The sequence below is a fragment of the Nicotiana sylvestris genome, chromosome 7 (genome assembly GCF_000393655.2).
Source record: "Nicotiana sylvestris chromosome 7, ASM39365v2, whole genome shotgun sequence".
In the NCBI taxonomy this organism is placed as follows: Eukaryota; Viridiplantae; Streptophyta; class Magnoliopsida; order Solanales; family Solanaceae; genus Nicotiana; species Nicotiana sylvestris.
In genome coordinates, this window is record NC_091063.1 from 85342046 (window position 1) to 85414134 (window position 72089).

General features: G+C 37.4%; 4 protein-coding genes across 5 annotated transcripts in view; 2 read left to right on the forward strand and 2 right to left on the reverse strand.

Moving 5' to 3' along the window:
- Nucleotides 1-8866, forward strand: part of LOC104240030 (E3 ubiquitin-protein ligase UPL1) — a 17261-nt gene extending 8395 nt beyond the window's left edge. Inside the window, exons 4-16 of the mRNA XM_009794810.2 lie at nt 1-2874; nt 2953-3270; nt 3442-3643; nt 3723-4006; nt 4110-4399; nt 4575-5703; nt 5811-5957; nt 6046-6126; nt 6235-6460; nt 6547-6686; nt 7214-7320; nt 7442-7614; nt 8369-8866. The exon at nt 1-2874 is cut by the window's left edge and continues 5070 nt beyond it. Coding sequence (XP_009793112.1) covers nt 1-2874; nt 2953-3270; nt 3442-3643; nt 3723-4006; nt 4110-4399; nt 4575-5703; nt 5811-5957; nt 6046-6126; nt 6235-6460; nt 6547-6686; nt 7214-7320; nt 7442-7544 — 5901 coding nt within the window. The 3' untranslated portion in view covers nt 7545-7614; nt 8369-8866. The remainder of the gene's footprint in view (nt 2875-2952; nt 3271-3441; nt 3644-3722; nt 4007-4109; nt 4400-4574; nt 5704-5810; nt 5958-6045; nt 6127-6234; nt 6461-6546; nt 6687-7213; nt 7321-7441; nt 7615-8368) is intronic.
- A 5227-nt stretch (nt 8867-14093) lies between these two features.
- Nucleotides 14094-18951, forward strand: LOC104240029 (protein NOI4). Its single transcript, XM_009794809.2, has 3 exons — nt 14094-14276; nt 15965-16147; nt 18612-18951. Exons 1-3 carry the CDS (start codon nt 14271-14273, stop codon nt 18654-18656), a joined length of 234 nt encoding a protein of 77 aa, XP_009793111.1. The 5' UTR covers nt 14094-14270; the 3' UTR covers nt 18657-18951.
- Nucleotides 18952-19627: 676 nt separating this feature from the next.
- LOC138868082 (transmembrane emp24 domain-containing protein p24beta2-like) lies at nt 19628-22412 on the reverse strand. The gene is made up of 5 exons (XM_009794806.2): nt 22176-22412; nt 21882-22091; nt 20915-21101; nt 20722-20829; nt 19628-20009 (listed from the first exon to the last, which is right to left on the reverse strand). The coding sequence occupies exons 2-5, from the start codon at nt 22089-22091 to the stop codon at nt 19876-19878; spliced, it is 639 nt and encodes a 212-aa protein (XP_009793108.1). The 5' UTR covers nt 22176-22412; the 3' UTR covers nt 19628-19875.
- Nucleotides 22413-24560: 2148 nt separating this feature from the next.
- LOC104240028 (cellulose synthase-like protein E1) lies at nt 24561-30303 on the reverse strand. Of its 2 annotated transcripts, none has more exons than XM_009794807.2 (8): nt 29820-30302; nt 28989-29301; nt 27316-27456; nt 26986-27117; nt 26681-26890; nt 26342-26566; nt 25873-26220; nt 24561-25267 (listed from the first exon to the last, which is right to left on the reverse strand). In XM_009794807.2, the coding sequence occupies exons 1-8, from the start codon at nt 30089-30091 to the stop codon at nt 24713-24715; spliced, it is 2196 nt and encodes a 731-aa protein (XP_009793109.2). In that variant the 5' UTR covers nt 30092-30302; the 3' UTR covers nt 24561-24712. The 2 variants fall into 2 exon arrangements, with proteins under 2 accessions (XP_009793109.2, XP_070006957.1); XM_070150856.1 differs by having other exon boundaries at nt 25121-25208; nt 29820-30303.
- Between the last annotated feature and the right edge of the window lie 41786 nt (nt 30304-72089).

Here is a 72089-nt window from a genome sequence, read left to right on the forward strand (position 1 = left end):
CCTACAGTCAAAGTAAAGGGGAAATTAAAGGTGGATGAGTTGCGGGAGGTTCAGTCTGACAGGGTGTCGGAGAAATCAGCAGGGCTTGCTAAGGTGACTTTCGTACTCAAATTATTGAGTGACATTCTTATGATGTATGTACATGCTCTTGGGGTTATCCTGAGAAGGGATCTGGAGATGTGTCAACTTCGGGGATCCCATCAGCCGGAGAATCCTGGTCATGGTGGTATTATCCATCATGTGTTGCAACGGCTTCTTCCTCTTTCTATGGATAAATCTGCAGGCCCTGATGAATGGAGAGACAAGCTGTCTGAAAAAGCTTCATGGTTTCTGGTAGTTTTGTCCGGTCGATCTAGTGAAGGTCGTAGGAGGGTTATTAATGAACTTGTGAAAGCCTTGTCTTCATTTGTGAAGTCTGAAAGCAACTCTGCCTGTGGCAGTTTATTGCCAGATAAAAAAGTCCTTGCCTTTGTTGATCTTGCGTATTCCATTTTGTCCAAGAATTCATCAGCAGGCGACTTACCTGGTTCTGGCTGTTCTCCAGATATAGCCAAGAGCATGATAGATGGAGGATTGGTACAGTGCTTGTCCGGGGTCCTTCAAGCAATTGACTTGGATCACCCTGATGCTCCGAAAGTTGTGAATCTGATTCTTAAAACATTGGAAAGCCTAACAAGGGCTGCCAATGCTAGTGAGCAACTTTTTAAAACTGATTCTGTGAACAAGAAAAAATTAAATGCCCTTAATGGTGGGTCGGATAATCAAGTGAATACAACATCACCCATTCCGAACGTAGAGGTCAGTGGAACTGGAAACAGCCAGCAGGGGGTCCCTAATTCAAGTGCAGGGCAACTGCCGGCTAGTGCTTCTCAGAATCACAGCAATGAGAATGTGACTGCAAATCCGTCCATGGAGCAAGAAATGAGAACTGAGCAAGAAGAAGCAACTGCAGGCAATCCTCCTCTCGAGCTTGGGTTGGATTACATGCGTGATGAAATGGAAGACAATGGTGTTCTGAATGACACAGAGCAAATTGGGATGGGTTTCCACGTTGAGAATAGGGCACATCATGAAATGCGAGAAGAAGATGATGATATGGGAGATGACGGTGAGGATGACGAGGATGATGACGAAGGTGAGGATGAGGATGAAGATATAGCGGAAGATGGCACCGGCTTGATGTCTCTGGCTGATACAGATGGGGAAGAGCATGATGATGCTGGCATGGGAGGTGAATATAATGATGACATGGTTGATGAAGAGGATGATGAGTTTCATGAAAATCGAGTCATTGAGGTTAGGTGGAGGGAAGCATTGGACGGCCTTGACCATTTGCAAGTTTTAGGTCAACCTGGAACAGGAGGTGGGCTTATTAATGTTGGAGGTGAGACAATTGAAGGGTGGAATGTTGATGACCTTTTTGGTCTACGTAGAACCTTTGGCTTTGAGCGTCGCCGCCAGCCAACTAGGAATTCCTTAGAACACTCTGCTACTGAAGTTACTGGTCTACAACATCCTCTCCTCTTGAGGCCATCACAGTCTGGTGACTCTGCTTCTGTCTGGTCATCTCTTGGGAACTCGTCCAGGGATTCAGAAGCAATATCTGCTGGTAGGCTGGATGTAGCTCGTTTCTACACTTTTGATTCTCCAGTACTCTCGTTTGATAGTGCGCCGTCCAGCCTTTTCAGTGACAGACACAGTGGTGCAGCAGCCCCACCTTTGGCTGACTTTTCTGTTGGTTTGGAGTCTCTACATGTTCCAGGTCGTAGGCCTGGTGATGGTAGGTGGACTGATGATGGTCAACCACAAGCAGGTGGTCAGTCTGCTGCTATTGCACAGATGGTCGAAGAGCAGTTCATTTGTCAACTAAACAGAATTGCTCCAGCTACTAATCCTCCTGAAAGGCTGTCACATGCTGTTGGATTATTGGATAGAGAGCAGGACATACCTGTAGTTGGTGAGAGTCGACAGCAGATTGAGGGGGATAGCACCGCTGGTCAACAGAATGATGATCCCCATAACAATAGTGCGCAGGAATCCAATCAACTAGTTGAGGTTCAGTCTTGTGAAAGGGAAAACAATCAGGAGGTTGTTGCTGATCAGGTTGGTGAATTCCCCGAAGCTATTGATCCTATGGAAAATGTACTTTCAGACAGGACAAGCAATGGTCATGGCAGCATGGTGATTGGGGAAGGAAATGCAAATCCAAGTGACAACATAGAGGGAACTACAGGTTATGCTGTGTCATCTATACAAGGTGAAGGCGGTGCGATGTATGATAGGACCACTGATGGGGTTGTGAACATATGCAATGTGACCTCGACTGATGTGGGCAATGACACAACCCCAGTAACAGATAGTCATGCCAGTGATGAGCCACTGCTGATTTCTGGGGAAGCAATGCTGGACTCCAGTGTTCACCATGTTTCCTTAGTTCAGGATGCTGATACACATATGCATGGTGCAGAACCGGAAAGGGGGAATGACCAACCATTACCTGTTCTGCCTGAGGACCCATCAGCGCCTCAGAACCTTCAGGAAGTTCAAGATGCTATTCAAACTGATGAAACTAGTTTGAATAATGAAGCTTCTACTGCAAATGCTATAGATCCGACCTTTTTAGAAGCACTTCCGGAAGATCTTCGGGCAGAGGTTCTTGCATCGCAGCAGGCTCAGGCCCAACCTCCAACTTATACAGCACCGGCAGCTGAAGATATTGATCCAGAGTTTTTAGCTGCTCTTCCTCCAGATATTCAAGCAGAAGTTCTTGCCCAACAACGTGCTCAGAGAGTCATACAGCAGGCTGAAGGTCAGCCTGTGGAAATGGATAATGCTTCAATCATAGCCACCTTTCCAGCTGACCTGCGTGAAGAGGTCTGTGATTGGAGTGTTTTCTCCTGTTCCTCTGAATATTTTAACATTTTATTTATGCTTATTTTGGGTGTTTGTCAGGTGCTGTTAACATCATCAGAAGCTGTTTTGTCAGCATTGCCTTCTCCATTACTCGCTGAAGCGCAAATGCTTCGGGACAGAGCTATGAGTCACTACCAAGCACGCAGCTTGTTTGGAGGCAGCCACAGGCTTCACGGCCGGAGAAATGGTCTGGGATTTGACAGACAGACAGTTATGGACAGGGGCGTGGGTGTTACAATCGGCCGGAGGGCTTCATCTTCTTTTTCAGAGAGTTTGAAATTGAAGGAACTTGAAGGCGAGCCACTTTTAGATGCTAACGGGTTGAAAGCATTGATCCGCCTCTTGAGATTAGCACAGGTAAATTTCTTCGCGTTAATGGGACAACTGGTTTTTTAATGAAGATGCTTCTATCGTTGGACAATTGGCTTGCTTCTGTAGAGTTGTAGTTGGTGTTGTAATTGTTTGGTCTATTTATTTTACATCAAGTGTTGAACGTATTTAACTGACCCATTCCATCTTTGTTTTCAGCCTCTTGGGAAAGGTCTCTTGCAGAGACTCTTGTTGAATTTGTGTGCTCATAGTAGTACAAGAGCAGTTCTAGTCCACCTTCTTCTTGAAGCTATCAAGCCTGAGACTGGAGGGGCAGTTGGTGGTTTAGCAACCATTAATTCACAGAGACTTTATGGCTGTCAGTCGAATATTGTTTATGGCCGATCACAACTGTTTGATGGTATCTGTCTCTTCTAAAGTGACATTGGAGGTCTGTGTTTATGTGTGGTCTTTCACTAACCAATTAAGTTATTTCCCAGGACTTCCTCCACTGGTATTGCGTCGGATTCTGGAGATCTTAACTTACCTCGCTACCAACCACTCTGCGGTTGCCAGTCTTCTTTTCTACTTTGAGCTCTCGATTATTCCAGAGTGGTCAGATGTAAAGTGTTCGGAAAAGAGGGACAAAGGCAAGGAGAAAATTGTTGGAGGAGATTCCTTAAATCCTTTTGGAAGCTCTCACAAGGGGGATGTTCCATTGGTTTTGTTTCTCAAGCTCTTGAATCGACCACTTTTCTTGCGCAGCATTGCACATCTTGAACAGGTAGGTTATAGTCAAGCATCTTTCGTTTCATACTACTGAAATCTAGGGCTTTTGAGACAGTTAGCTCAGATACATTTATTGTTTCCTTGCATGTACTGTGCAGGTCATGGGCCTTCTTCAAGTAGTTGTCTATACTGCAGCTTCCAAGATGGAGTGTCAGTCTCATTCTGAAGAAACAGTAGACCATTCTCATAATCCTGCTGGCAATGAAACTATGAGTGATCTACAGAAAGATCCTGGATTGCCAGACATAAAGTCCCATCAAGATGATAGCAGCACTGGTTCTGCCAACCCTGCATCTGATGGCAACGGAAGCCTAAACATTCGTGACATCTTCTTGCAGTTGCCACAGTCTGATTTGCACAATCTTTGCTGTCTTCTTGGTCATGAAGGGTACTTATTGTGTTTAAAATTTCTGCACTTTGATTTGCCCTAAATATTTTACATTTCTATCTGTTCGTGATTTGTGATCTTTCATTTTGTCTTCCTTTTAATTTATCTCTCCTTTTCACTCCTGAAAGATAAATGTTGTGTTGCAACTATTTGACATATAATGTATATCTTCTAGGCTATCAGACAAAGTTTACATGCTTGCTGGCGAGGTGTTGAAGAAGCTAGCCATAGTTGCTGCTCCCCATCGCAAGTTGTTCATTTCAGAACTTTCAGAGTTGACTCAAAGGCTGAGCAAGTCAGCTGTAGAGGAGCTTATCACACTTAAGAGTACGCACATGCTTGGACTGAGTGCTGGATCCATGGCTGGAGCTGCAGTTCTTCGTGTACTACAAACACTTAGTTCACTAAGTACAGCTTGCGCTCTTGGCAATGTGGACACATCTATGGAGGAGGAACATGATGAGCATAATATCATGTGGAAGTTAAATGTTTCACTGGAACCATTATGGGTAGAGCTGAGTGAATGCATTGGCACCATGGAGTTAGAGCTCACACAGAGCACTTCGTCAGTTATGTCAAGTTCTAATACCGGGGAGAATACACATGGTGCTTCATCTGTATCTTCTCCATTACCTCCTGGAACTCAGCGACTGTTACCTTTTATTGAGGCTTTCTTTGTTTTGTGTGAGAAGCTTCAGGCAAATATCTCTATTATGCAGCAAGATCATATCAATGCAACTGCAAGAGAGGTGAAAGAATTAGCTGGTACTTCAGTCAAGTTGTCCTCCAAGTCTACTGGGGATTCACATAAAAGAGTAGATGGCGCTTTAACATTTGTAAGATTTGCGGAAAAGCACCGACGCTTGCTTAATGCTTTTGTCAGGCAGAACCCTGGCTTACTGGAGAAATCACTTTGTGTGATGCTGAAAGCCCCGCGGCTCATTGATTTTGACAATAAAAGAGCTTATTTTCGCTCCAGAATAAGGCAGCAGCATGAACAGCACCTCTCAGGTCCTCTGCGAATTAGTATTCGGCGGGCTTATGTGTTGGAGGATTCTTATAATCAGTTGCGTATGCGACCCAGTCAAGACCTGAAAGGACGGTTAAATGTGCATTTTCAAGGTGAAGAGGGTATTGATGCTGGTGGTTTGACTAGAGAGTGGTATCAATTGCTATCTAGGGTCATATTTGACAAAGGAGCTTTGCTGTTTACAACTGTCGGGAATAATGCGACTTTCCAACCAAATCCGAATTCAGTTTATCAAACTGAACATCTTTCATATTTCAAATTTGTAGGCCGCGTGGTAGGACTTAAGGAACTCCTTTTCAAATCCAAAGCTATGACTTTATCCTTGTAGCATATATACTTTCACATCTTAATCTCAAGCCTTTGACGTGATACACTTTGTAGGTTGCCAAAGCACTACTTGATGGGCAGTTGCTGGATGTTTATTTTACCCGGTCGTTCTACAAACATATCCTCGGTGTAAAGGTCACATATCATGATATAGAGGCTGTCGATCCTGATTACTTTAAGAACTTGAAGTGGATGCTGGAGGTGAGATATCATAAACATGCAATAATTTGTTAACTGACCTAGAATTTCATCCAGAAACTTCTGACGGTATCTGGGTTTCCTTTACCAGAATGATGTGAGTGATATACCAGATTTGACTTTTAGCATGGATGCAGATGAGGAAAAACTCATTCTTTATGAGAAAACAGAGGTACTAATGCAGAAAGTTTTGGTTCTCCCTTAAAAGTTTAAATGTGCAAGTCAGATTACTCTGTTGAGGTAATATCTAAAGTATTTTTTTATTTTTTGCATGAGTAAGGTTACTGATTATGAACTTAAACCTGGAGGAAGAAATATAAGGGTCACAGAAGAGACAAAGCACGAGTATGTTGATCTCGTTGCTGACCATATTCTGACAAATGCTATTCGCCCTCAAATAAATGCATTCCTTGAAGGTTTCAATGAATTGGTACCGCGCGAACTTATCTCCATTTTCAATGATAAAGAGCTTGAACTTTTGATAAGTGGTCTTCCAGAAATTGATAGTAAGTTGACATGCTTCTCCACCATTACTTTGTGTATACACTACATTTGTTTCCTATGAAGCTTCTTATCACGATTCTGTATGCAGTGGAAGATCTGAAGGCCAACTCTGAATATACTGGATATACAGCAGCATCTACTGTTGTTCAGTGGTTTTGGGAGGTAGTTAAAGGTTTTAGCAAGGAAGACATGGCAAGATTTCTGCAATTTGTGACTGGTACATCCAAGGTTAGTGGATACCATTATCATATTCATTATTGGTACCTCTTGCTTCTTGATGTCCACTTCTTTATTAGCCGAGGTTTCTTTCCGTCACATATAGAATCTGCTAAGAGGTGATAGTGTGATACAATTTGTTTCTACTGATGTGTGGATCCAATCCCACAGAACCCCATGGACACGCATTCTACTTCCTTCTCTCCTAGCCATCCCTAGTACGGGCTAATCTTGTAGCAAAAGTCAGTCTTTCTTGAGAAAAGCCCCATTTTTTTTCAAACCAATATTCAGGTGCTTATGAATTCTGTTACACGTGCTCCTGAATTCTGGTAATTTTGATTCTGTATCTCTTTCCTACCTGTGTCTGCTCCTTATTCTTCCTTCCATCCCCCCCCCCCCACTCACACACAAAAAAACTTTCCCCCCTTGTTTGGTGGTTTGGAATTCTCCATGCCCTTTTGAATGTTTTAAGGAGTGCATTCCCTGCAAATGTCTGTGAATTTCTTCTTTGAGATTAATTGTGATGCTGTTGGCCTTAGGTTCCTTTGGAAGGTTTCAAGGCATTGCAAGGGATTTCTGGCCCTCAGAGATTTCAGATTCACAAGGCTTATGGAGCTCCTGAGCGGCTTCCATCTGCACATACCTGGTTGGTGCTTTTACTTATTATGTTCTTATTAGTAGTTCATTCATAATCAAGTAGATGCATCCGGGTGATAGTTCAGCTAGCAATACTGGCTCTTACCGTCACTTTTCTTTTTTCCCTCCAGCTTCAACCAACTTGACCTACCGGAGTATACTTCCAAGGAACAGCTTCAAGAACGTTTGCTTTTGGCTATCCATGAGGCTAGTGAAGGATTTGGTTTTGGTTGAGACAAGCTTCCCTTTTGCAGCTTCCCCGAAAATTGCTTATATTTGATCATCCTGTGATTTCCATGTAAATGTAAGTATTCCCGACTATTTTTTTTCTTTTTCTTCTCTTCTTTGGCCTTGTCTTGGGGGGCCTGTTTGTCTTTGCTTGTGTAGGGTAAAATCGGAACTGCTAAGATGACAACTGAAATTGCTCACTTATTCACGGCTTTTTCTAGTTATGAGAATTGTGTTCTTTGATCTGTCGAAATTTGTTTCCTTCAGATGAGGTTGCTGGAAAGGTTCTAGGATAGCATAGTCTGTCTAAATTTGCTGAGTTGCTTAAAGCTTACTATTTGATGGTACACATGTTTTGCACTTTTGTGCTCTTGTCTGCAGTTTCCTCTGAATGTCCTATGGTAAGCATGTCTTCAATGTTTCAGGAATGCTGTAAAAGTTTCCATAGATTGTTAACAAATTGATGGACAAAAATATATAGGTGATTTTGGTTTGTGTCATGCTCAAATATTTGCACTTTTACCACTGAAACTTTCGGTGCTTGTCTGCCTTGAATATCTGTTTTCTCATTTTTCTAATTCCCTAGTTTGGGGTGTTCTAGTTGCACTTCCTGTCCTAGAGCTGCTCCACTCAAGTTAAAATCAAACATTTAATTCTGGAGAACCATCATCATGCATCATGCCTAATTTACAAAAACTGGATGGTTCAAGCGGTCAAGTTTAAAACTTAAAGAGGTTTCGTGCTTTAGTTGATTTACTGGTCAGTTGATAAATTCAGAAATGAACTTGGATATGGCTTACCTGTATTGTGATCTCTTTTTCCCGTTGCAGACTGGCTGATCGACATCAACTGGACAACACAGATTGGGAGTGTGTTGCTTACAGATTTGAGTCTATATACAGCCTATCTTAAGGATGATGGAAGGATGACTGGGTAATTGCTATGCTTCGGTCATGTACATGGCAGTTTAGTATCTTCAGGTAGGGGGTTATGCATTACGAGTGGTAATCTTCTTGCACAGTGGCGAGGAGCTCCGATTTTGTTGTTCCTTCCATTCCAACAGATTCAGAAGTCACTCCAACAAAGTTCGGTCCCTGTGTAGATAAGTAACATATTTCATTTTCCATTTTCTGTTTGGAAGGGGACTCGGTGTGGGAGGTCTACATTTATTTTGGGTCTGGGGTAGGTGCTAATTCATTCATGCTTTAGAATTTGATTAATTACCTATGGTTACCGGTTGGCATCAGATCAACACTTTAATCAGCTTATAATGCTATACTTGATCTGATAATTTATTTTGAAAATGGAGAACTTGGTCGCCATTCAAATTTTTGTCCTACCACTATTTATTTCTCCTATTTGACTAGAATTCCTTCCTTAACATCTGTTTTGAATCATGTGCGAGTTCATGAAATCTGGGGACTTACTACATGAACCTTTCCATTAGCCTGAACTAATAATGTTAGGTACCCCAATCAACGGTTTTTTTTTTGGGGGGGGGGGGGGTTGATGGGGGGTTGGCGTTGCGGTGTACAAGGTCGCAAGTACATTTCAATTAGCTAATGCAACTTGGAGTACCTTATGTTCCGACATTAACTGTATCGGCAATTAAGATCCGCCCGTTGACTACTGTATCGATGTGAACTGAGGTGGTGTGATATTATGTTGTAAAATTAGAAGACCTCATAAATAATGCTCTCGGTGGTCGGCATTTTGTTAACATATTCTGATCAAAATAGTTATTAAGGAGTGATCATAAATGGCTCCGAGTGGTATTGGATGGTGGCACTGGGTTGGCATTTTTATCATCAAAACAGTATAAATTAAAAGGCGATTTGAGTGGATATTTACAATTTGCTAACAACTTTTGAGTCGAGTTGTATCTCTTATATTATACATACTAAGGCAGGGCAGGGCAGGGGGAATCTGGTAGTCCTGCGTTTCCATGTACGTAATGGAAGACGTCAGAGGTTTATTTGACTTACGTTTTTAATATCTTAAATGATTGCTTGTGTGACAAAGGATTCAGTTTGAAAGCAAATGAAAGAGCAGGAGAAAACACACAGCGCGAAATCCGATGTTAATTTTTGATCCAATAATCTATCTAATTTTGCTCTGACAGAGAGGCGACAGTTAAAGCAATTTCATCACTTTCGCCTACTTATCTAATTATCAGTTTCGCCCAACAAGATACGACGGGTAACGTAAACCTTGTTTATTTCTTTTTCTTATCTAAAACTGTATGGTTCACCAGCACCTTAGGTGTAGGAATCCTCAACAACTTCCACATATATGGACATACTAGCTAAGGAGTGATGTATTTCTGCAGCTGGAGTAGCCTGTCTGAGAAGTTCATCTTATAATTCAGAAAACCGATTTATTTTTCTTCACGTAGCAGACATAACATAACAACTTAAAGAGATAATAATAAACTTGGTCGACTTGTTGGGAAAAAGTCAAGGATTTCCATATCATTTTACTTAGTGCCGGCTCAAGGGTAAAGCTAGTAAAGCAATGGCGTTAGGCCTCCAAAATTTTAAGGCCCCATTTTCAAAATTAATAATAGGTTCATTTTATGGTAATTTTCTTTCTAAAAATAAAATTTATTCTAATATCAAGTTATCAATTTCTACTATTTTTTTTTTCTATTTCTACCTTATAGTAGTAATATTCCTTTGTTATTTATCAGAATTCTACTATGGCAAGTTGGCAACTATAAAGCATGAATTAGGTTATTTAATATTTTTTTTATGTTCAAGGCTCTTAATAGACCTTAGCCCCCCAATGTTCTTGAGCCGCCTCTAATTTTACTCTAACACTATGGTTTGTGATTAATACGAGCGATTTCTCTTGTTTTTTTTTTAAAACTTTTTTCCATAACATAAGATGAATGGGAAGAGACATGGGCGGAGCTAGGGGTGCAAGGAGGTTTAACCAAATCTCCTTCGCCCGAAAATTCCACTATATATATATATTGAATCTTTTTGGCTTCTACGTAAATTTATTACTTTATATTTTAACTTCCCTTAATAAAAATTTTGGATCCGCGCTTCTGTGGAAGAGTTTCATTTCTAAGCTATACGCGTCGGTAAAAAAACAGATTTTAAGTATGGGTAAATTGATAGAAACAAAAGGGCATTTTGTGTGGTGAGAGTTGCTTATGATATTACCAATTATTAAATCAAAAAATGATTTGTTAGTTGAGTAATGTTATGAACTAATACAGTTGTTGGAAATCGAATATATTAAGCAGGCAAATTATAGCAGTGGGGTTGGTGATTGCAGTTTTGATTCTGCTGATTTATGATCCATAGTTTAATTATGTGTAAGTGTTTTGCTCTACCAATCAAATAAAAGTATAATTAACGTAAAAGTCAAATCTTGGCTTTCATAACCCGACAAAATAAGTGAGGACTAATAATTGAGTAATGGATATAATGGGAATATTGGAGAAAGCAAACTCATTCAACACCCCAAATTAATAAACGGAAAAGTGATATATATGCTGGTGAACTATGCAAATTAGGATATATATGCTCGTTGTTAATAATTTGGCATAAATATGCCTAATCCGTCCAATACTTGCTCATTCATGCCCTTAGTTTAATGTAGCCACTATTTTGTCTTTCTTAAATAATTAATAACCTGACCCAACCAAAATCTGCTGATCCGATCTATTAGGACCCGACTCACCCTTATTTCAAAGATATTTTTTGATATATTATTTTTTTTAATTGAGAAATTGTTTGATAATCATATTTATTTATTTGAGTAATTTGATAATCGATTTTTTTTTTGTTATACATCATTTCGGGAAGTAATCCTACTAATAATTGATATTTATTTATTATTTTAATAATATAATATTCGAACTAATTTGTGCTTTCTTCAATCATTTTATCATCTATTTTTGTTTTTCTCACAATCTATTTGTATTTTTCACCAATACAAATACAAATAACTCCATGTTACTATAACTTAACGTGATGAATCTGTTTTTGTTATTTAGATAAGTGATCATTATATGATTGATTATTAGTTTATTGAATTATTTTCCGCATTACAAATTTATTATGAAATAATAATAAATTGTTAAAATAGTGGTGCTTCTTTTCTATTTTTATTAATTAATTATTTCATAACAAGCACCGCTATTAAAACAATGTGTTTCTTTTCCATTTTTATTAATTAATTTATAACAAGCAGCACTGCGAAAAATGCGAAAAATAAATAGATGGTAAAATGATTGAAGAAAGTACAAACTAATTTGAATATTATATTATTAAAATAATAATAAATATCAATTACTACTTTTAGTAGGATTACTTCTCGAAATGATGTATACCAAAAAAAAATTAATTATCTAATTACTCAAATAAATAAATATGACTATCACACAATTTCTCAATCAAACAAAATTAATATATCAAAAAATATCTTTGAAATAAGGGTGGGTCGGGTCCTAACGGATGGGGTCAGCAGATTTTGGTTGGATCCGGTTATTAATTATTTAAGAAAGACAAAATAGTGGTTCTGATAAATTAAGGGCACGAATGAGCAAGTATTGGACGAATTGGGCATATCTGTGCCAAACTATTAACTACGGGCATATTTGCCCTAATTCGCATAGTTCACTCGTATATATGACCCTTTTCCGATTAATAAATAAAAAACCATGATTTCCTTAATCCTTTTTTGCTTATGCGATTAAATCTTGTAAGCACAAAAGTAAGACAAAGTAATAAGATCTCAAGTAATAATTACTGCTGCATGGGTCAAATTTGTTTCATCGACATCATATTCTTGACCATGTTAAAACGGGGAGCTACAATTTAATTCATGAGATAAGCTATATGAATAAGTTGGATCCACTTAGGGTGTGTTTGGTATAAAGGAAAATGTTTTCCGTGGAAAATATTTTCTTGAAAAACAAGTAGTAATCTTATTCATTTTTCAGTGTTTGGTATGCAAATTAAGGAAAATGATTTCTCAAGAGTATTCATAAATAATTTAGATATAATAAACGTGAAGTCATAAACTTTCAAATCAACAACCTTCCGAACCCACAAATTTCATAAACTTTCGAACTGTTAAACTTTCAAAACCGCGAAATTTCGAACTCGTAAACTTTATAATTTCTAAACCCGTAAAATTTCAAACACATAAACCTCCGAACTCATAATTTTGGAACTTGTAAAATTTTGACCGGGGGGAGGGGGGGAGGTTGGGTTGGGTGGTGCAGAAAAACGAAAAAACTGAAATTTAGTAGGGTGGGTGGTAACGGAAACTGAAATTTAGAAAAAAAAACCTTTTTTGAGAGAAGGGGTGGGGTGGGTTGGTGAGGTTGTGGAAGGTTGAGAAGGAGTTTTGGAAAATGTTTTCCCTTCTCTTGATAAGGAAAACATTTTCCTCCAATTGGAGAAAAAAATTGGAGAAAAATGAGTTCATGAGGAAAATATTTTCCAAAACATTTAAGCCAACCAAACTAGTCTGGATGGACACATCTCAACAAAATAGTGTTCAGAAGATTCACTAAAGTTAAATTATTTTATGATTCAGTTGTCAAATTTCGTACAAGCAAATTTATCTATTAGTACACACTAGAAAGAAAAAATGGAGACTATAGTAAGAAGTAAGAGAAAGAACTTCAAGAGGATGAGTGCAATATTGTGAAGATGTGGATCTTAATTTATATTTGACTGGTTTAATTTTAGTTTCTTACCATGATCCACCATACTTTTAAAATTGTAGGTTCAAAATTATATTCTTTTTGAAATTTTAGTAATTTGCACATATATATTTAGACGTCATGCTGAAAACAAGACCGTTCCGAGTGGATTTGAACTGATAATTTCACTTGTAGAGGTGTATCCAATAACAATTGCATCATAATAGTCTTTGAGTATGAGTTCACATATATATATTTAAATAATTTTAAAGAAATATAATATTTTTATATATGATTTAGGAAGAGTCACGTGAACTCATGTCCTCAGCTCGGAAACCCCTCCATATATAGTGACGGTCTTACATTTTTAATGCAAAGTTGACGCAGTTTGGGATGCAAATTAGTGTTTTCAAATTCACATGGGTTGGTCCACAAAAAGTAAGCGACCCACACATTCCATTCCCTAATTTCTCTTTTATTCTCATAATAATATAATATAACTAATTTATATATATTTACAGTATAATAATTTTTTAAAAAACCATGTAATAATAGTTTCATCTAATCAACACTATTAGATATAATTACATACAATTACTTCCAACGGCTTAATTATAAAAATATATTTTACATCAAGGGCTTAAAAATCAATACTTGAATTCATTTTTTCTCCGATCCCTTTTACTTGTCATGTTTTCTTTTGCATGTTTTTAAAGAAATATTAATCAAAAAGATAATTTAACTAAATCGTTTTTATTTGTTCTTTAATCTAAATTTGCTACGTACTCTTGCTTTTATTATATTTATAAAAAAAATTAATTAATACTTTCTAGACTTTCTAAAATAATAATTATTTGTAGTAATTATGAGTGTGAAAAGAACATGAGCGAATATAATAATAGTATGTACCAATTTCCATATATATCTTCCATTCCCAAAATACACCTCAATACACCTAATACCAAATTGCACAATTTTAACATTTTCATACTTTTTCTCACAAAAATTTCTTCTCTCTCTCGCTCCGTTCCAGTGAAGAAATCTTCTTATTGTTTTTGGGATTCATGTCGGTATGTATATATATGCCCTAATTCGATATTTAAATCCTTTCGGTTACTGGTTTATTTTCACTTAATTTCATATTACAGTACGTTATATGATGTTATATGTATTGATTATTTATCTATACCTGTACAAGGCTTTTAGTTATGTTTGTTTTGATTTTATTGGGGTTTTATGTTACCTGGGTTTTCATTGATCGCTTTATCTGTTCTAAATTTACACTTGATTTTTTTTTTTGGATCAAAAATCTTGACTTCCAAGCAGATCCTGTATAATGTATGGTTTTGTTGCATTTTGATACTCAGCTGCAACTCGAAATTAATTTTTAATTCTCGTATGACTTTCGATGCTTAAGCCAAGATAAAATCCCCATCGCCCCCCCCCCCCCCCCGGGTTCTTGGGGGACAGCTCAAGGGCCAATAGACTATACAACTGGAATGTAGTGTCATGAGCCAGTAGACGCAAAGAAACAGCCATCTGCCTAGGCGTTGGTGACCAGAGTTACCCGGTATCCATAGGTAGCAGTACCCCGTGGAGTAGTCGAGGTGTGCACAAGCTGGTACTGACACCTCTATAATTGACCCCCCAAATGAATTGTGCCACTCTAACTTTTTTAAGGGGCACTCTGCTTTTTGCAAATTACAAAGCTCAGTTGCTCATCCAAATCCTATGCCTAAGCATAATGGTGTTCCAAGTGGGAGTTCCTGTCTACAATTGCTAAGACCATATAGAGATATTCACATGTAGAATCTTTTGGATGCATTAATTAGATATACTACTTCCAACAATAGTAGTAAGTTTTTGCATTCAATATTCAGTGTTTGATTTTGTTAAGTTGATTTGCTTGTTTTTTTTTTCCCTCAAAAATTCTGAATAGCTTAAATTTAATGCTTGCAATGCCTCTTGTGTGGATTTCATAATAAATTTCTGCTTTGTTCTCCTTTTAATTCTTAGATCTGCTATGGGCATGCATTAATTGAGGGTCCCGTTGGAGTTAAGTTGAGTGGTTGCTAGAAAGGTAGTGGTTGCTATGTTGGTTTTGTTGTGACCATTAGGGCCTATGACCTTCCTGGAGATATCGAAGCCCTTTTATTGGTATTGAGGATTTCGTTCATATTGGTTTAAGAACATTCTAGAGAAAACATGCCAGCAATATCAGGGTACAATTAATGAAATCAGCTTTTATATGAAGTCTAGTTCATATAAGGAGAACGTAATTGACATTTGGTAGATGCTTAATGTAGTTTATTAAATGTTGGAAGACCTGATAATTTTGACTTCCGCATACTTGGGCATGGATTTCAAGCAGGTGTTTTTTAAATTCACAAGCTTTTGGGACCTCGACCACTTCCTTTTCTAGTTCGCACAATTATGAGCCTTTAGTGAGGTCAAAGGAACTCCAGAATTGTCCTTCAGGAATTACATTGTGCATGCTTCCTAATGCATCTAAGTTCAAATTGTCATGTTGGAGCTATTATACTTTTGGAGAGTTTTCGCGTTCTTCTCGTGTCCTTTGGTGATTGCGGAATGGAGTCATAGATTTTCAGCACTATGGTTTTAACAAAATTATGTGGCATACTGATATTTTAGCTGCTTTCTCTGCAATTTTTTTTGTTCATATATTTTTCATGAGTATTTTTCTTTTTTGTCCAATTATTTATTTTTCCTGTTTGGCTTTCAATCTACCTACGAGCAGGAGAAGGGTCGACCGCTGCCTAAGTTTGGTGAATGGGATGTCAATGACCCAGCGTCAGCAGAGGGATTTACTGTGATTTTCAACAAGGCCAGGGATGAGAAAAAAACTGGTGGCAAGCCAGAGTCACCTTCAAAGGCTGATGGTAACACAAAGCAAGGAGAAGAACCATTAAAGCCTCAAACTGTACGTTATTTCAATAGTTTTGGAAATGTGTAGATTCTATTACCTATTTACTCTTCCGTTGGTTTAAATGTTAAATAATTCTGCGTCTTGCTTTTCTTTACACATTTAACGTGAAATACATTAGCTGTGTGAATCTGCATCTTTACAGAGAGTTTTTTCCATTCAGAGGATAATTCAACTACAAATAGGTGAAATCCCATCCCACTCTACGGCCCTCTCAAACAGTTGAAGGACTTAAGTTGGCCTAATTGATATATTATCTCCACCAACTAAGCCATCTCCGGCTATCTTCAGTTGTCTCATATGTTTAGAGTATTGTGGTTGTGATTTAGTGAATTGTACATGCAAGTTTTATCAAATAAAATTTCCGTCACATGGTATAATTATCTCTTAAGAATAATTTGATTGATCAATGCAAAAGGTTGAGCTTAATTAGTTGAAGATCCACAGCTCATCTCTTGATACACAGAAAATTGGGTTTCTGTTGGTTAACACCCAGCCATGTGGGTCCCCTTCAATTTAGATGACCGGAGAAAGAGTAAAGATAAGCTAAGGTGGTGCAATTCTTATTGATTCCCATACAATTAATTATTTCACTTATTATTGCCTTCTCTTTAGTCCAAGGTGACCTAATAAATTCAAAAACCCTTTTGCAGCTCTTAGAAGTAGGATTGAGAACTTCCCTCCAGTTGTGAGCATAATTAGTTCTTGCTGGACTGTGGTCAAATCATATGTCCTGGTTATATTGGAAGGGTTCCTGGAGTTATGTCTCTCTTTTTTCTTTTGGGTAAAAGGGAAAAGTGTATTGGAACCAGAGCACACATAATTAGGGAAACTAGTACTTGATCAAAAAGATTAGAGAAACTAGTATGTACAAACCCATGATTACTTACTCTCAGCCAATTGTCAGGTCAAACTTAACTCTAAGTGGAACTTTCCTTGTAAGCATAGGTTTAAAACCATGATTAGGGAGCTCATTACTTGCTTTGCTATAATCAGTTCCCTTCTAGCCATCGATAAAGTGGGAAAAAGGTTGTGAGGCAATATTTAAAGGCAAAATTAGGATCTTCTAGGATTCACTGGCTGCATTGTAGGCTTTAAACTCACCAAGGCAATCATGAAGAGCAAAAGTCTTATAGGGCTAATACTTTGATAGATGGGGCTTTCATCCCGTGCATACCATACTCATGGGTTGTCCGCCCAGAATGTCAAGTGGACTCTTTACGACTTTGATTGTTCTTCTTGTATATGCTAAAACATTAGCTTAGATTTTCTTTTGAATGTTTGACTATAACTTTTATTAGTAATCTGTTTGCTCTATTGTTTAGAATTTGATGTCGTAGTATATTTCTTTTTACATATAAGACTTTTTAACATTTATTGTTATGATGAGATGTTTATTTGCTTTCGTGTATTCTTTAGTTTTGAATTTTATAAAATTCTTAATGTATTTTTCACAATATCAAAATAAAAAAGTTAAGGGGCTTAGACCCTGCCTATGCCTCTAGTTTTAGAACATTGGATACAATGACCTAGCTTTCTTACCGGGGATGGTTGAGTTGTCCCCAATGGGAAAGTTGAGAGGTTGAGACAAGAATTAACAACCTAGAGATCCTGGTTCTGAATTTGAGTTACAAAACTTATTGTGAGCCCATTTGCTTTAGCCTTGGTGGATAGGTTTACCAGGCACCTATGCTTGTGGTCTGTAGCATACTACCCGATGAACTAGGTGAGATGCTCGCAAGTTTGCTCTGGTACTAGGGTAATCGAAAAAAGAGTGATATTCAGCCTTTTGATTTCTACGCTCTCATCTAAGTGAACTTTTATAGTTGCTATGAAGCAGTGGTAGAGCCACCTTAGTCCAATCACCGTGAATACACTGTGTAGTTAGGTAATTTTTTATTTATTTATGTATATACTATATGTTGAATCGCCTTGGCTTTTTCATGTGTTTAATTCTTTATATTTTGACTCGCCTTCGTGAAATTCTGGTTGTGCCACTGCTATGAAGTAGTTACTTAATATTGAAGGAAGGTGAGAGCAAGGGTAATTATGTTATTGCTTCTCAAAAAAGGGTAATTATTTTATTGTTGGAATGGTTTTTCTTTTCATACTTGTTATGGGGAAAAAGAAAATACTGCACAGATTATTTGAGTAGTTGATCAGCTGCATTTTCTTTTCTTTTGTGTTTTTCTTAAATGAGTAAGAGTAGTTGACCTGCTTGGCTAGGTTTGGGAGAGCTGTCCTCTATTGTCAAGCTTAGTCTTGGAATTGGCAAGCTAGATTCTTGTGTCTTTGCTAATGTGACTAGATGTACGTAGTACAAATCGGTGACTGCTTTCTGATGTTAATGTTGGACAAACTGGTCCAGTGACCCATCTGAATATCTTATAAATGCTACTTGTCTCATTGATCCTTGAAGCATTCTTGTTTCTTAGAATTTCACCAATATGTTGTTTTGCAGAAAAAATGGTTTTGCTGTATGCAGAGCCCCCACGCAGAATCTTGACAAGGTTATCTGTAAAAGTTGAATATAGGATGCATATTCATAATGAACCCCGCAACTTCTTTTGGCTTGCTGCTGGAGACTGAGATGCCGCTTAAGTCCCTTTTGTCTTGTAAACTTGTGGTTATTGTGGGGACAAAAATGTGAAAGACAAAATGTTTGATGTATCTATAATGTTGTATCTTTTATTGTACCATTGACAGACGAGCAGTCTGCTTGCTTTCATATACGTGTGGTTTGTAAAGCAACTTTCAACCGTAATTTTTTCTGTTAATTTCATCAGATTATTTTGGTTTTCTTTTTTTTTTTTCCTTCTGTTTTTGCCTGATAAGTTGAAAATGCTTAGAAAATCATGGAGGTTTGTTTGGACACGAGGAGCTGCATTCTAAATTATGATGCCTGTTTGCTTTTAGTCAAGGGAAAATAGCAGTTTTGGTCCTTGAAAATGCTTGCTCAAACAAGAATTCGACGATGTCTAAGGGAGTTTGATTGTTTATTTATTTGATAAAATTTAGGGATCTATTTGGGATGGCGTAATTTGCATAAAAGTTGATGATCCTTGGTCAAATTTGCTCTGTAATAAATAAATAGGTATATCCATTTAACTCGATAATCTTTTCATGTCCAATTCTACAACCCACTTGCTCTTAATTTTCCCTTCTTTCTTCGCTACGCTACAAGCACTACATTCGTATGTTAATACAAATTTCCCTGAATATTATTTTTATAACGGTGATATCTGGACTAGTTTGTGCGCATTTGAACTAGCACAGGTAAACGATCGCGTATGTCTTATTTCAGAATACTACAATTTGTGCATAGGACGACATAATATTCACGAAACAACGGAAATAAATGATGTACTGAGACCCATAAAGCTGATCGGCAAATTGCAGCAGGAATGTAAATTCAGGATCAAGCGTGCTCAATGTAACGATGTGACATGCAATAAAAAAAAAGATAATTTGACAGCATTTGGAAAAATCTCCAAAGTCAGGATAAATAATCTTTTTATGCTTTGTTCTTTCATTTAAAGTTATTGAGTCGTCAACACCAACTGCCCAACTAAATTCGAAAAAAAAGGACTTGTAATAACTTAATTTCTGGAGAAAATTGTTCATTCTAGTTTTTACACCACCTGTCTTGTGAAACGGAACCAGAAAGCCAATACATTTAAAATTGAAGGATTCTGCAGTTGAAATATCCTCTGCTCTCTCGAAAGCTAAACTCTGGACTGACCCAGCTTTCTTTCGAAAAGATGCTTTAGGAGGAAAACTTGCAGGATGCTAACACAAATGAGAGCAGAGGACTCGAACAAAGCTTTGTAGACTGCTCTTTTGCTCATTCCCTCGTTCACTGCATAAAATAGGAGATATATCACCGTGTTAGAAGAACAGCTTTGGATTATGTAAGACTATCATGATTCTGACAGAATTGCATATGTCATTACATTAAACTTGAGGTTCCAAGAGAAACACATAATATACCGAAAGAAATGATGTTCTCTTTTCATTAGTAAACAGAAAAGTGACACTTATGCATGTGAATATCCGAACTACTAAGTCGTGGATGTATAGGTCCTTAAACCAAAGAGCATGATCTCAGAAATGCCTAATTGGTTCAAATGTTACAACATGAGCAAATCACACCTACATTAATTCATAATGCGGGAGGTAGTTTAGCAAAATGAAAGAGCAACCTCGCACTTCTTTACCATTAATACCAAGATTTTGAGCTTAAGTGATCATGTGCTAATAGTCATGACCATTCACACATTCAAGATGAAGGAGGTACACATCCTCAAGCTTGTAAAATTGATCAACAAAAAACTGAAAATTAGATAGAAAATCCAAACTGAAACGATAACTGTGATTTCCCTGGATCTAAAAACTAACACTGTGAAAATAAAGTGAGGAAGATGGGAGAGGAGAATTATCTAACAGGAATATATGCTGAAGGGAAAAGACGATTCTTTTCAACTAGAAAAAACAGTAAGTGATCGATAAAATTGGTATTTACTGAATTGTAGGAGAATCATATAAGAAATATGCAAAAGCTTTATTTATACCTATTGCTTGCCGGTCTGTCTGGGCCTCTAGCCAATGCTGCTCAAATTGAATGTTGTATAAAGCTTCCTCTAGTTTCCCAATGTGCTCAAACAATGGCTTGAAATGCTCTGCAGCGTCATACTAAAAGGTAAGATCTCTAGTGCAAAGTACTCCAGAACGACAAAGTAAGATGAAGCAAAGTAACACGCTAACCGTCTTTTGCATGCTCATCATGGTATACGAAGTGGGCCGCATGTAGGTCAAAGTCTATCGTTTCATGATAGGGTGATTTGTTGGTGAAACAGAAACGATAAACTCCTTCGTGGTGGGCCACAAACTCAGTCTTCTCACTAATTTTGTCACGAAAATCATGAATCTGTTCCCCAGAAGGCCCCTTCACCTAATTTCCACCAACATAGTGACATCAATTGAATAATCCATCAGATAATGGATGATAAAAGAAGACTTTTTCTCTACAAGAGAATTTAAAACATGGCTATGTAAGCCTCTCCTCCAGATAACATGAAGAACCCATCACGAAAAAGTAAAAAACTAAAACGAATTGACAAGAAAAGCTGACTGAAGTAATCCTTACATGGATTAAAAAAAGGTTCATGAATTTACAGCTCCAAGATTCAAACTTTCTTGAATATGAACCCTTGGAATTCTAATTCTCATAGTTGCGATTCAGACCCCCCACCCCACAAGAAAAAAAGGTAAAAAAAAAAAACGACTCCCCTTCCTCCTAACCACCACCAAAACCAAATTACAAGTGATGGTGTCCAGTGTTTGTGCATGAGAAAAGGATTGAAGCTGCAAATAACACAACAAGAGAGGAAAATAAAAGCAAAGAAAAGACAATGCCAGTTTCTCACGGACAATTCAAGCTTCTAATGAAGCTTAAAATCAAAGTCAACACAAATTTGATAAAAGCAAAACAACAAAGCTAGAATTTCAAACCACAATTGCATTATTAACAGTTCAGAATCATAGAATAATTAATCTGATGACTACTATAAGTCTATAACCCCTTTTATACCTAAAACACAGGCTAATTTTTTTAATTACAATCAACGAAAAATCACAAAAAAGAAGAACGTAAACATAAAATTACATAAGTATACAGACTAACGAAGAGAGAAAAAAAACACAAAAAAAGAGAGAATTGAGTAATATATACCACAAGATCAACACCCTCTTCACTGTAATGCCAAGAACCCTCTGATTTGATAACAACAAATGAAAAATGAACAGTTTCCCCCATTTCAACCTTATGGGAAAAACATTCTTCTCTGTCTATCACAAATCTAATCCCTAAAGCCCCTCTGGAACTCCATGCCACCACCAATAACGCAATCAAGATCCAAACTTCTGATGACCCAATTCTCATCTGCGATCAATTATCAAATTTAATTTCACAAAAACAATCCAAATTAATAAATATCAAAAAAGAATTTTGGGAATTAGGGTTTACCGTTTCTTGGAAAGAATTAGGAATTTGGACAGCGAAGTGGTGAAAGAGTTGAAAACTATGTTTTGTCTTTGACGAAGTTAAGGTATACACGACTTTCCGTGTCTTAAAACTTCGATCAACTAACCCGTACTTGTATTCGGGTAATCGTATCCGAAGACCCGTGTTTATTTATTTTCTTTTGAAAATCCCATAATTAGTTGGAATTTGGAAATTGGGAAGTCTTAACGGGTTGAGAATGAGTTTACACTTCACACTCTTCTTCTTATGATAAGTGCCACAATCGAATTGACTTAGATGCAATAAAATAGGAGTTTTAATAAATTACTAGTTTATAAAAAAAAACTTCACAATATAAACTATAATATTACGAGTTCAAATATAATGTTTCTTTAATCTTTCTAATAACCCTTTACAGCTTGTTTGGATAGTTATTACATGTTGTATTGTTTCGTATTGTTACTTTAAATATAATATTTGTTTTGATTGTTACTTAAATTTTATTGTATCGTATCGTTTAAATCCGCCGTTAAAAGTGTCACTTTATGGAACGACCGATTTGGTGTGGTCGCGTCATTTTTTTTCTCTCATCTTGCCTTTTATTATTATTAAATAATCCTATTTATCCTTTTATCCTATCTTTTATATAATAATATTACCTCGTACCTTACTTTTTCTTTATAATATTACAAATTTATTCTTCATATTATTGGTGCATGACATCGTGAAACGACGACAAACAATACAATCTAACCAAACATTGTATATATTAAAATGATATAAATACAATACAATACAATACTATATGATACATTACGAAATGATACATAGCAACCATCCAAACAATTAGAAGAAACGAATTACAATTCTTTCTTTACTTTTTTGTAAGGATTAAAATTGATATCTTTGATACTCTATTATCTAGTTTATGTCAAAAAACTAATAACTCAAAATTGATCATGTAAACTCGTTTAAGTCTAGTGAAAACAAGTGCTCCTATAAGGAAATTTAGTAAATCTAATCTTTTAAGTAATATAATGGGATAATGCATAAAATCCTCCTCGACCTATGATCATATTACCGACTACACACCTTTTTTTTAGGGGTCCTATTATCCCTTCGAACTATTTTAAAGTAAAATTATTTACCTATTAAAAAGCTACAACCAGATGCGTGCAAAGTGGTGAAAATACATGCACCTAAAATGTGTATTTCTTACTTAAAAACTTTTTTTACCGTTTTCTCCTTCTTACTTATTTTCCAATTTATAGATTTTCATTACCATATCCAGCCAAAAGGCAAAAGCCTCATTTGATGGGTTTTATATAATACTTGTTTGATATTGTCAGATCTGGTCGGAGAACGAAACTCCGACGAAGACCCTTGCTCCGGCGAAACTCCGTTGTTGTTTACCGTTTTGACTGTTCGTAGGTTCTTACTGAATCATGATCGTTGCTCCCTCTAGTTGTAGCTCTGTTTCTGTTATTAAACATATCTGTTTTTGATTTCTGAGTTGATTTTGTGTTGTATTGGATTTTCGCTCTGACATTTTGCCGTTGAAACGATGTCCCCCTTGTCTGTGCGAAAAGAGGTTTAGAAGACAAAGGAGACTAATTAATTAGATGTAATTAACTATGTAATGTCCAATCAAAAGATGATACTTGTACTTGTTAATCAATTTTAAAATTATTTTGTAACTTCCACTTGCCCTTAAGAGAGTGTGCACACTCTCTATGCCAAGTCAGCAATAAGGGTGATGTTTATTACATTTAAAATAGTTCAGGGAAAAAAGGGGTAATAGGACCCCAAAATAGTCCAGGGAAGGATTTTATGCATTATCCCTAATATAATTCTAGTATTACTACTCTAGTATTTTTAGTCATAGACGGCAATTATTTTTGGAGTACATGATACACTTTACAGACTAATATCAAGCTGTTAAATTTAAGTATTAGTATCTAATGTAGCAGTAAGATGTGGCATATCAAATTAATCCCTTTTTTCAATAGAAAGACTTGTATCTAATCATCTAGTCAAATTATTCAGTTCTCCTTCCTTTTTTCTTTTGGTATTTGAGGACAATTTTCCTAACAAAAAAATCTTATTCTATCTTTTCTCATTACATGCATTACTACATTCTTTATTTTGAGCACTATTCAAAAAATTATGCTCCACTGAATTCCTCCTTTTTTTTCGAAATAAGAAATCATTGACTCTATGTTACACGGACTCTTTCGAAAATGTTATCGTGCGCGTGTCGACCTTCCAAGACACATATTCCGTGAATATTTTCGGAGAGTTCGAGCAACATAGCTTTGACTACATTGCTTCGTTATATTCAGATGTTACAAAAAGAATAAAAGAACAAAAAACATCTTGCCTGACATATAAATGACAAAATATCCAATCCTTTTGTTTTTTGTTTTGTTTCTTCTCTCATTTCTATTTCCTTCTTTTCTGCTAAATAAAACAGGAACATTTCATCTCATGATTCCATAATTAGAGAACATTGTTGCTATCAAGATCCAAAAGGTACTGTACTAATAATACACATATGCAACACATGAAAGTGCAAAAATAACTGACTGAACTACAGTGGAGCTAGGAATCTTGCCCTTGTCTTGCCTAAAGAAGAGACCATTGTACAAAGGCAAGTTAATCAAAACCAGAAACCCACACAACAAAATTTGCAAAGCCATAGTATCAAATGCATATTTCAATCCCACTTCTCTGGTTATGATCAGTTCTTTCACTAACCCCACAAGGCAAAACAGATTGAGCATTGCCAGTGTTGACAAAATGGTAAGCATAGGTGAAGCATTTCCAAATTCCATTTTTTCTTGCTTGTATCTCAACAAAACATCCTCATCAGAAACTTTTGGAGTGACAATGAATGTTGAATTAGAAGAACCAAATAACTTCAACATGACATCAAGAAAGGCAAAGATGTAAGAGCTTGTTCTCTTATAAAGCCACATTCTTAGTTCATTCCACCATCCCAAAATCGTTCCACCACTCCACAGAAATTCAGCAGAACTGCATATTAGTTCCGCGATTATCACATAAGCAAATGGCAAAAACCATTTGCTGGAAACCTTCATAAGGTCAGAAGGAGAATTTGTCAATTTCTTTTGAAGGCCAGTACTTTTGCTTACCACGTGCTTTTAGTGCCAGTTATAACCCCTTTGTGCCAGTTATTACTAAAAATTCGCATTTTGTTCCTTATTTGTTTGTATCAAACCATAACAGATAGCGAATTTTAATAGAATGAGATCAGCTATTGTATGTGTATTTTGTTAACAGTATCATTACCTCTAATGAGATTACTTCAATTTCGACACATTTGAAGTAAGGTTTTTAAAGTGGAATTCTGCTATTCTTATTCACTCAACTTGTAGAGAAATCCAAGACTGGAACTACTGATGACTCTACATTAGCTCTAAAGTAATATGGATTCACACCAAGGAGAAACGGAATAAGTTTCTAATTTCCAGAATCGTCTTAGCTAAACCAATAGGATTCAATGTCTTTTTTCCATTTTCCCTCCAATTTAAAATGCATTATAGGGAGAAAGACCAGAAACTCTACGCTGAATGTGGCTCATAACCACTACTGGTGCAGTGAGATATTACACAAGACTGACATGAAAGATTATGTATGATATTGTCAGAAAAATGTGATGATTAAGGGACACAAATACCTGTGGAAACAAGGAAATTCCTTTGAGTAGATAAAGGGAAGGGACGATGGAGTAGTAGAGTGTCGCCACGCAATTAGGAGACCAGAGGCAGTAAGTGAGATACCCCAGCAAAAGGCCAGGATTGAGCTTTCCAAGTCCATACCAAACTGGGCTGTACTTTGAAAACAGAATCATTAGATCGCCCTCGGACCATCTCTTGTGCTGCACTAATGTCTGATCCAAAGTAGTTGCAGTAACCCCTAAAAATCCCTTCCTTTCTGGTTTATAATAAACAGATTTCCAACCTTTGCACTGAATTGTCAACCCGGTCAATACATCTTCAACGGGGCACCCGTACTTCAAACCAATCTGCCATGTTAATAAAGTTCACAATGAGTCAGTTGTTGAAGTGTGTGACCATCTAACCTAAATTTTAAGCTTTTAGAGATAGCATACTATTATTTGCGTAATCACGTCTTCAACTTCATACCTCGTTTCCCCATTGAGTATTTTCCTCATACGTGCAACTTGCTAAAATTTCTAGTCTTTCTTCCAACTCATGCACATTTTCTTCCATTTTTCCAGGACGTGCACTCTTCAAATCAATCCGAGCATCCTTGCTAAACTCTCTACCACAAAGGGTGTCTCTCCTATGAAAGCAGCCAGTTCCAGTATACAAAGGGCCTCCATTACCATCCATACCATGGAATTCCACCTTAATTTGATGTAAATAATGGAGAAGAAAAATTCATTTAACGAAACTAGCATGAGTATTTTCAACACACATTGAATGATTCAGGAGATGAACAAAAATGTGAGATGTACTGACCCCATCGATTACTCTTAGAGAACCATAAAGTTCATTTTTAGTGGTATTTTCGAAAGATTGTGGAAACTGCACAAATGCAATTTCATGACTTTTTTCTTCATCCATAAAGAAGCAAAGAGTATCTTGAATTGAGTTTGAGTTGTTTGAGTACATATCACAATCTACATTTAGAATTATTGGCCCATTGCTGATCTCTGAGGACACCCTGATCTGAAAGTTTTAGTACGAAATTATTCTCCAAGATTTCATGAAGAAATAAAAACATCTTGCTCACTTATGTGAGGAGAAATTGGTATTAAACATACCAATGCATTCATCGCCCCAGCTTTGAAATTATGGAAGTGCTGGGGACGCTTCTCCCGAGCCAAGTAGACCAACGTTGGCAGTATTACTCCGTCAACGTCCTTTGTCTCTTCATCTCTGCTGTCACTTAATACCTGGTTCGAGAACGAAAGAGAAATAAATAAAACCAGATAACTAAAGCTACATGAATTCAAGCCAGTAGGTGATAGTTCAGCTTGTTAACATGTAGCCTAGCATCAGCTAAGATGATAAATCAGCTCGGATGAAAAGAACCGAGAACAAGTCTTGGCTTGCAACACTAATTTTGATAATTTGCTCCTTTCCTTTCCTACCTGCAAGATGGAAGCATGGTTTCCCTTGGATGAATACGAATCCCATTTGGAAAATCCTGTATGCTCTAATATTGCTTTATCTGGGATTACTCCAGCTCTGCATACACCTTCAATTCTGTTTGCCATGTCGTCATATAATCTCTGAAGCATTAAGAACAAAAACTGGCTATCAAACTGTATATATTCCACAGCATTTTAATCATTTCACCTACTAACTGGCTAGTAGTAAGATATATGCTTGGACTTTTTTGACGATTAGAACAACTTTCTCCTAAGTAATAACTGAGACAGATTATTAAAAATAATCAATGGTGCTTACTACATACAAAATCAGAAGCATGAAATTAACAAAATGTCACTCCTATAGTAATTTTGCACATGATGGCCAGTTATTTAATTGATGAAACTAGATTAATGCTTCTTCAGAGAGGGCACTAAATTCTCAACTTTTCAGATGCAATTCATCATCAAGTAGTAGGTAAAGGAATAAAACGAGCAAAAGAAAGAAAAAAAAAACAATTATACAGATCCCCTAAGGTGGTTGGGAGAATCATTCACCTACGTTGTTGCATATGTTACTTTAATAATTGAAAGTTTAACAACTTCATCATTTGGTTCAATAACTTCCAATGAAACAAAACAATGCTTTAAAGTTTAAAACACTTTCATCTCCAGGATAATGCAGAACAGGCAAAGCCTGAACTGCTATTCCAGCTAAAAATAGGATAAAAACTACTCCAGCTGTTTTATGGTAGTGTTCGACTAAGCACGGAATTTAAGAAAGAAATACTTTTGACACATACCAAAAGTACCTTTAGAACTTGTGGTTTTAAACATTTGATGCCATATCTATGGCTACAAGACCATGTTATTGAGGATAAAATGAGAAGTTTAAAGTCTAAGCTAGCGTTTAGCTATAGATTCCCAAATTTATTTTGAAAAATCTGATCCGGGTGAAGTTTGGTTTGAAGAAGAAAATATGTTTGGACATAAGTTTTCAAAATATATATAACATGAAACATGACTTATATCCACAAGTTCTAAAAAATATCTCAAATACCCAACAATACATTTATCAATAACATTTATTATATTATCGCAAACCATAGTCCTGAACATAAATAAATTTGGTACAAAATTATCATTTTTATAATGAACTACATAATACATTATCAGATGACCGAGAAGACGAAGCAGCATTGTTACAAAATAATAAATGGTGGGCTCTTTTATAAAATAATAAGTTTGGGGCAATTTAAAAAATGTAATAGTGATATTTTGGGCCAAAACCAGCTCTTGGGTTTTGGGAATTTTTCAAAATGTAAATAAAATCTATGGCCAAACATGTATTTGCCAAAAAAAATCCCAAATATTGGCAAAATTTTTATTTTGTGCCTCACACAATACACTGAGGCCTCTTTTTTGTCTCACAACTTTATGGTCCTAGAATTTTGTGGATCCAAATGTGTAAGATATGGGTCCACAATTGTGTGGAGATAAAAAGAGTCCTCACACAACTAATATCGGTTGTATGAGGCACACCATAGAATCACTCGGCAAAATCTATGACCAAACGGGTCCTAAGAGTTTCCGGATATAAAAAAATGTCAATATTTTTGTAATAGACTAAAAAAGAAAACAATGTCAAGTTGAATAGAAATGTTTGAGTACACCTTTATTTCGGAAAAATCTGCATCAGATTGATCTGACATGGACAAAGACGTAAAATAGGCAGCTGGTGATCTTGGCTCAACATTGAATTTCTTACAATAGGGAAGCCAATGTTTTGAGAAGCGAGAAGCCTCTAGCAAAGCATAAAAGGTAATCACAGAGCCAGCATCATCTGAGAGATAAACACTAAGTTTTTGTGGTGGATAGTTGTATGACATGACTGATAAAACTGTATTGATCACCATAATTGGTGGCTCTATTGCAGGATCAGCTGTGCACACAAATACATCTACTCTTGGCAACTCATTCTCATACCTGTTTCATGGACAATAGTAGTAATTAACTAACTAAATAAAATCATGCTTTATGTAACAATTTAAATTTTTAGATGATATAGATTACATAATTTAACATATTGTCAAAGCAGGCACTGAGCTCAAATCTCATCTGTCACTCTTCATCGAAACAAAGTTCTACATGTGTAGCCCATATTATAATTAAGTGGTCAATAAAAGTGTGTGCTTTCCAATGGTTAAAACATTTGCATAAAATTGTGTCACCCTAGGCTAATGCACATCGACAAAATACGGGTTAGATGCTGGGTATATAAATAGACAAGTCTTAGATTCTAGCTGGTATAAGAGCCACTCCGCGTGCAACCTTGAACGGTGGTGGCAAATCTTAGCTGGTGTATGTGACACACTAGGCGAATCCACATCAATAAAACACGATAGAGATGCTGACCTTAGTGACGTGTTTTAAATCCGTGAGGAGCTAGTCTCAAAGCGGACAATATTACTAGCGTACTGGACTGGTACAAAAATGATCCGTACCTTTGTAAGAGCCTGTCTCTAAATGTGTGACGATGAGTTCTGTTCCAACGAAGAGATTGAGTGAGGAGCCAGTAAAAACCGAACCATAGTTCAGCACCAAACATTCCAATCCAACCCAATCTGCCATTTTCGCCTGGTTTTGGTATGTTATATAATCTGTAACTCCAAATCAAGATGATCCCACAAAGCAGAGAAGTGGCAAATAGCCTATATAGTATCCTGCCCTTTGCCTTCTTGGTCTCGAACAAAGCCTCATATTTTGCCTTTCCCATATACCTTTCTCTAGATATTTTTATGATTCTCTTCTTCTCTATATATACTGCTACTAGTTTCTCCGTGTGCTTGTGTTTCTTACTTGTGTATATATATGTAATTTTGTCTCTTACAAAGACAAAGAGAACTATTGCGTTTGTAGTGACGATTTACTACAGGAATTCAACTATGGCAGCTGAAGATGAAACATTTGTTTATTATTATTATTATATCCTAAAAAGATAATAAATCATGAAAAGAGGAGGGGAGTAGGAGCTCTGTCGATGTTAGCCAATAGTTTGCTAAAAAATCTTTCAAGAAATGTGGCAACTTGAAATTAAAAATTATTATTTTTTAAGATATAATATACTACTTATCTGGTTGGGGCCTCCATGTGACCCCACGTTGGTGGTGGTGGACTAACAAGTGCGTCAAATTTACCAAAGTAGTACTCCTTCGATTTAAATTTACATCACGTAGTTTGACTAAAAAAGGAATTAAAAAATAGAATTTTTTTCAATTTATTCTTAAACATATCATAATATTATTGGCTGTATAACATTTGAAATTTGTGATCTCTAAAAAATATTAAATTAAATATCTTATAATATTTGTGTGGTTATAAAAACTTTTTATTAAAATAACAACAATATATCTAGTAAAATCTCACTAGTAGGGTCTGAGGAGAGTAGAGTGTACACAGACCTTGCCCCTACCCCGAAAATTATAAAAAGACTGTTTCCGGGAGACTCTCGGCTCAACAGAAGAGAAAATTCTCATTAAAGTAAAATAAATAATTTGAAGTTAAATTATTTTTTAAATATCTGAATATATTTATTTTTAGACGAACTTTTAATAAGAAAAACATGTCATATAAGTTGAACGTCTATTTCCAGAAAAGGGCATGTGAAGCTGCATTTTGTAAAGTAACTCAATACCTTATAAAGCCCTTTGATGGGACAATTACTCTTTCACTCGACACTCTTTCAATTGTCAACGTTCTTGACAATTGATGATTCAAATAATTTCAGAAGGGGCGTACCTAGTGCATAGATTACGGGTTTCCGAAAATTCAGTAACTCTTGCGTAGACTTTGTATTTATATTAAGAAATTCACTAAATATTGGTTATCAATATCTGACTGCGAACCCAGTTATTATTGCATATTAATCTGAAATTGCGGTAGGAAAACATAAGCCTCAAATCCTGGATCCGTTTCTGGTTGCGGGTAGTTTGGATTGGAGAGAGTTGAGGAGATTCAGCTTTAAAATCTGTAAATATCGTGAAGTAAACAAGTTATGTGATCACGTTAGCTTGACACATGCAAACCAATATTGTTGCTGCTACGACAGGAAGCAGAAGATGAAAAAATGGGAAGCCTCTTGGATATTAAAAATATAAAATATAATATAATTATTCATTATATGAAGGATACACAAGGTGCTATTTGTACATTATGCTCCTTAACAATTTTAAAATTAAAAAAATAACCTTTTTAAATCTCTTATGTATAAAAGACAAAATTTTTAAGTGTAAAAATAAATTTTTCACATATAAAAAAAATAATTATAAAATAAAAGATAAATTTGTAAAGAGTCATAAAACCAATTGACCGGAGGTCATTTGGGTGAATGCACAATTGTATAATACATCATATAAAAAGGTGAGAAGATCATGAGTTCATGTGCTGTGATGAGTTCAAATCTTGGCACGTGACTTATTACTTTGAGGAGGAAAAGATACATTTTTTATTTTTGCAGTGAAGAGACCGAATAGGCAATGCTTATTCCATTTCAATATGTGTCGGTGTGTCCTAGTTTCAGGTCATGATGTGGCTTATTAATGACTTTGTTTTTATAGTTAAAATAGCACGGTATAATCAGTTTTTGGACTGGTCATTCAAAAATAGTCACCATTTACGAAGTCAATGAAAAATAGTCACTATTTTGCTGCAACAGAGATCGGTCCCGCATAATATACGGGAGTTCGGTGCATTTGTGTATGACTCCAACATATTATGCTGGACCGGTATACTTTGCTGACTCCTGTATAATATACGGGAGACTGGAGCACCAGTGCTCCAAACTCCAGTATATTATACTGGACATTTATACTTGCTGGAACTCCAGTATATTATGCTGGAGTTCTAGTGTACTTATGCTGGAACTCCAACATATTATGCTGGAGTTCCAGCATAGTTATCCTGGAACTCCCGTATAATATGCTGGAGTTCAAGCATACTTATGCTGGAACTCTAGTATAATATACGGGTGTATTTTTCGGGTTTTGAACAGTGTTTTCGCTCAGATTTATCTTTACATGAAAAGTGGCTAAATTTCGATTAGTTTTGAAACTGAGCTATTTTTAAATGACCAGTTTTACAACTGGCTATTTTTAAATTTCTTCCGTTTTTATAGGTAGTACTAGATAGGCGTTGGCCCGTGCCACGTGCCCAACAAATTGAACACGCAAATATAGATAAAATTGTATGGCGTAGCCAGTTTTACGGCTGGCTATCGAAAAATAGCCAGCGATCTAAATGTAATCGATTTCTAGTCATTTTAAGTTAAAATATATTGGTAAATGACATAATTGCCCTTGACCCTTTTAACATACTGTTTAGTTACTTTTTATCGCCTTTCTCTTTGTTTTTACAGCAGTTGTACGGATTTTGCTTTCTGAGAGAGCACTTTTCTTCGAATCTTGTCTGGGTTAGGTCCAATTTTCTTCAAAATTATGGGTGAATTTTGTTTTTTACGATAATGTGTTTGAATTTTCGTTGTTATTAATGGTTCTTTAGGTTTAATTTTGATTTCCGTACCATTAGGTTTTAAATATTTGTTGTATTTTAACTTTTACGATTTTTTCTCTGTTCATTAGTTTGTCTTATTTCTGGTAATTTTGTAACTATGTGTCACACCTCCTTTTTACACTACACCCCCGAAAAGGGTAGTAAAAGAGTTTTTCCAATTAAAGGACAATCGAAACGAGATTATTTATTTATTAAATTCAGAGTCGCCACTTGGGATATTTTATGGTGTCCCAAGTCACCGGTTCGAATTCCGAATCGAGGAAAAGATTGACTCTGTATTATAGTCCGCAAATACAGAAATTCGGGTAAGGAATTCTGTTAATCCGGGAGAAGGTGTTAGGCATTCCCGAGTTCCGTGGTTCTAGCACGATCGCTCAACTGTTATATTCGGTTTAACCCTCTGATTTTAAAACATTTCGAACCTATGTGCAATTTTAACTTTATAACCGCTTTTGATCATTTTTAAGGAAGATTGCAATGTCATTTAAAATACGTCTTGAACCACGTCACATAAATGCACCCGCGGTCCCCGACACATTTTATCCAACGTTGTTGAGATTTGGATTTGGATCACATGAAATGTACATCCGAGTTTAAAGAAATTAATTATTAAAATAATGCGCCTAAAGTAACTACGCGTTTTTAACTTTGCGAGGGCCATGGAAAATTCGCTAAATGGCGCGCCTCGAGTTCTAAGAATTTTAAAAGAAATAGTTAAGTGAGGGTCATGCAATTGTCATTTTTTTTGGTATGATACGCCTCAAGTCTAATTTTAAAAGGTATTAGATTTAAGAGGGCCATAAACTATTTTATTGTCTAATACGGCGTACCTCCAATCTACTTTGTGATAGTCTAACTTAAATAAAGAAAGGCCTAATGGAATTCAAAAGGGTGTTTTGTGTTAAAGCTTAATCCTAGAAAACGGAATAAATAAACAAAGGGTCCGTTTCTTTTAGAACCTGAGCTGTCACGACCCGGCCCATACTGTGCATATATTGTCCGCTTTGGGCTTCGCCCTGACGGTTTTGTTCTCCCCCAATCGAACATGGGGAAAAAGCCTATGCACATGTAGGTCCAAGTCCTACTAATATAGCCTAGGACTCCCCCTCTCTTTTCCGATGTGGGATTCCTGCGAGCTACATGAGTGCTACAACACCTGTACTGTACTCACCCCACCAACAGGAACACAACGACCTCGTTGTGGGTACCCACCCATCGTACTTCATGAGAGTCGGCTCTGATACCAACTGTCACGACCCGGCCTACACTGTGCATATATTGTCCGCTTTGGGCTTCGCCCTCACGGTTTTGTTCTTCCCCAATCGAACATGGGGAAAAGGCCTATGCACATGTAAGTCCAAGTCCTACTAATATAGCCAGGACTCCCCCTCTCTTTTCCGATATGGGATTCCTGCGAGCTACAGGAGTGCTACAGCACCTGTACAGGTATAGTACAGGTGCTGTAGCACTCCTGTAGCTTGCAGGAATCCCATATCGGAAAAGAGAGGGGGAGTCCTGGGCTATATTAGTAGGACTTGGACCTACATGTGCATAGGCCTTTTCCCCATGTTCGATTGGGGGAGAACAAAACAGTGAGGGCGAACCCCAAAGCGGACAATATATGCACAGTGTGGGCCGGGTCGTGACATGAGCCCAAGAACTTGCAGTAACAAATGAACTAGTGATTTTAAAAATGATTTGTGCCAGTCCTCGATAGCAGGCTCAATTCGTGAACATTTCAGCGGAAAAACAGAGACTCAGGATCGAATCCTTGTGAGTCCATATCAACTCACATAGAAGTTAGGTTTCACATTAAGGCCAACTCAGAATATTCATCAACTGATACCACACTGGAATCATTTAGATTAATTTAACAAAAAGAAACTTTTGTTTCTATTTTTAAAATGGTCAGTTCCCTAACTATCATATACCAGCCACTTACATAATTTCTGATTCAACCAATTATCCAATTAACAATTTCAAAAATCGATTTTCACATATTTTAGCATGACTCTCATCTTTAACATCGGAACAGATCTTACTTGCACTTTAATTTCTGAGCTAACTTTCACACGTAAACAACACCAGGAATTCAAACTCATACAGACCATTTAAATGGTACTTCTAATTAAGTATAACAATGCAAATCCAAATTGCAGAATAAACAATACTTCATCATAACAGCCCCCAATTTCGAGCTACAGAAAACCAAATGGCACCCTCAAGCAATCTACAGCATGTTTAACAGTCCATTCATACATGAGCTTCCATTTACAATTACAGGGCCAAGAATCCAATAGTTCATTCCAAATGACCAAACGACCTTAAATTATTGAGCATGAGTAAACAGACTAAACATATTTGAAAGAAAAATACTGAATTATTTCAGAACAGGGGAAATTAAGGACATAAACACAACATGAGCTAATAGAAGTTCAACATTAACCAATGCTTATGTTCAAATTCCAGCTTAAATTCTCAACTCTATACACAGATTCAGTCTGGTTCTAACTTGTAGCCCCTTATTTGCTAACAATGGTATGAGGAAATACCTGAAAATTGACAGAAGAAACAAATGTGAAGAAGCAGTAGCTACAGTCAAGCAAAGACATCAGAAAACAGCAGGAAAGAGCAACATTTCCCAGCTAAAAACCAGCTCAATTCCAGAAAATAATGTGTAATAATAACAAAGATCAACCAGAACTTCAGGCCAAACTCTTAAACCAAACAAAATCAAACCCTTTCAACCCCCATTTGAATTAGAAAATGTTTCAGGGCTTGAAAACTTCAGAAATCATAAAGAGAAGAAGAAGTTTCAAAGGAACAGTAAAAAACAGTATAGTATTCAGAATCCCAGAATGTTCTTCTCCATTTTCAGTATTTTTAGAATCTCTCTTCTATGTGTTTCAGAGTACCAGACTGCTGTGTATATGAACTCAGTGCCTATCTCTCTCTCTCTCTCAGAATGTTCTGCCCTTTTAGGTTTGTATTTTTCAGCCTTTTTATGGGCATTCAATTAAATGCAATCCCCATTACGAGTGCCCTTCTCTTATTTTAATTATCCCCACTAACTTGTTTTCTTTAAATTAATCAATTAGTGCCATTCCCATTATCAATTTCAGCTTTTTATTTCTTTAATCATCCACTCAATTGTCTACTCAAGTATACACTCAATTAGTGCAATCCTAACCCTATTATCCACTAGAAACTTCTTTAATTAGGTAAACACTTGAATTAAACTTACATTAATCAGTCGATTATTATACACATTTAACCAAACTCAAGCTAATCCTTAATTTAACTGACTAAATTATTAAACGAGATATGATTTCCAAATTCTAAACAAACTGACCACACGAACTTATGAAATCGAGAACAAATTCACCAAACATTCTGAAAAACAAAACAACGAACAGAAGATAGTTTATACCAAAAGATTGGTCGTGTTTTCAATTGAAATCGACCAGAGAAAAGAAAAAGAGATGGGGAAAGATGAACAATAGAATAATACTAATGAAAATAAACAAAAACTAGGAAAGAACTCATCGGACAGGCTCGAACTTGGATTTGGCTCTCTGAATCAACCCAAAATAATACCAAACATTTGTTCTTGGTGCAGAACAAATGAGCGTTATTATTTTGTGATGAAACAAGCTTGAATAAGCCCAGAAATCCAGCCAAATGATCCTTCATGCACTGGTAAGAATTTTAGGGTTCTAAGGCTCAAACTCAGATTCGATATTTGAGGAGTTTTGGATACATTCGAGGGCAACTAATGATATATTGGGCATGAGAGGGTTGTGGAGGTTATGGGGTGTCAGTTTGGGGTCGATTGGGTAAACTAGGGTTCGGGTCCGATCTTTGATCTGAAATTCAAGGGATTCCACAGATATTTGAGGGATAAGGTTTGTGGATTCGGAAAGAGGGGAGTGAGGGGATTCTATGGTGTAAAGATGGGGTGATTTGGGCCACCGGAACTGCCGTGAGACGATTTTCGGTGGGCGGAAGGTGGCGGTTCATGGTGGCGTTACATTTGGTCTCTGAAGGGATGAGAGATGGGGGGGGGGATAAAATGGGAAGGGTCGGGTTTGGGGGGGTTTGATATATTAAATGTTTGATTTAATTAGGGCCGTTGGATGATTGGAATCCAACGGCTCTGATTAAATCGTAAATGGGAAATGGGTCGTTTTGGTTTCATGTGGAAAGACCGGTTCAGGGGCGGGTCAGGGTCGGATACGGGCGATAGGGTGAAGTTCTGGTCGTTGGATGTAGATGAATGGACGGTTGAGATCTGTTGAAATCGAAACGACGTAGTTCTGTCCCTATACTACGTCGTTTCGCCTGTCTTAGAGACCTGAAAGTTTGGACCGGGTATGGGGCGTGTTTTTTGGGCCTAGAGATTTGGGTTTAAAGAACAACCCAAACTTTGATTTTTCATTTCTTTACTTTTAAAATTAATTCCTTCTTTTCTTGTTTTATTTTTTCAAAAATTAAAATCCTAAATTAAGTTATAAAACCAAAATTAATCTTAAAAATACTAGTTCACTCTAAATTATAATTACATGAATAATTAATACCAAATTAAAAGAAAATTGCAAAATTTGACATTAAACACTAAAATGCAAAAATACGTTATTTTTTGTGAATTTTTTTATTTTTGTAAAACAACATTTTACTAAACTAACCAAAAAATGTAAAATCAAATCCTAAGTGCAGATGCTATATTTTTTGTATTTTTTAATGCATTAATAAATTAAATATGCACACAAAAAATATGCAAACAATCAGGAAAATCATATAGTAATTCCTAGAATAACACATAATTAAAGAAAAGACCTAATTTTGGGAATTCTTTTGGAGTAATTCGTGTGAGGCAAAAATCACGTGCTCACAGCTGCCCCTCTTTGCCCAGAAACATGAAGAGTTTTCGTGCAAAGATAAAGTGAGCGGATACGAGCGATTTTTTCCCGTTTGAATACTCCGTGGGAACCATTTTTTGCAAGATTTGACCGAACCTTTGCTTCAAAGGTTTCCTACATATCCTTGGCTATAAAGGAATTAGGTCAATGTAGTTCGGGAAGTTTTCGGTAGCTGGGACTACCATGAAGCTGTGATTTTACTGTTGTTGTTGCTGCTACTACCGCTTACTGACCTCCTTATTACACCATGACAAAAATAAAGAAGCTAGACTTAAATATGATCTATGCATTACAAAGATCTACTCTATACTTCTCAAGCTTGAACTTGTGATTCTTGTTGCCTCATTGACTCATGTTTTCTAACGGAAGTTCCTTTGCTGCTGACTTGAATTGTATTTTTTGAGATGCTTTCTCTTTCCTCCAGGCGGGCACCTCATCGCTGAACCTTTAAACGTCTTCCTTTGACCAATTGTTGCCTATCCTCTGTTCTACAGGCGAGCTCCTGATTACTCGAACTTGAATTGCTTCTTCTCTTTGTTCTCCAGGCGGGCTCCTAACTACTTGAAATTTGAATTTTATTCCCTTGTTCTCCAGGTGGGCTCCTGATTGCTGAAACTCGAAATGTATTCCCTTGTTCTCCAGGTGGGATCCTGATTGCTGAACTTGAAATGTATTTACTTGTTCTCCAGGTGGGCTCCTGATTTCAACAAAATAGACAAAACAAAGAAAATTTTCTGCCCCAGTTTGGTAGCTGGACACATATGTGAGTGTAAACTAAATTATGTTACCAAATATCAGTAAGAACTTGAAAGCTGAAACTTGAACTGTACTCCCTTGCTCTCCAGGTGGGCACCTGATTGTTGAAACTTAAACTGTTGTTCCTTGTTCTCCAGGTGGACGCCTGATTACTGATACTTCAACTGTTGTTCCTTGTTCTCCAGGTGGACGCCTGATTGCTGATAGTTCAATTGTTCTTCCTTGTTCTCCAGGTGGACGCCTGATTGCTGATACTTCAACTGTTCTTCCTTGTTCTCCAGGTGGACGCCTGATTGCTGATACTTCAACTGTTGTTCCTTGTTCTCCAGGTGGACGCCTGATTGCTAATACTTCAATTGTTGTTCCTTGTTCTTTAGGTGGACGCCTTATTACTAGTACTTGGTCACACTCTTATCTTTAACATCCGTGTTGTTCTCCCTGTTCTTCAGATGGGCACCTGACTTCAATAAAATAGACAAAACAAAAGAAATTTTTCTGCCTCAGTTTGGTAGCTGGGCGCATCTGTGAGTGTTAAACTAAACCATATTACCAAATATTACTAAGAATTTGAAAGCTAGGTCCCATTATCCAGGGGGTCCTGACAACTCTTAACTAAATGACAATTTTAAATCTAAGCTATATCTTTTAAAGGTATGGCTTCCGCTTAATCTTATTATCTAAGAAGGTCTTAAACTACTTCCCATTATCCAGGAGGGTCCTGAAATTTCAATTGAAAGTACGAATGACAATTTCAATGCTAAATTGTACTCTATTATAACAACATTTACTTATCTAATGGAATGCTTAAAGTTACGTCTCATTATTCAGGTGGGTCCTGAAAACTCTTATGCGAACTCTGAAGACAACTTATTCCTTTTGGTGCACATTTGTCCGGTATTCACTACTTATGTTTGTTTTGGATTTTAACCTAGGTCCCATTTTCCAGGAGGGTCCTGAGAATTCTGCGATCAAACCTGCATGGTACTTGTTTTCCTTACAGGGTGCTTCCTGAAACAGATGCCATATTTGCCCCTGTTTCAAATCAAAGAAAATCTTGTCAGTTTAAAACGTGACAGTTAGTTGTGGCATTCTTGCTAGGGGTAGTTTTCTCTTTGCCATGCTTTGCTTCGTCCGACTACCTTGAACTGGTCGAAAAGATTGTTTTGACCTTCTGACTGATCCTTGACTGCAGGATCCCCCAACTGTTATTCTCCCCTCCTGACCTTTCTGCCTGAACCCGTACATCTCCCACGACATTACTGAACCATTCCACCGATATAACCTTTGCTTACACCCTATGTCCCACTTTTTATCATATTATCTCCGGCATGTTCTAGCCGCATTTTGCTTTGTGCAATTTTGAATCTGGTAGTACACTCTGACATTCCTTCTTATTTTTTGAAACAAGGATAACCTTGGAAGAGATTTAGAGGAGTAAAATTAACAGTAATGAAATGCAACGATTTTGAGAATTAAGAATAAAGAGGAAAATCCAAATTTGGATGACTGTTGGAGATAAGAAAAGAAACTTATCTGAGTGGATTCACTGGCACCAATAATCATGGTATACATTTTGGATTAATCAGCCCAGTATATTTAACCAATCTCCTTTCCAATTGTTTTACTTTGTTCTCCAAGATTTCCACTACCCAATTTTACTTTTCGCCAACTTACGAACCTTGTTCGACTTGCAATGCCCTGAAGGGTTTTCACCGACAAACCTCTCTCATTTGTTTGTTCCTCAATTCCTTGTCGCCTTATGATGCCCGTGATGGTTTTCACCAATAAGACTCTCTCATTTTTATTTTCTCTCGGCTTTCGTCGCCTCATGGTGCCCATGAGGGGTTTCACCAATAAGACTCTCTCATTTTTTGATTTCTCTTACTTAAACCGAAGTGTTGCCCCTGATATGAATTCTCTTTTCATTGCTTGACTTGGCATCTCTCGAAGACTGATCGGGAGGTCTTTCTTTGGACAACAATGTGGGTTCTTGGAATATGTTTGGAAAGAAAAGGGTATAAAATGGGCTCAAAACAACTTCAAAATGGGTTAGAATTACAACTTTTGGAATCACATTTCTTATTACAATCACAACTTCTACCCTAGTTTCTTGCTTAGAGATCTTTTGACTTTTATTTTACTATGACCGAGCCGTGAGGCTGCCTACGTATCCTTAATAGGAATCAGGTCAAACGTAGTTCACACATGAATTTCTTTGTTTTCTTGTACTTTCTCTTTTCACTTTTTTTTTCGTTATTGATTCCAAAAGAGGGGTATGAAAGAAATAAATAAGGCTCAAAAAGGGGGGAACAAAGGGTAGAGTGTTTAGATAGCAGAACAAATTGCCTTCGTCATTTCATTTTTCGAAACAATGCCAAGTGCAAACAATCAACAATTATAACAAAGAAATCATACATAATATCTCTTGACTGCATCAGAATTTATAGCCATGTCTATGCATTTTTCTTCGAAATTTGTTAAACATAAAGCACCATTGGACAATACTCTGGTCACAATGAATGACCCTTGCCAATTCGGGGCGAACTTGCCTTTTGCTTCAGCCTGATGTGGAAGAATACGCTTCAACACTTGCTGACCTACTTCAAACTTCCGAGGACGCACCTTCTTGTTGTATGCTCTTGCCATTCTCTTTTGATATAACTGGCCATGACACATTGCTGCCAATCTTTTTTCATCAATCAAGTTCAACTGCTCCAAATGGATTTTGACCCACTCATCATCATCAATCTCAGCCCCAGCAACAATCCGAAGGGAAGGGATTTCAACTTTTGCAGGTATTACTACTTCAGTGCCATATACCAACAAATAAGGAATTGCATCTACCGAAGCACGTATAGTAGTGCGATAACCCAACAACGCAAATGGTAATTTTTCGTGCCATTGCCTCGAACCTTCTACCATTTTCTGAAGTATCTTCTTTATGTTTTTGTTGGCTGCCTCGACTGCTCCATTCGCCTTGGGACGATATGGGGTAGAATTGCAATGTGTAATCTTAAACTGTTGACATACCTTTTCCATCAAATTACTATTAAGATTAGCACCATTATCCGTGATGATCACCTTTGGGATTCTGAATCGATAGATGATATTTGAGTGAACAAAATCGACCACTGCTTTCTTGGTCACCGATTTGAGAGTTTTGGCCTCAACCCACTTGGTAAAATAATCAATGGCTACCAGAATGAATCTGTGCCCATTGGATGCTGCTGGCTCATTTGGTCCAATGACATCCATGCCCCAAGCAACAAAAGGCCATGGTGCTAACATTGTGTGCAATTCCGAAGGTGGAAAATGAATCAAATCTCCATGTACTTGGCACTGATGACATTTGCGCACAAAACTGATACAATCTCGCTCCACGGTGAGCCAATAATAATCTGCTCGGAGAATTTTCTTCGCCAACACATATCCGCTCATATGTGGTCCGCAGACTCCCGAATGTAATTCAGACATGACAGTCGTAGCTTGTCTAGCATCTATGCATCTTAATAATCCAAGGTCTGGTGTTCTTTTATACAAAACTCCTCCACTTAAGAAGAATCCACTTGCCAACCGTCGAATTGTTCTTTTTTTATCCCCCGTGTCTTGCACTGGATATATCCCCATTCTGATGTACTCCTTGATATCATGGAACCATGGTTCGCCATTAAGTTCTTCTTCAATCATGTTACAATAAGCATGCTGGTCTCGGACTTGAATATGCAGAGGATCGACATAAGCTTTGTCCGGATGGTGCAACATCGACGCCAGGGTAGCCAAAGCATCGGCGACCTCATTATGAACCCTTGGAATATGCCGGAACTCCACTGATCAAACCGTTGACAAAGATCATGCAAACATTGTCGGTACGGTATGAGCTTCAAATCTCGCGTTTCCCATTCTCCTTGAATTTGATGTACCAGAAGATCCGAGTCTCCCAAGACCAAGACTTCCTGGATATCCATGTCTGTATCTAGCCTTAGACCCAAAATACATGCCTCATACTCAGCCATATTGTTGGTGCAATAAAATCGAAGCTGAGCCGTAATAGGATAGTGACGCCCTATTTTAGAAATAAGCACAACTCCTATTCTGACTCCTTTCATGTTAGCAGCCCCATCAAAGAAAAGTTTCCAGCCTGGTTTTTCAATTTGCTCCAGTTCATCGATATGCATCATTTCTTCATCGAGAAAGTAAGTTTTCAATGGCTCGTACTCATTATCGACCGGGTTCTCGACCAAATGATCGGCCAATGCTTGGGCTTTCATCGTAGTCTGAGTCACATGGATGATGTCAAATTCCATGAGCAAAATCTGCCACTTTGCAAGTCTTCCTATCGGCATAGGCTTTTGAAAGATATACTTCAACGGATCCAAGCGCGAAATGAGGTAAGTAGTGTAGGACGACAAATAATGTTTCAATTCCTGTGCTACCCAAGTTAGGGCGAAACATGTCCAGTGAGTGTACTTAACCTCATAAGCCGTGAACTTCTTGCTAAGATAGTAGATGGCCTGTTCCTTTCTGCTGGTGATGTCATGCTGCCCCAGTACACATCCAAATAAATTTTCCAAGACTGTCAAGTAAAGAATCAAAGGTCTCCCTGGTTCTGGCGGAACCAGCACGGGTGGGTTTGACAAGTATCCTTTTATCTTATCAAATGCTTCTTGACACTCATCAGTCCACTTGACCGCAACATCCTTCTTCAGCAACTTGAAAATCGGCTCACAAGTTGTCGTGAGCTGAGCAATAAACCTGCTGATGTAGTTCAACCTCCCTAACAGACTCATCACTTTAGTCTTGTTCCTCGGGGGTGGCAATTCTTGGATGGCTTTGATCTTTGATGGGTCCAACTCGATGCCTCGCCAGCTGACTATGAACCCCAACAGCTTTCCGGATGGAACACCAAATGCACACTTGGCAGGGTTAAGCTTGAGATTGTATCTACGAAGCCTCTGGAAGAATTTCCTCAAATCCCCAATGTGGTCGGCATAATGCTTTGATTTTATGATCACATCATCTACGTATACCTCAATCTCTTTGTGTATAATATCATGAAACACAGTAGTCATCGCCCTCATGTAAGTTGCCCCGACGTTCTTCAAACCAATTGGCATTACCCGGTAGTAGTAAGTCCCCCATGGTGTGATGAATGCCGTCTTTTCTGCATCTTCTTCATCCATTAGAATCTGATGATACCTTGCATAGCAATCCACAAAAGATCCAATCTCACGCTTGGCACAATTATCGATCAAAATGTGGATATTGGGTAATGGGAAGTTATCCTTCGGACTTGCTTTGTTGAGATTGTGGTAATCGGCGCATACTCTGATCTTGCCGTCCTTATTTGGCACATGCACAACATTAGCCAACCAAACAGGATATCGAGTGACCCGAATAACCTTTGCATCCAACTGCTTGGTGATTTCTTCTTTAATCTTCACACTCATATCAGTTTTGAATTTCCTCAACTTTTGTTTGATGGGAGGAAACGCTGGATTAATGGGCAATTTGTGGACCACTAAATCAGTGCTCAAACCTGGCATGTCGTCATATGACCATACAAAAATATCTTTGTATTCGATGAGTGCTTTGATTAACTCTTCCCGGATCTTTGGCTCGAAATGAACACTTATTTTAGTCTCTCAGATATTATCTGTATCCCCTAAATTGACGGCTTCTGTTTCATTCAGGTTAGGTTTGGGTTTTTCTTCGAAGTGAATTAACTCCTTATTAATATCTTTGAAGGCTTCATTTTCATCGTATTCTGATTCGTAGTCACAATCTACTTCTTGAACTATTATTTTGGAATCAGATTGATTTTTAAGACTGGGCTGAGGATTCCTCATGCATGCCATGTCATTAGAACCAGCGTAAAAAGAACTGTACAGAAAAGAAAAGAAAAGCAAAAGAAAAACTATCAGGAATGATAAAGAAAGGGAAACTGCATTTCATTGAATGATGAAAGATTACAAGGTTTGCACACTTCAAACAGACTGAAAGATAAAAAAAATCTGGATTACAACCCTGGAATAACCCAGAAAAACTGAAGGAAACTCAAAATAAACTACCAAGACTCCTTCTAAGTGGGGGAGAGGAGTAGCCTTCCAATTGTTAAGCTTTGTTTTTGGCCAGAAAAATTGCACTTTCGCGTTGCTAGAACCCTCTCCAATTTCCAGCATGTTTACACTGTCGAACAACTTCTCAAATCTTTCAATTAACTCCTTGTCAGGATCAATCACAGAACTGGGAATTGCCGTTACTGGGCGACTTCTGGTACCGGACTTGACAAATGATTTGGAAAGACATGGGACTGGCTTTGGAAGGACCCATGCCTTCTGTTTTAGCTTTTTGGCCTTTCTTGTGTCTGTGGCAGTGGGCTTGAATCCCAGACCAAATGTTCCCAAGTTTTCAGGAAGGGACATCGGATGTATGATCCCTTGCAAAGATGATCCCAAACCTTTACCGAGTACAAAACCATTCTTCAACATCTCATAGGCTACCATGACTGATGCGATGGTTATCTTTGGATTTGGAATGTATTTCCCCTCCAGAACTTTCTCTACCAACATCGTGTCAGAAACCTGGTAGACCCATGGTCCCTGGCCATCTTCCACTTCAATGACCGGTACAATGGCATTGTTGCGAGCGCATAAACTGTCTTCCCCATGCACAACTATTTCTTGTCTATCCCATTCAAATTTGACTACCTGGTGTAGTGTTGATGGGACTGCTTTAGCGGCGTGGATCCATGGTCGACCCAACAATAAATTATAGGAAACATCTATATCCAGCACCTGAAACTCCATTGTAAACTCAACTAGCCCTATCGTCAGCTCCAACACTATGTCCCCAACTGAATCTTTACCTCCGTCGTCAAATCCCCGCATGCAAATACTGTTCTTATGGATCCTCTCATCTTCTATTTTCAACTTGCTTAGAGTGGAGAGAGGACAAATGTTTGCGCTTGACCCATTGTCAACCAATACCCGGGTCACCATAGAGTTCTCACATTTTACTGTGAGGTAAAGAGCTTTGTTGTGCTCAGTACCTTCTACAAGAAATTCATCATTGGAAAACGTGACTCTATTTATTTCGAAGATTTTGTTGGCTATTTTTTCCAAGTGATTCACGGAGATCTACCAGGAACGTGCACCTCATTCAAGATCTTCATTAAAGCTTGACGGTGCTCATCCGAATGGATCAATAATGATAATATGGAAATTTGAGCAGGCGTCTTTCTTAATTGTTCCACGATAGAGTAGTCCTGTAGCTTCATCTTCCTCAAGAATTCTTCTGCTTCTTCTTCAGTTACAACTTTCTTTACTAGCGCTGGATTATCTTTAGCTCTTCTTAACTCCTCGGGAGTAAACACCTTCCCGAGCGAGTCAAACCCTGTACTTTACATATTTCTTCTTTGACTTCCTTCCCTTTGTACATCACTATTACCCGTTCGTAATTCCATGGAATAGCCTTGCTGTTGATTATTGGTAACTGGGTTACTGACTTGATAATAACCCGATCTTCGCGGGCACCTTCCACAATTATGACGGGTTTGTTGGCCGCTCCGGGTACAACCACCTTCACCCCTTCCTGCTTCGTTGCAACCTTTCTTGAAGATCCCTTCTCAATTGCTACAGATGGCCCAACACTCTTTTTGCTCGACTTGAGCATAGACTCCTCACCTGCTGATTGTTCAATTGTCTTGACTCCACTGGACTGAATCATCATGACAGTCTGTGATGGCTTCTTGGATTCCCCCTTCTCATGCACTATTTCAATCATATTTGCTTCCTGTTGGGCTGGCATTGGATTCCTATTGATATTGGGTACCTCGAGAGCTTGAACTTCAATTCTATTGGTATCAATGAGTTCCTGTATCGCACTTTTTAAGTGCCAGCACTTCTCTGTGTCATGACCTGGAGTACCAGAACAATATTCAAAGCTGATAGTATAATCAAGGTTTTTTGGAGGAGGATTTGGCAGTTTGGACTGTATCGGCCTCAACATGTCCAGCTGTTTTAGCCTGTGGAACAGACAAGTGTATGATTCTCCCAATGGAGTAAAGGTTTTCTTTTTCTCCAACCTTTCACCCTTGAATGCTTGACTAGGCCGGAAACTTGGTCCGGGAGTGTTTTGGTAGGCTCGTGGATGTGGGTAAGTATTTTGTGGAATAGGAGCACGCCATTGCGTGTGGACAGGAGGTTGGTTGTATGTTTGTGCATGGTGGATGGAAAAATGAGGTTCTGGTGGGGGATAGTAGTGTTGAGGTGGATTGTGGTGATAAGTTTGTTGGTGGGGTCGAGGTCGATTGTAGTGGTAAGGTGAACCTCTGGATCCGGACCAAGTTCCTGAATTAACCATTGCTGCTTCCTCTCTCTTCTTCTTCCCAATCCCTCCTATGCCGCCCTGAATAGCCTGAGTAGTCGCTTTGATAGCCGAATATCTCATGATTTTATTCGACTTGAGGCCCTCTTATACCATACCCCCCATCTTTACCACTTCATTGAATGACTTTCCCATGGCTGAGACCAAATGGCCATAGTAAGTAGGTTCCAAAGCCTGTAGAAAGTAATCGACCATCTCACTTTCCTTCATTGGGGGATCTACTCTTACTGCTTGCTCCCTCCATCGGAAACCATATTCTCTGAAGCTTTCACTGTGCTTCTTCTACAGTTTAGTCAAGGACAGTCGATCTGGAATGATCTCAAGATTGTATTGGAAGTGACAAGCAAATGCTTGCGCCAGATCATCCCATGTGTACCATCTTCCATGGTCTTGGCGGGTATACCTTTCCAATACTGATCCACTCAAACTCTGACTGAAGTAAGCCATTAACAATTCATCTTTTCCTCCCGCTCCCCTCATCTTACTGCAAAAACCCCTCAAGTGGGCTACTGGATCACCGTGCCCGTTGTATAGATCGAACTTGGGCATCTTGAAACCTGCCGGTAATTGCACATTCGGCAACAGACATAGGTCCTTGTAGGCCACGCTTACTTGCCCTCCCAACCCCCACATATCTCTGAATGATTGTTCTAAGCTTTTAACTTTCCTAAACATCTCCTCCTATTCGGTATTTTTGACTGGTTTATCAGCTTCTATCGGGAGGTCAAAGCGAGGAGTATAGGAATGGGTTTCTGGAGCTTTGAAAGTGGGCTCCGAGGGGTAGTATTGGTTGTCCTGGGCCTGGAACATATGCTCGCTAGGAGATTTGTGGAGTGTAGCTGGTGGAGGTGCTACGAAGACAGGAGTTACTGGTGGAGAAAGGTATGGAATTGGTTTAGGGGGTGAAGATTGTGGTGTATGAGAAGTGGTGCCCTGGTAGTGTTGGTAAATGGGAAAGCTTGGGGATAGATCGGCAGCATGATGATCCTGAGTTTGAGCCGTTGGTGGAGTGAAGGTAGGGTTAGCCGGGTAAGCAGATGGCGGTTGTCCTTTAGCCCAGGCCTGATACATTTCGGTTTTTTGTTGTTTCAATTTGTACATCTCTTCTTTCATGGCATTAATGTCCAACTCTTTTCCTTCGATGACACTGGTGTCTACATCTAGGATAGACATGATTATTTCTCCTTTGGATCTGGTTTGGTATGGGTGGGTTGCCAGTATGCTTGGGTGAACTAACTGCTTGAATTCTGGAACAACAACCAAACTTGTTAGTGATTAGAGTTTTAACAAATAAGCAACCACACATAGGAATGCAATGCACCTAGGCAATTAGTCATTTCTATCATGTATTTGCTCGGTTGCTTGTGTCATCCCGACTTTTCCTGACCTTTACCTTTTATTGTTACTCACGCCTATCTTTTATTCCCCTCCCTTTTTTTTCATTTTATTCTTTTCCTTTGGTTGTGGTCGAATCCTATGAAGATTACCTATGTATCATGACCCCGCATGAATCAGACCGAGCATAGTTCTGAGGTACAAGTAACAAAACCTCTGTTTTTTGGGATGTTCAAATTTTCACAAAAAGCAACTATTTTGATTATAACGACTCATACTAATGGACTTTGATGAAAGGAAAAACAAGCCAACATATTACAACAGAAGAAAATACAGGTTTGAAAACAAACTAACAGACTCCAATAGAAAGAAAATACAAACTCAAGTGAAAATCACGAATACATCAGTGCCTCAACTGTTCCTGGGGTACGCAGGACATCATTCGGTCTCGCCTCGGGCCGACGTGCTAAATCCCCTTGGAGGTGGTAGAGACTTTCCATTATCCGGTGGACAAAGGTCATCACAGTGGCAAAAAATATAGATCTAGTCATATCCTCACAACTATTGCACTTCATTGTGATGTAGTCGGCGATCTTTCTGACTCTCTCTCTTATGACACACTTTTCTTGCAACAAATGCCCAATCTGCCGTGCCCTGGCTTCCAGAGTTTGTTTGGCTGCTTGATTTTGTTCTTGAAGTTGTTGAAAATCTCTTTCCAAATGTTTTCTTTCAGCCTTGAATTCTTTCGCCTGTTTGATCATTTTGTCCTCAATGGTGACGACCCTTTTCTTTAACCCCGCAACCTCATTGTCGTATCTTTCTTTTAATTGTTTAACCGAGTGTGCTCGTTCTTCTGCAATTTTAGCCAATTGCTTTCGAGCCCTGGCTAGTTCACCTTCTACTTTGTTCAGATCAAAACTATATTCACCCACTTTCCACCTCAGGTTATATATGAGATTTTCATCTTTGGCACTTCTGACAGGATTTTTTGCCGCTATTTTCATTTTCTGAATCTGGGCTCGAAGGGACTTATTTTCTTTGGCTAGCCTTTTCTTTTCACCCTCATCCACCGCTGCTTGTAAGCCATTCTCGAATTGAAGGTCTTTGACTTGCTTTTCCAACTTTCCTATTGTGGCCCTGTACTCATTTTCTTTGGCCAACCAAGCCCACGATTCTTGCGATGCCTCGACGAATTCCTAAATGTGCGGTTTTTGGCTGGTCTTTCTGGTTCGGTCCTTGCAGTGTTCTTCTTTCTATACCAGTCAAGATAGGCGGGTGAGACCTTGCCTCTAGATAGGTCCCGCACTCAAGTGTTCGCCGTCAAATACTGGCACTCGTTCCAAATAGAACGAGCTATTTCTTCGTGAAATTGGCCGTCGGAGCTAATCTCAACCGCGCAAATACTGAGATCTTCATCTGGATGCATCACTTGCCACCTTCCCAATTGTCTCATCACTCGGTAGGGAGCGTAAGGCTGAATACCTCGAAGACCCATTAGGAGGAAGTAAGGACCAGTGGCGGGTATATACACTATTTCTTCAACAGGAATCCAACCTAGTGTCCATTCTATTTGTCCCATAGTGATGGCGCGAAGGCGGGCTTTCCATTCTCCAAACCCCTCCGGTAACTTGAACCCTGAAATCCTTGTGTCGAACTCTTCAATGCAACTTTTCTCTGCAGACTCATAACTCATATACTGAGGGTGGTGACACAGGTGTTTGATCAACCACATTTGTAGTAGCAAATTGCATCCCTCGAAGAAATCTTCCCCAGCTTTACAAGTTGTAAGAGCTCGGTATATCTCAGATATTATCATAGGGTCAAGGGTGCTCTTGGCATTGGTAATTAAGACTTTGACAACTCCAGCCACCCACAGATCGATATTCCCATCTTTCCGGGGAAACACCACAAGGCCTAAGAAAGTTACCATGAAAGCGAAATGCCTATGTTCATCCCATTTTGCTTGGTTCCCTTTGCTACAAACCCCGCTTTCCGGATCGTTGAACCCTCCTATATGCCCGTACCTCCGGTATATAAAATGTAGAGTGGAAAAATCACCCTCCAACTCGGAATATGGGACTTCCTTGCTTATTTGTAACAAATCCATAAATTTGTGAGAGTTAACGGCTCTTGGAGCGATCAGATACTTATGCCTCAGCCCTTCAGTACTTCCCATGTAACCTGCTATCTCTTCCAAGGTGGGTGTGAGTTCAAAATCCGAGAAATGCAAGACGTTGTCAGTCGGGTCCCAAAATGTGACCAACGCCTTTATGATGTCTCCCCTAGGCCTTATCTTCATCAACCCGTTGAGACCTCCCAAATGCAGATTGACCTTATCTTGCTCTGACTTGCCCAGATCTTCCCACCACATATGCAACTCCAAAGATATTTTGTTCATAACTGTTGCCGGCAAATTCTGACTCGTGCTCATTCTGCATGTTTATTAGGGTGTTTAGGCAAAATTAAGACTTATTTGACTCAAAAATAAAATTAACATAATTTTTTTTCAAAATAAAATAAAAACCCGGTTTTGTAAATACAACCTTTTAACATTTCGAGAACGAAGATTTTAAGGTTGCGTCGGCTAACCAGCCAAAACTTTGAAAAATAACCAAAGGTGGATGTTCTTGCAAAAGCAACCTTCCGGCGGCCTTTTGGGGACATTCGGCTATTTTTAACAAGAATGACATTACTTTAATTATTTTCAAATGAAAAATAAAATTTTTGTTCTTTTTGGGCTATTTTGCAAAAGAGGCAGTTGGACCCGATGAGGGTTGCCTACGTATCCCACATCCGGTGAGAATCAAACTGGCGTAGTTCGAGCAATTTTGACAAAACAAAAGACCAACTTTTTTTCTTGAAAACAATAAAAATTCTCTTTTTGTTTTTTTTCTTTTCAAATTTTCGGCAGAGTTTCGGTATATTTCGGGATATAGGTTTTCAAAACAGGTAGTTATCTCCCTTAGCCCTCACACTGCTATTTTCTTTTCCAAAATCTTTCCTTTTATTCAAAAGCCGGTCAGCATGCAAATTCGAAGCAAATAAATGCATAAGTAGCAAGTAAGATGCATTAGGATGGTCTTTTTCATTTTTGGTACACCTGTCCTAGACAGACCCAACCCCTGTGTTGAGTCTCCAAAGTCAAAATGCATGTGATGCAGAAAACGTTCCTACTAGGGATCCGACATGAGGTCTTGTTATACTAGGTTTAAAACCTGGGTTTATTTGTTCTAGACCTGGCTTACCCAAGCGGACAACTCGAGCCGAGAGGGGGCTGCGTACAGGTAACCAAAAGATCATCCGTCTTTGCAACTTGTCCGAACCTCGTTCTATTTGGAATAGGGCACTAACAGAAAAAAGTCACGACCAGCGTGCACTCCTCAGGTGAGAGAAGAGAGGGATTTCGTAGCAGTTTATATATACAGTTCAGATAATATCAAAGCGGTAAAAAGCAACATTTAGCACATTAGGCCCAAACATGTAACAAAATCAGATAAAGTCAAATATAACAATTTATCTAAGCTCGAATTCTGAACCCTGAATCAGAGATTCTGGGTTCGCTCCCCAGTAGAGTCGCCAAAGCTGTCACACCTCCTTTTTACACTACACCCCCAGAAAGGGTAGTAAATGAGTTTTTCTAATTAAAGGACAATCGAAACGGGATTATTTATTTATTAAATTCAGAGTTTCCACTTGGGATATTTTATGGTATCCCAAGTCACCGGTTCGAATTCCGAATCGAGGAAAGATTGACTCTGTATTATAGTCTGCGAACACAGAAATCCGGGTAAGGAATTCTGTTAACCCAGGAGAAGGTGTTAGGCATTCCCGAGTTCCGTGGTTCTAGCACGATCGATCAACTGTTATATTCGGTTTAACCCTCTAATTTTAAAACATTTCGAACCTATGTGCAATTTAAACTTTATAATCTCTTTTGATCCTTTTTAAGGAAGATTGCAACGTCATTTAAAATACGTCTTGAACCACGTCACATAAATGCACCCGCGGTGCCTGACACATTTTATCCAATATTGTTGAGATTTGGATTTGGGTCACATGAAATGCACACCCTAGTTTAAAGAAATTAATTATTGAAATAACGTGCCTAAAGTAACTACGCATTTTTAACTTTGCGAGGGCCATGGAAAATTCGCTAAATGGCGCGCCTCGAGTTCTAAGAATTTTAAAAGAAATAGTTAAGCGAGGGTCATGCAATTGTCATTTTTTTTGGTATGGCACACCTCAAGTCTAGTTTTAAAGGGTATTAGATTTAAGAGGGACATAAACTATTTTATTGTCTAATACGGTGCACCTCCAATCTTTTTTGTGACAGTCTAACTTAAATAAAGAAAGGTCTAATGAAATTCAAAAGGGTATTTTGTGTTAAAGCTTAATCCTAAAAAACGAAATAAATAAACAAAGGGTCCGTTTCTTTTAGAACCTGAGCCCAAGAACTTGCAGTAACAAATGAACTAGTGATTTTAAAAATGATTTGTGCCAGTCCTCGATAGTAGGCTCAATTCGTGAACATTTCAGCGGAAAAACAGAGACTCAGGATCGAATCCTTGTGAGTCCATATCAACTCACATAGAAGTTAGGTTTCACATTAATGCCAACTCAGAATATTCATCAACTGATACCACACTGGAATCGTTTAGATTAATTTAACAAAAAGAAACTTTTGTTTCTATTTTTAAAATGGTCAGTTCCCTAACTATCATATACCAGCCACTTACATAATTTCTGATTCAACCAATTATCCAATTAACAATTTCAAAAATCGATTTTCACATATTTTAGCATGACTCTCATCTTTAACATCGGAACAGATCTTACTTGCACTTTAATTTCTGAGCTAACTTTCACACGTAAACAACACCAGGAATTCAAACTCATACAGACCATTTAAACAGTACTTCTAGTTAAGTATAACAATGCAAATCCAAATTGCAGAATAAATAATACTTCATCATAACAGCCCCCAATTTCGAGCTACAGAAAACCAAATGGCACCCTCAAGCAATCTACAACATGTTTAATAGTCCATTCACACATGAGCTTCCATTTACAATTACAGGGCCAAGAATCCAATCGTTCATTCCAAATGACCAAACGACCTTAAATTATTGAGCATGAGTAAACAGACTAAACATATTTGAAAGAAAATACTGAATTATTTCAGAACAGGGGAAATTAAGGACATAAAAACAGCATGAGCTAATAGAAGTTCAACATTAACCAATGCTTCTGTTCAAATTCCAGCTTAAATTCTCAACTCTATACACAGATTCAGTCTGGTTCTAATTTGTAGCCCCTTATTTGTTAACAATGGTATGAGGAAATACCTAGAAATTGATAGAGGAAACAAGGTGAAGAAGCAGTTGCTACAGTCGAGCAAAGACATCAGAAAACAACAGGAAAGAGCAACAGTTCCCAGCTAAAAACTAGCTCAATTCCAGAAAATAATGTGTAATAATAACAAAGATCAACCAGAACTTCAGGCCAAACTCTTAAACCAAACAAAATCAAATCCTTTCAACCCCCATCTGAATTAGAAAATGTTTCAGGGCTTGAAAACTTCAGAAATCATAAAGAGAAGAAGAAGTTTCAATGGAACAGTAAAAAATAGTACAGTATTCAGAATCCCAGAATGTTCTTCTCCCTTTTCAGTATTTTCAAAATCTCCCTTCTATGTGTTTCAAAGTACTAGACTGTTGTGTATATGAACTCAGTGCCTATCTCTCTCTCCCTCTCTCAGAATGTTCTGCCCTTTTAGGTTTGTATTTTTCAGCCTTTTTATGGGCATTCAATTAATGCAATCCCCATTACGAGTGCCCTTCTATTATTTTAATTATCCCCACTAACTTGTTTTCTTTAAATTAATCAATTAGTGCCATTTCCATTATCAATTTTAGCTTTTTATTTCTTTAATCATCCACTCAATTGTCCACTCAATTATACACTCAATTAGTGCAATCCTAACCCTATTATCTACTAGAAACTTCTTTAATTAGGTAAACACTTGAATTAAACTTACATTAATCAGTCGATTATTATACACATTTAACCAAACTCAAGCTAATCCTTAATTTAACTGACTAAATTATTAAACGAGATATGATTTCCAAATTCTAAACAAATTGACCACAGGAATTTATCAAAACCGAGAACAAATTCACCAAACATTTTGAAAAACAAAACAACGAATAGAAGATAGTTTATACCAAAAGATTGGTCGAGTTTGCAATTGAAATCAACTAGAGAAAAGAAAAAGAGATGGGGAAAGATGAACAATAGAATAATACTAATGAAAATAAACAAAAACTAGGAAAGAACTCATCAGACAGGTTCGAACTTGGATTTGGCACTCTGAATCAACCCAAAATAATACCAAACGTTTGTTCTTGGTGCAGAACAAACGAGCGTTATTATTTTGTGATGAAACAAGCTTGAATAAGCCCAGAAATCCAGCCAAATGATCTTTCATGCACTGGTCAGAATTTTAGGGTTCTAAGGCTTGAACTCAGATTCGATATTTGAGGAGTTCTGGATACATTCGAGGGCAACTAATGATATATTGGGCATGAGGGGGTTGTGGAGGTTATGGGGTGTCAGTTTGGGGTCGATTGGGTAAACTAGGGTTCGGGTCCGATCTTTGATCTGAAATTCAAGGGATTCTAGGGATATTTGAGGGATAAGGTTTGTGGATTCGGAAAGAGGGGAGTGAGGAGATTCTATGGTGTAAAGATGGGGTGATTTGGGCCACCGTAACCACCGTGAGGCGATTTTCGGTGGGCGGAAGGCGGCGGTTCATGGTGGCGTTACATTTGGTCTCTTAAGGGATGAGAAATGGGGGGGATGAAATGGGAAGGGTCGGGTTTGGGGAGGGGGATTTGATATATTAAATGTTTGATTTAATTAGGGCAGTTGGATGATTGGAATCCAACGACTCTGATTAAATCGTAAATAGGAAACGGGGTCATTTTGGTTTCATGGGGCAAGACCGGTTCAGGGTCGGATACGAGCGATGGGGCGAAGTTCTGGTTGTTGGATGTAAATGAATGGACGGTTGAGATCTGTTGAATCGAAATGACGTAGTTCTGTCCCTATACTACGTCGTTTCGCTGGTCTCAGAGACCTGAAAGTTTGGACCGGGTATGGGGCGTTTTTTTCGGGCCTGGAGATTTGGGTTTAAAGAATAGCCCAAACTTTGATTTTTCATTTCTTTACTTTTCAAATTAATTCCTTCTTTTCTTGTTTTATTTATTCAAAAATTAAAATCCTAAATTAAGTTATAAAACCAAAATTAATCTTAAAAATACTAATTCACTCTAAATTATAATTAACATGAATAATTAATACCAAATTAAAAGAAAATCGCAAAATTTGACATTAAACACTAAAATGCAAAAATACATTATTTTTTGTGAATTTTTCATTTTTGTAAAACAATATTTTACTAAACTAACCAAAAAATGTAAAATCAAATCCTAAGTGCAGATGCTATATTTTTTGTATTTTTTAATGCATTAATAAAATTAAATATGCACACAAAAAATATGCAAACAATCAGGAAAATCGCACAGTAATTCCTAGAATAACACATAATTAAAGAAAAGACCTAATTTTGGGAATTCTTTTGGATTAATTAGTGTGAGGCAAAAATCACGTGCTCACGCTACGTTATTAGTTTTATGTTGTAATGTTGTAATCGTTGTTTAATCCCAGTATTTTTTACGGGACGTCTGCTGTGTATGAATAGTAGACGTCTAATGTGTGGGTTTTGATTATATTTTTTGTTTATTAAATTTAGTAAAATTTTATCCAGTATATTATAATGGAAGTCTGTCATGTGAATGTTTGTCTTCCAGTATGTTATACTGGATGAATATTATAATATAGTTTAGTTATTTTTCATTCCAGTATATTTTACAGGAAGTCTACTGTGTGTAAGCTTTTTCTCAAGTATATTATATATGATGAGTTCTGTTTAGACTAATTTTTTTTCTCATGTGAATGTTTGTCTTCCAGTGTGTAAGCTTTTTTTGAGTGATTATTTGTCTTCTTGTTTTATATTATAGGGAATAGTTCCGGTATATAATCCTTAAGCTTTTTCTCTAGTATGTTATACTGGATGATTATTATACTTTGCTTTTTGATTATGTTTCTTCTGTATACCCCTGTATTTGTAAGCTGGAGTTTCATATCTTCTAATTTATTGTGATCCAGTATATTATGCTGGAAGATTGCAATCTGTAGACTTTGTTGTCCTATTCATTTTAGTGGATGAGTTCTGTTTATAATTTATTTCTCATATATATACTGGATTATGATTTTGTTTACTTATCTAATTTGTAATATGTTTTTTTTCATGATTTGATAGAAATGGAATCTTCAAGTAGGATATTGAAGGTACGTATTTATGTAATGTTCAAGTTTTTATCTTAAAATTATATGAAATGTTGCTTATATGTGTTGTATTTTGATTTTAGGAGGGAGATAGATTTTATGATTTTACCAAGTGGTTTCCTGCTGATTGTTATTGGAAAGGTGATCGAAATTTTAAGAAAACTATTTCGTCATTTTTGTGTGGAACTCAAATGGATCAATTAAAGAATGGTGTATTTGGGAAATTTTTAGAATTGAATGAGGTGGGTCACTCTGGGAAGTTGACTCACTGTATGTTGCTTTCCCAAGTATTTTACAAGGATAAAACCAAAATGGTTTTTAGAGTTTTTGGGAATGACATAGAATTACAGAAGATGATTTCCATTCTATTACCGGGCTGAAGATTGAGGCTCTAATTATAGTTTTGTTGATAATAGAGAGAACCGTTTGAAGGAACGGTATTTCTCTGATGTTAAGAAGGGTTTGAAGGTAGATAATTTGTATGAGTTTGTGAAAAAGCGTTCTCGACTCCGTGCTAGTGTAGTAGATGATGTAAGTGTTGATGTCAAGGTCTGCGATGAAGATGCAGTAAAGCTTGCTGAGATTTATATATTAGAAGCCGTTCTTTTGGGTAAAGACCATATTAGAAATATAAGTGATCGTTTTTTGAAAATCATAGACGACGCAGAACTTTATGCTTCTTTTCCATGGGACAATTTATGCTTTGAAGAGTTTATTGATAATTTGTCTCATCTTCTATCAACTGAGTCAGTGAAAAAGAAAACAGTTGGTAGAATCGCATCTTATACGACACTTGGATTCCCATTTTTGTTTAATGTATGGACAATGGAAGTCTTTAATGATTTCCGTCAATATTCAAAATATGAGGATCAAAGGCCAATTAGGATGTTGTCTTACTCCAGCATTGGATGTCCAAAATATGACACACTTTTCAATGATTTCTTTACTAAAGCAAGTGTAAGTTAATAGTATGTGAATTTTTAATATATACCTGTGCTCATATATATTTTGTTTTAGTCTAATAATTGATCTTTCTGTTTAATTTATAGAACTTTAAGCTTTTCAAGGTGAATCAATCATATATTCTCCAACCTTCATCAAAAGTTAATGTTAGCGACATTGTCAATGTAAGTACTTGTTTCTTCGATTTTATTTAGTCTTGCTTTTCTACCTTTTAATCGAAGTCTGATCTGTTTAAGCTTGTTGTCCAATATGTTCTGAAGGCTTATATTATACGGGAAAACTATTTTCTGAAGGCTTATTTCCCAATTTTTTTATACTGTGTAGTTTTTGATTCCAGTATATTTTATAGGAAGTCTTTTGAATGGAAGCTTGTTGTCTAGTATGTTATACTGGAAGACTGCCATCTGTAGGCTATTTTTCCAGTAAATTATACTGGATAAGTATAATATATTTCATTTCGTTATATTTTTCAGTTATAATAATTTACTGTACAAAATTATATGCTACCCTTCTTGAATTGTGTTTAGACTCAATAAGAATGTTTATGTATTATGATGCTGAAATTCTTACTATTTTTCTTTTCTTTTCAGAGGGTATCTGCCAAAGTTGAAGATATTGTATGTGCAAATCATGTTAATTTTAAAACAAAGATGAAGAAAAATATTAAATATGTTAAGAACTCTGTTAAGGTAATTAACTAGTTTGGCAATTTATTTTAGTGTTGATTTCATTCGTAGAATAATATATTGTATTCATTGTTGTAGGTTATTAACGAGAAGCTTGATGTTGTTCTAAAGTTTATTGAAAATGTTAAAAAGAAAGTAAAAAGAAATATCATCATGGCTTGGTGAATGCTGAAAATGAAAGCAATGAATTACAAGATTCTTCCAGATTTTCAAATGAAGAACATGACAAAAGTAGTGAATATCAAAATAGTGAAAGTAATGAACAAGGAGATTATATTGATGGAGAGAATAATTCTGATAGAGATGTTGCTCATTTGTCGGTTGACAAACTGGATGAACAAGAGGAAGATGTTGAGTTACGAAAACAGGATGAGCAGTTTAATAAGGATTTTGAGGATGCAGGACCTTCTATTTCAATGGCACCAATCATGGATATTGAGTCCGTCCGTGAAGAGGCAAATAAAAAAACTAATAATGAATGTCGAGCACATTTTGATTCAATACCATTAGCCATGGATATTGATTCAGTTCATGGATCACAAGTTACTGAAGAAGTTGTAGCAGTCAGTGGAATTTTATTGGAAGGTCCTTGTCATAAAATAAGACCAGAATGTAATGCTGTTGAACCATTTCTGATAGATGGTAAAGATGTTGAAGCTACTATGGTTAAAATAGCTGATGAGAAACAAGAGCTTTCTACACCACAGTCTAGTGAAAAGATTTTGCAAAATACAACAGCTGGAGCGTTAATTCCATTAGTCATGAATATTGAAACAGTCATAGATGAAGCTGCAGTAGTTGTTGGAGGTTTAGTGAAAGGTTGTTGTGATGAAGATACTACAAAAAAACATGCAACAGATGATGGAATTTCAGTCAAAAATTTTTGTGAGGAAGAAAGAGTGGAATATAGTGCACCTAATCAAGTTCTTTCAACTGGTACAGATGTTGATGCTATCATGGCAAAAATAGCTGACGGGACATATAATCTTTCTACACAGAGCAGTGAAAATATTTTACAATATACCGCAGCTTCATCGTTAATTCCATCTGTCATGGATAGTCAATCATTCCAAGGAGGGCAAGAGAATAAGGATACTGATGAAGCAACAACAGTTGTTGGAGGTTTAAAGAAAATTTGTTGTGATAAAGATACTACCAATGAACAAGAAGGAGGTGATGGAAATTCATTGAAAATTCCTTGCGATGAAGAAAGAATAGAATGTAGTGCACCTGATCAAGTTCAGTCAACTGGTACGGATGTTGCTGCTATCATGCAAAAAATAGTTGATGGAACATATCAAATTTCAACGCCAGAGTGCAGTAAAGATAATAAGGAAAATAGTGGAGCTGTGTCATCAATGCTACCAGTCATGGATATTCAATCACTCCATGATGCACAAAATAAGAAATGCAGTGATTAAGGTGAATCAAGTGGTACAGATGTATGGTCCTTTTTGTAATAAAGAAAGAGCAGACTGTAGTCCAGATGAGACTGATCTTACAACTTATACTGATATTGATTCTCTTATTAGAAAAATAAATGATGTGATATATGACACATGGTCACCACAGTCCAATCAAAATATTTTGCAAAAGACTGTAAGTGCAGTCTCTTAGGTAAGTGGAATAGATGTTGTAACAGGAGGTACAGATGTTGAAGCTATTTTTCGCGATATTGAACAAGGAAAAATAATTTTGGATTCACATGAAGTAGAACAACATATTCCTATAGTAAACGTGAATGCACCATCTGGACCAAAGGAAAGGGAACCTGAGTGTACTGGTCTGGCAACTCTTTCTGATATATACATACAAGAAAGATAAGGTAATTTGGAAGGAATTGAAAGGGTGTTGAATGAAAAAGCACCTCTTGCTGTTCATGAAATTATTGAAAAGATTCAGCAGGTTAGTGTGCACAGTTTTTTTTTAACAGTTGTAAAATATTATAATGGACATTAATCTTTCCATTTTTTTTGTTTATTTGAAGCAGGGAAAATTGTATACTAGAAAAAGAAAGAGGAAATCTTTGGATTCGTGCCCGAATTTTAATATTTTTACTCAACCAAGTCAATCAAGTTGTAATGTAATGGATGATGAACCTACCAACATTAGTGCTGCTGTTGATCGCGACCCTGCTGAACAATCTGTTGCTGTTGATATGCACATAAATGATTCAGATGAAAATATTATTTTATATTCAAGTGTGGATGAGGGAGTTTATGTTTCTCCTATTAAAATTGCTAAGCCTATTGCTCATTTGGATGATTATTCTGATCTGCATCCCACATTAAAATTTGAAATAAAAAGTATAAAGGAGGTAGAAGGTGAAAATGAAAATCTAAAAGTTGCTTCCTATAAAGGAAAAGAAGTTCCAGAAAAAGTAGAAGAATTGCTTGGTAGAGGAAAAAGAATTCGTAATGCCAGTTGGCATTTAAAATCTCGATATAAGGGAACAAGTAAATGTATGAATTGGAGTTTGAAATATATTCGAAGATGTTGCTGGCATTATCGGAAAACAATCAAATCTTCTAAGGATAATTTTGAAGCATATTTAAAAGATAACAAGAGAAGAGGTCGTCTACCAAAGTGAATTTTGCTATTCAACTTATTGTATTTTTATTTCATATATATGTTATTAACAAATCTCTTTTTGTTTTTCATATTTGTTCTGTCTTTATTTTTTTAGGGGAGTAACTGATATTTACAAAGAAGAACCTGTACTGAAAGCAAAGCTATATGAACTTTACCATGAGAAAATTCAGTCAAGAATGTTCTTTAAAGAGATTGCAGATGATAACTTTACTTTTACTGATGCAGTATGTACATATCTTTTATCTTGTTAACTCATGATTTTATTTTGTTTTATATTTGACATATATATATTTTTAATATTCAGCATATAGATGTTTTATTGTATTATCTGAGGAAGAAGCATATATATCACATCAATGAGTATCCATTTGCTTCAACAACAACAAATGTGGACTTTAACGACACTTTGGAATTTGCATATAAGGACTGAAATATTCATCCAGAAAACTGGAATGAATTTGATTTTTGGAATGACCCTTCTGTATTGGGATTTGGGCTTTGTCAGTACATATTGGGTGAGAATTATAAATGTGGTATTCCATGGTCATCTGTTCAAAACGTTTTCTGTCCAATTCGACTTCCTGCAACATTGGTAAATGGTGAAATTCCATTAGATTCTTGCACTCATTATTTTCTGGCAGTATTAGACTTGAATGAGAAGACCATATATGTATATGATTCGGTGTATAAGGGAGATGAGTATGATATTATAACGGAGCAGCTTATTGCTTATCAGCATTTCATTCCTGTGGTTTTGGAGCGTTGTAGATTTGGTGACTTGCATCCTACATTTGGGTATGTGAATGAACCATTTGTGGTTAGCTGGAAAGAATAACCAAAACAGATAGGAAACAAAAGTTGTGGTGCATTTCTTATAAGGTATGTTGATATGTTGATGCAGGGTCAAGATGTTATGAAATTTGTGCCCAATACAATCAAATATTATTGTGAGTATCTTGGTTTTAGTCTATGGGGACATGCAGATTGGAAACACAAATCAGGGTATTCAACTCCTCCAGAGATGGTTGGTGATGATTATGGAGAGAATAGAAATAACTTTTGTAAATATCCTTTAGCATTTGGTATCCAGTGTAAATAACTTGATAAAATAGTTTTGTTTCCTGTATATTACACTGGAGATATATATTGTTAAACCACTATGTCTCGTATTTAATACTAGACGTGAAAAATATAGATTATTTTACGCTAATGGAGAGATATACGGCAGTATACTATAATGGAGAAACGGAAAATAGTGGAAACTTGATATTTAGAATAATTTACTAGAATTAAATAATTTAATATATTTATTTCCTGTAGATTACACTGGCGGTATACATTGTTAAACCAAAATGTCCCGTATTTAATACTGGACGTGAATAATCCAAAATTTTATACCCTAAATTCGACCAATTTTGGTTACTCCCTATAAAATATGCTGGAAATGCTACTTATAAAGGGATATAAGCCAGTATATTATAATGGAGAAATAGAAAATAGTGGAAACGTGGTATCTAGAACAATTTTCTGGAATTAAATAATTTTATATTTTGTTTCCTGGATATTACACTGGAGGTATATATTGTTCAAATGTAATGTCCAATATTTAATACTGGACGTGAAAAATACAGAAATTTTTACGCTAAATTTCACCAATTTTTGTTACTCCCTATAAAAAATATCGGAAATGCTACTTATGGAGGGATATAATGCAGTATATTATAATGGAGAAGTAGAAAATAGTGTAAACTTGGCATCTAGAACGATTTATTGGAATTAAATAATTTAATATATTTATTTCCTGTATATTACACTGGACGTATACATTGTTAAACCATAATGTGCTGTATTTAATACTGGACGTGAATAATCCGGAATTCTTTTCCCTAAATTCGACCAATTTTGGTTACTCCCTATAAAATATGCTGGGAATGCTACTTATGATGGGATATAAGCCAGTATATTATAATGGAGAAATGAAAAATAGTGGAAACATGGTACCTAGAACAATTTTCTGGAATTAAATAATTTAATATTTTGTTTCCTGGATGTTACAGTGGAGGTATATATTGTTCAAACATAATGTCCAGTATTTAATACTGGACGTGAAAAATACAGAAATTTTTACGCTAAATTTGACAAATTTTTGTTACTCCCTATAAAAAATGCCGGAAATGCTACTTATGGAGGGATATAAGCCAGTGTATTATAATGCAGAAGTGGAAAATAGTGTAAACTTGGCATCTAGAACGATTTACTGGAATTAAATAATTTAATATATTTATTTCCTATATATTACACTGGACATATACATTGTTAAACCATAATGTCCTGTATTTAATACTGGACGTGAATAATCCAGATTTTTTTACCTTAAATTCGACCAATTTTGGTTACTCCCTATAAAATATGCTGGAAATGCTACTTATGAAGGGATATAATCCAGTTGTCACGACCCATTTCTAAAATAGGTCATGATGGCGCCCGACACCATTGTCAGGCAAGCCGACGCGGAAAAAAACATAATTAAGTTCTTACTTTACTTTTATAAGAAAAATAAGTGAAGCAGATTCTCGAATTTAAAAAAAAATCAGAAGTTATCAATAAAGTATCGAAAATGATTATACAACCCAAAAATAAATATCTACTAATGTGTGTGTGCCAGGACTTGGTGTCACAAGTAATGGGCATCTAGTAGAATATACAAAAGAATGTCCCTATCCTACTGTCTGAGATAGAAAAGACATCAAAAATAAGAAAAGACTCCATCCGGCTGCTGAATGGCATAGGAAGGAAGCAGCTCACCGTGGAAGTCTCGGTCTACAACTCAAGGGCGCGCACCAGACTGGTAGCCAGATGTACCTACCTCAGATCCTATACAATTAAGTACAGAAGCGTAGTATGAGTACATAAACAATATGTACCCAGTAAGTATCCCTTCTAATCTCGAAGAAGTTGAGACGAGAAGTCGACTTGATACTTACTAGGGTCAGATTATATAATAAAGTGTTATGCTAAGCATGGGAATCACCAATAATCAATAGTCTATAACAAGAGGTAACATCATGTTCTTAACAATGTATCAGCTAGCTATTTACATTTTGAAATACTTAGCAAAACAAATCATGCATAAGACTTCACATAGATATCATGCGCACATTATGCCGAGGCGACGACCCGATCCAATAGAAATAAACTGTGCACTTCCGAGGGTCAAACGGCTTGAACCATAGATGCATCTATTCATACCGAGGCGATCGGCCCGATCCACAAATAACAAGCAATATCAAGAACACACACGAAGGTACATTAATATTCAATAATGTCACTCAAAAGTTCCACAAGTATATATGTTTGCTCTTATTACTTTCCAAGTCTCTAGCATATCCTAAGTGATCATATTAGCAAGATAATATAGAGATATTCACAAATATAGCATGATGTGAGTCCTAAACTACTCGGACAATTAACATAATAGTAGCTACGCATGGACTCTCGTCACCTACTACGTACGTAGCCCCCGCATTTAGCAGAAATTACTCAATTATTATGCCTATGGGGACAATTCCCTCTTACAAGGTCAGAAAGGAGACTTACCTCGCTCCGAAGTATACTTCAAATGCCAAGGACGAGCCCGAACCCTCAATTCGGAGCCGAACGATTTCAAACTAGTCAAATGAAGTAAGATGTTACAACCCATATCCACACGCATTAGTTCATTCCATATATTAGTTAACATAAATCCAAAGGAATTGCCTTTGAGATGATAAGAAGTTAATCCTATTGGTCTTAAGTGATACAAGGGTGATTAACAAGTATTAGAAGTTAAACGAATCAAGGATGTTGTAACTCGTATTTTCAGGTAAACCTAGAGGTTCTTAATACACTCAAGAGGTCATGTATTAAGGTATTTGAATCATATAATATCCGTATCATAAGTCTTGAAGTCAAACGAGTTATGAAACAAAAGTCGACAAATGTTGTCGCAACTTAGGTTCATAATTTTACTTAAACATTAGGTTAAATGTTTCTAAGCTTTTCTCCTAATTTACAAGGACTTACGGGGTGATCTACCCACAAAATTAAAGATCTATGAGTCTAGTTTCCAACGCATTAAGCCGTTTGTCAATACGATCTCGGAGTGCAGAGATATTCATATTTTTCTAAGCCTGCGCAGATTGGTAGATGACAAGTAGGTGCATCACCTACTTGCCAAAATGATAGGACAAAATTAAAATCCCTAAGTCGTCCAAGAGAGGACTTTTAAGGGGTTATTAACTCATTTATTTCATCCATTTTTCAGACCCTCAAAACCAAAGTTAACCCCTACAACTCCTCCCCAAAAAAATCCCACACAAACCCTAATCGATTTCCCCCCCTCTTTCAAGTTCTATTTGCAGGTAAAACCTAGAGTTTGAAGAACCAAGGGAAGGGCTGAGTTATCCAACAAGTAAGGTAAGTTACTGCCATCTTTCATACATTTTTCTCTGCTATGAATTCATGGTAATTCATTCTATACATGTAAGAACTCACGGGACGGTGATTGGAAGCCGTGAGTTCGAGTTATTCACATGTAGCGGACTGTTTTGTGGACTATTTTGTGTTGCTATTGGGCTGCATGTTTTACTACTATTTTGTGGAGTTTTGGAGCTATAAGGGTGTGTAGAAACACCATATATATATATAGGGTTGTGGGCTGATAGTTATTCGTAATATTTTTGGGTCGTTTGACAGGACTACGGTGGACGACGTATGTATGATGTAATTAGGTTGTGCGTGGACTATTTTGGGAGGCTCAATATGTTTATTATTGATGTTGTTTGGGATGTTTGGTGATTGTTTTGAATGGTGTGAAGTCATATATATAGGGGAGGTGCTGTCCGTTTCAACGTAAAATAGGTTGTGGTCGATACATAATAGTTATGACGCTTAAATGATAACGATAGTATCGTTTCTCCTATTGTAGACTAAGGAGTTGTGACAATTGCATAGCTTGTGATTGGGGAAGTATATACAAGGTATGTGAGGCTATCCCTTTTCTTCTTTTGCACGACTCCGATTGTACATAATGTAATGAACGAGCTTCCAAAGATACTCTACTCTTAGAAGCTAGCAGTACTTACATTGCTTTCCCTCTTATGGAACGATTGATGTTAATGTTGCTTCTCTTATTCTTATGTTATCAATGTTGTTGGTACTTCCTGATTCTTATAAGGTTCGTAATGAAGAGTTGGTCCTAATAACGTGTACAGAGGATACCGACCTTACGTCACTCCGAAAGGTTTAGAATGCATGCATTATATATATATATGTATCTATTTTACTCTACCGAGCCGCACTATAGCCGGCCGGGTACAACACCTATTGTGCAACCACTGATCAGTTGGGTTTTACCGAGCTCCACGTGGCCAGGTACGATTCTACCGAGCCTTAGTATACATACATATGTATCAAGCATTTCATGTCAGTAGCCCTTAGAGGTACTCAGATGTTCCAGGTTGTATATTACAGACGCTTCAGGATCGTAAGTTATATGCTAAGCTCTCCAAATGTGAATTCTGGCTGAACTCAGTAGCATTCCTTGGCCATGTGATATCTGATGAGGGTATTAGTGTCGACACTCAGAAGATCGATGCAGTAAAGAATTGGCCGAGACCTACAACACCATCAGAAGTCCGCAGCTTCCTAGGGCTAGCAGGATATTATAGGCGGTTTGTAGAAGGATTTTCCTCTATATCATCACCATTGACTAAGTTAACACAAAAAGCTACCAAATTCCAGTGGTCTGACACTTGTGAACGTAGTTTTCAGGAGTTGAAGAATCGATTGACATCTGCACCAGTGCTCACTCTTCCTGAAGGAACAGAAGGTTATGTGGTATATTGTGATGCCTCAGGTATAGGTTTGGGGTGCGTATTGATGCAGCATGGGAATGTGATTGCTTATGCATCAAGACAATTGAAGAAGCATGAAAAGAATTATCCAACCCATGATTTGGAATTGGCTGCAGTAATATATGCTTTGAAGATATGGCGGCACTACTTATACGGCGTCCATGTTGACATCTACACAGATCACAAGAGTTTACAATACATCTTCAAGCAGAAAGAGTTGAATTTGAGGCAGCGTAGGTGGCTTGAATTATTGAAAGACTACGACGTCGAGATATTGTATCATCCCGGTAAAGCCAATGTTGTGGCAGATGCTCTCAGCCGTAAATCAATGGGAAGCTTAGTACATATTGAGGCAGGTAGATGGGGGTTGATTAAAGAGCTTCATCAGCTAGCCAATATGAGAATCAGATTGTTAGACTCTGATGACGGAGGTGTTACTGTACAGAATACATCAGAATCATCTTTGGTAGCCGAGGTAAAAGCACGACAATATGAAGATCCTATCTTAGTACGATTAAGAGAGAGCATTCAGCAGTGTAAAAGTATGGCTTTTGAGATCGGAAGAGATGGGGCACTGAGATACCAGGGCCGATTATGTGTGCCTAATGTGGCAGGGTTGCGAGAGAAGATTATGAATGAGATTCATCAATCCCGATATTCCATCCATCCCGGCTCGACAAAGATGTATCATGATGTCAAGGAGCAGTATTGGTGGGATAACATGAAGAAGTCTATTGCAGAATTTGTAGCCCAGTGTCCCAATTGTCAACAAGTAAAGATAGAACATCAGAAACCCGGTGGATTGCTTCAGAATATAGAGATTCCGACCTGGAAATGGGAGGTGATTAATATGGACTTCATTATTGGATTACCTCGCTCTTATCATAAGTTTGACTCCATCTGGGTGATAATTGATCGACTTACAAAATGTGCCCATTTTCTGCCAGTTAAGACAACTTACACGACTGAAGATTATGCGAAGTTGTATATCAATGATATTGTTAGGCTTCATGGTGTGTCGGTATCTATTATATCAGACCGAGGATCTCAATTTACAGCTAACTTTTGGAGGTTTTTTCAGAAGGGTTTAGGCACACAAGTGAATCTCAGCACTGCATTTCATCCGCAGACTGACGGACAGGCTGAATGTACCATTCAGACACTGGAAGATATGCTACGAGCATGTGTTCTAGATTTTAAGGGAAATTGGGATGACCATCTTCCACTCATAGAATTCGCCTACAATAATAGCTACCATTCCAGTATTAAAATGGCCCCATACGAGGCACTATATGGGAGAAGATGTAGATCACCAGTTGGATGGTTCGAAGTCGGTGAAACAGAATTATATGGGCCAGATTTGATTCACCAAGCTATTGAGAAGGTGAAAGTGATACAAGAGCGATTGAGGACGGCACAAAGCAGGCAAAAATCTTATTCTGATGTCCGACGTCGTGATCTAGAGTTTGAGGTTGGTGATTGGGTTTTCTTGAGGATCTCACCAATGAAGGGTATTATGCATTTTGGGAAGAAAGGTAAGCTGAGTCCAAGGTATATCGGGCCGTATAAAATTCTTCGACGGATTGGACAGGTTGCTTATGAGTTAGAATTGCCATCCGAATTGGAATTTGTCCACCCGGTATTCCATGTATCTATGTTGAGGAAATGTATTGGAGACCCTTCTCGAGTCGTCCCTATCAAAGATGTACAGGTTACAGAGGACCTATCATATGAAGAAGTGCCAGTGGCTATATTAGATCGACAAGTCCGCAAGCTGAGAACAAAAGATGTAGCTTCCATCAAAGTATTGTGGAGGAACAAGAATATGGAAGAAATAACATGGGAAGCAGAAGAGGAGATGAAGTCTAAATACCCGTACCTATTCCAGAATGAAGATAACAAGGATGCTGGTGGAACACATGATACATTGGAAGGTGAAATGGCTCTATGAGGTAAGCAATAACTTGAGAATACTCTTCCTTAATACAAAATGGCGATATGCAGATAATGTACATGTCCATAATGCTTTGCATACTCTTGTAAGGCCATACGTTGAGTTAACCGCTTGCAAGTTTGTCCTCTATTTATGGGAGAAACTTGGTTGGAATCCATGGTGATTTAAACTCCCCATGAACCCTTACATTCGAGGACGAATGTTCCTAAGGGGGAAGGGTGTTACAACCCATATCCACATGCGTTAGTTCATGCCATATATTAGTTAACATTAATCCAAGAAGGAATTACCTTTGAGATGATAAGAAGTTAATCCTATTGGTCTTAAGTGATACAAGGGTGTATAAGGGTGATTAACAAGTATTAGAAGTTAAACGAATCAAGGATGTTGTAACTCGTATTTTCAGGTAAACCTAGAGGTTCTTAATACACTCAAGAGGTCATGTATTAAGGTATTTGAATCATATAATATCCGTATCATAAGTCTTGAAGTCAAACGAGTAATGAAACAAAAGTCGACAAACGTTGTCGCAACTTAGGTTCATAATTTTACTTAAACATTAGGTTAAATGTTTCTAAGATTTTCTCCTAATTTACAAGGACTTACGGGGTGATCTACCCACCAAATTAAAGATCTATGAGTCTAGTTCTAACTCATTAAGCCGTTTGTCAATACAATCTCGGAGTTTATAGATATTCATATTTTCGCAAGCCTGCGCAGATTGGTAGATGACAAGTAGGTGCAACACCTACTTGCCAAAATGATAGGACAAAATTAAAAGCCCTAAGTCGGACAAGAGAGGACTTTTAAGGGGTTATGAACTCAGTTATTTCATCCATTTTTCAGACCCTCAAAACCAAAGTTAACCTCTGCAACTCCTCCCCAAAAAAATCTCACACAAACCCTAATCGATTTTCCCCACTCTTTCAAGTTCTATTTGCAGGTAAAACCTAGAGTTTGAAGAACCAAGGGAAGGGCTGAGTTATCCAACAAGTAAGGTAAGTTAATGTCATCTTTCATACATTTTTCTCTGCTGTTAATTCATGGTAATTCGTTCTATACATGTAAGAACTCACGGGACGCTGATCGGAAGCCGTGAGTTCGAGTTATTCACTTGTAGCGGACTGTTTTGTGTTGCTATTGGGCTGCGTGTTTTACTACTGTTTTGTGGAGTTTTGGAGCTGGAAGGGTGTGGAGAAACACCATATATATGTAGGGTTATGGGCTGATAGTTATTCATAACATTTCCGGGTCGTTTGACACGACTACGATGGCCGTCGTATGTATGATGTAATTAGGTTGTGCGTGGACTGTTTTGGGAGGCTCAATATGTTTATTATTGATGTTGTTTGGGCTGTTTGGTGATTGTTTTGAATGGTGTGAAGTCATATATATAGGGGAGGTGCTGTCCGTTTCAACGTAAAATAGGTTGTGGTCGATACATAATAGTTATGACGCTTAAATGATAACGATAGTATCGTTTCTCTTATTGTAGACTAAGGAGTTGTGACAATTGCATAGCTTGTGATTGGGGCAGTATATACAAGGTATGTGAGGCTATCCCTTTTCTTCTTTTGCACGACTCCGATTGTACATAATGTAATGAACGAGCTTCCAAAGATACTCTACTCTTAGAAGCTAGCAGTACTTACATTGCTTTCCCTCTTATGGAACGATTGATGTTAATGTTGCTTCTCTTATTCTTATGTTATCAATGTTGTTGGTACTTCCTGATTCTTATAAGGTTCGTAATGAAGAGTTGGTCCTAATAACGTGTACAGAGGATACCGACCTTACGTCACTCCGAAAGGTTTAGAATGTGATTCCATGAGTCGAGCATGCATTATATATATGTATCTATTTTACTCTACCGAACCGCACTATAGTCAGCCGGGTACAACACCTATTGTGCAACCACTGATCAGTTGGGTTTTACCGAGCTTCACATGGTCGGGTACGATTCTACCGAGCCTTATGACGGCCAGGTACATTTTTACCAAGCCTATTATGGCTGGGTATGATATGATGATGATGCCCACAGAGGCGAATGTTTTAAAAGTTTATGTATACATACATATGTATCATGCATTTTATGTCAGTAGCCCTCAGAGGTACTCAGATGTTCCAGGTTGTATATTTTCTATCCCTGCTTACATTACTGTTCGTATTTATGGTTCCCTGCCTTACATACTCAGTACTTTATTCGTACTGACGTCCTTTTGTTTGTGGACGCTGCATGTCGTGCTGCAGGCCCTAATAGACAGGCAGGTGCAACTCCCCCACCACAGTAGGTTGTCTAGTTCAGCAGTGATTGGCGAGATCCCTTCTCCGGACTTGCCGTGGTCTTGGTATGCATTTTTGTTATAGACATTATGGGTATGTCGGGGCCCTATTCCGGCTATGTTGCAGCACTTATGTTCATTTAGAGGCTCATAGACAAGTGTCGACTCATGTATAGTTTGGTATGCCTTGTCGGTTGGTTTTTGTTGTATAGTCTTTCATGGTAGTGTGGTAGCTCGTACCTTATATGTAGTTTCTTGATTGTCTGGTCATCCCCTGCTATGTATGTTCATGCCATCATATTTTATTATTGGTTGTCCATGATCCATGTCTACCATTTATATTGATCTCGTCAACCCTAAAAGATAATAAAAAAAAAGTTAGATAAAATGTAGGTTGGTGCTCGACAAGTATGGTCGGGTGCTAGTCATGGCCCTCCAGTTTGGATCGTGACATAAGAACTAGTCAATATAGACTCACAAGATCGAATTCTAACTATTTAAGCAATTTCCCAACCTTTTACACAAGTTTCCTAAATTCTGACCCCGGGCCTACGTGCCCGGATTTCGAGATTTTTCGAAGGAAGTTGTTCTCTACAACCTAAGGATCAATAATATATGATTTCTAATTCATTTCATAACAAATTTCGTGGTTAAATCTAAGTTTTATTAAAACCCTAGGTCTTGCTCTAACCCCTTGATTTTTACCTAATTTCTAGTGTTTAATCTACCTAATATGCCAGTATTAAACTAAAGATGGATGGATAAAACTCACATCACAATTCTAAGTGGAAGTATCCTCTCCAAAGCTCCCAAAATCGCCAATGGAAGAGCGCATAAGTGATAAAAATGGTATTGAACTCGTATAAAATGAACCTCACTGCCTAGCGATTTTCGTATTTGCGGTCAGGGGACCACTTCTACGAGAATGTGACCGCATCTGCGGAAAGGGTAGAGAAAGCTGGGACCGCATCTGCGGTTTAGGGCCGCATCTGCACTTGGGAGCCGCATCTACGGTTTCCTGGCCGTGCCAC

What these genes read in the sequence shown, in the direction of transcription:
- LOC138868082 (XM_009794806.2), bottom strand. Translation starts at nt 22,091, where the DNA reads ATGAGAATTGGGTCATCAGAAGTTTGGATCTTGATTGCGTTATTGGTG. An exon ending in AAGAGGGTGTTGATCTTGTG is followed by an intron (nt 21,102 to 21,881) that starts GTATATATTACT and finishes GGTGGAAATTAG; the next exon opens with GTGAAGGGGCCTTCTGGGGA. An exon ending in GACAGACCGGCAAGCAATAG is followed by an intron (nt 20,010 to 20,721) that starts GTATAAATAAAG and finishes TATTTTATGCAG; the next exon opens with TGAACGAGGGAATGAGCAAA.
- LOC104240028 (XM_009794807.2), bottom strand. Translation starts at nt 30,091, where the DNA reads ATGGGAAAGGCAAAATATGAGGCTTTGTTCGAGACCAAGAAGGCAAAG. An exon ending in CTCTAAGAGTAATCGATGGG is followed by an intron (nt 26,567 to 26,680) that starts GTCAGTACATCT and finishes CATCAAATTAAG; the next exon opens with GTGGAATTCCATGGTATGGA. An exon ending in GAATTTCCTTGTTTCCACAG is followed by an intron (nt 25,268 to 25,872) that starts GTATTTGTGTCC and finishes GACCTTATGAAG; the next exon opens with GTTTCCAGCAAATGGTTTTT.
- LOC104240029 (XM_009794809.2), top strand. An exon ending in AACCATTAAAGCCTCAAACT is followed by an intron (nt 16,148 to 18,611) that starts GTACGTTATTTC and finishes GTTGTTTTGCAG; the next exon opens with AAAAAATGGTTTTGCTGTAT.